Source organism: Hippopotamus amphibius, chromosome 3, assembly GCF_030028045.1.
Source record: "Hippopotamus amphibius kiboko isolate mHipAmp2 chromosome 3, mHipAmp2.hap2, whole genome shotgun sequence".
Lineage (NCBI taxonomy): Eukaryota > Metazoa > Chordata > Mammalia > Artiodactyla > Hippopotamidae > Hippopotamus > Hippopotamus amphibius.
This window is the reverse complement of record NC_080188.1, coordinates 121,688,604-121,760,059: the sequence shown is the minus strand read 5'-3', so window position 1 is coordinate 121,760,059 and position 71,456 is coordinate 121,688,604. Positions and strand designations below refer to the sequence as shown.

The window sequence follows — 71,456 nt, the reverse complement described above, 5'->3', positions numbered from 1 at the left end:
TACCTGACTCATTACTGAAATTTTGGAATGGGATGTCTGAGGCCTCAGTGTTTGTTTGTGTTTGTGTGTTGATATGTATCTATGTGTGTGTCATAGATGTGTGGTATTGCCAAAAATTATTTGGAAAGAATCTATTTAATTGACTTAAAGGAAATTCAGTGCTTACATAAATACTCAGAAGTAGAAAATAATCTGGACAGAATAGATTTCAGGTTCATGTCATCTGGAAAATATTCAGTAATAAAGTGATATCTGGTATTGAAAGTGGCTTAAACTTGTTGATGTGATTAATATAGGCTTGACTTTAGAGTCATTCATATTGAGTGTCACACTTTTGTTGTACTTAGGTTTACTAGAGGTCAAGTGACACCTTATTGTGCTTGAAATTTGTCAACCAGAAAAGTAACTATATGAAAAAAACAAAAACAAGAAAAGCCTTTAAGAAAAGTAAGATGTTGTTTTTCAGTAAAAGAAGGTGACAGGAATGAGAAAAAATGTGCTGGAAATAGTAGTGCATAATCAGGGTTTTCTAAGATAGGTGTAAGTTTCCTTGGTAAATGAATTTTATTGGGAGTCGGCTGCTTTAAGACTGAATGTGGTTTCTCCCTCCAAAGATTTCTTGAAATGCTGCTTTTAATAACAGATAATATGATGGTGTCTTCCTTTAAGTGACGTGTATTTACTTTTGAGATCTTTGTCACTTTGGTTAAGGAATATGTATTGTCTCACAGTGACCAATGATCTAATTTGACCAAGTGTTTTAAACTTTTGACAAAATTCCCAAATATCAGATTTTAATTGTTTCTTTTGATTTCCAGCTAACTGTGGGGTGCTTCAGAGGGCCCCTTGAGGCTCATTTGCCTGCCTGCCCTGGCTGCCTGCCTTCCTTCCTTCCTTCCTTCCCCCCCTCCCTCCCTCCCTCCCTTCCTTCCCTCCCTCCCTCCCTCCCTCCCTTCCTTCCTTCCTTCCTTCCTTCCTTCCTTCCTTCCTTCCTTCCTTCCTTCCTTCCTCTCTCTCTTCCTCTCTTTCTTTCTTTCCTTCCTTCCTTCTTCCTTCATTCCTCCTTCCTTCCTTCTTCCTTCCTTCCTTCCTTCCTTCCTTCCTTCCTTCCTTCCTTTCTTTCTTTCTTTCTTTCTTTCTTTCTTTCTTCTTTCTTTCTTTCTTTCTTTCTTTCTTTCTTTCTTTCTCTCTCTCTCTCTCTCTCTCTCTCTCTTTCTTTCTTTCTTTCTTTCTTTCTTTCAGCTCTTTATTGGAATATAATTGCTTTTACACTCTTGTACCAGTTATTGAAGTACACCAAAGTGAATTAGTATTATTTATACGTATATCCCCATATCTGCTCCCTCCTGTTCCTCTCCCCTACCATCCCCGTCCTGGGCCTCTAAGGCATCATCCATCATTGAGTTGATCACCCCTTTTTATATAGCAACTTCCCTCTAGCTATCTGTTTTTCAGTTGGTAGTGTATATATATCTGTGCTACTCTCTCAGTTTGTCCCAGCTTCCCCTTCACTCCAGGCCCCCCCAACCTGGTGTCCTCCAGTCCATTCTCTGCATATGCATCCTTATTCTTGCCTGTCACTGGGTTATCAGGACCATTTTTCTTTTGTTTTTTTAGATTCCATACATATGAGTTAGCATACAGGATTTGTTTTTCTCTTTCTGGCTTACTTCACTTTGTATGACAGACTCTAGATCTATCCACCTCATTATATATAGCTCCATTTCATTCCTTTTTATGGTTGAGTAATATTCCACTGTATATATGTGCCACATCTTCTTTATCCATGCATCTGTTGATAGACATCTATGTAGCTCCATGTACTGGCTATTGTAAATAGTGCTGCAAAGAACATTATGGTACATTTTTCTTTTTGAATTATGGTTTTCTCTGGGTATATGCCCAGTAGTGGTATTACTAGATCATATGCTATTTCCATTTTTAGTTTTTTAAGGAAACTCCAAACTGTTTTCCATAGTGGCTGTACCAACTTACATTTCCACCAACAGTGCAGGAGAGTACCCTTTTCTCTACACACTCTCCAACATTTATTGTTTTTAGATTTTTTGATGATGGCCATTCTGACTGGAGTGAGGTGTTACCTCATTGTGCCTTTGACTTGCATTTCTCTAATGATTAGTGATGTTGAGCATCTTTCATGTGTTTGTTAGCCATTTGCATGTCTTCTTTGGAAAAATGTCTATGTAGGTCTTCCACCCATTTGTGGATTGGGTTATTTATTTATTTTTTTTTTGGCATTAAGCTGCATGAGCTGCTTGTATATTTTGGAGATTAATCCTTTGTCCATTGCTTCTTTGGCAAGTATTTTCTGCCATTCTGAGTGTTGTCTTCTTGTCTTATTTATGGTTTCTTTTGCTGTGGGAAAAGCTTTTAGGATTCATTGGGTCCCTTTGTTTATTCTTGATTTTATTTCCATGATTCTAGGAGGTGGGTCAGAAAGGAGCTTGCTTTGATGTATGTCATAGAGTGTTCTGCCTATGTTTTCCTCTTGGAGTTTTATAGAGTCTGACTTTACATTTAGGTCTTTAATCCATTTGAGTTTATTTTTGTGTATGGTGTTAGAAAGTGTTCTAATTTCAATCTGTTACATGTTGCAGTACAATTTTCCCAGCAACACTTATTGAAGAGGCTGCATTTTCCCCATTGTATATTCTTGCCTCCTTTGTCAAAGATAAGGTGCCCATATGTACTTGGGTTTATCTCTTTGCTCTCTATTCTGTTCCATTGATCTTCCTTTCTATTTTTGTGCTAGTACCATACTGCCTTGATCACTGTGGCCTTGTAGTATAGTGTGAAGTCAGGAAGCCTAATTCCACCAACTCGGTGTTTCCTTCTCAAGATTGCTTTGGGTATTTGGGGTCTTTTGCCTTTCCATACATATCAGAAGATTTCTTTTTCTAGTTCTGAGAAAAATGCCATTGCTAATTTGATAGGGATTTTGCTGAATCTTTAATTTGCTTTAGATAGTATAGCCATTTTCACAATGTTGATTCTTCCAATCCCAGAGTATGGTATATCTCTCCATCTGTTTGTGTTGTCTTTGAGTTCTTTCATCAGTGTCTTAAAGTTTTCTGCATACAGGTCTTTTGCCTCCTTAGGCAGATTTATTCATAGGTATTTTATTCTTTTTGTTGCAGTGGTCATTGGGAGAGTTTCCTTAATTTCTCTTTCTGCTTTTTTTGTTGTCAGTGTATAGGAATGAAAGAGATTTCTGTGCTTTAATTTTGTATCCTCTTACTTTACTGAATTCATTGATTAGTGCTATCAGTTTTCTAGTGGAGTCTTTAGGATTTTCTATGTTTAATATCATGTCATCTGCAAAGAGAGACAATTTAAATTCTTCTTTTCCAATTTGGATTCCTTTTATTTCATTTTCTTCTCTAGTTGCTGTGGCTAAAACTTCCAAAACTATGTTGAATAAGCATGGTGAGAGTGGGCACCCTTGTCTTGTTCCTGTTCTTAGAGGGAATTGTTTTGTTTTTCCCCATTTAGAATGATGTTGGCTTTTGGTTTCTCATACATGTCTTTTATTATGTTGAGGCAATTTCTTTCTATGTCCATTTTCTGCAGAATATTCATCATAAACGATGTTGAATTCTGACAGAAGCCTTTTCTGCATCTATTGAGATTATCATATGGGTTTTATCCTTCATATTGTTGATATGATGTATCACCTTGATTGATTTGCATATATTGAAGAATCTTTGCATTCCAGGGATAAACCCCACTTGATCATGGTGTGTGATCTTTTTAATATGCTGTTGGATTCTGTTTCCTAGTATTTTGTTGAGAATGTTTGCATCTATCTTCATCAGTGATATTGGCCTGTAATGTTCTTTTTTTTTTGACATCTTTGCTTGCTTTTGGTATTAGGGTGATGGTGGCCTCATAGAATGAGTTTGGGAGTTTTTCCCCTTCTGCTATATTTTGGAAGTGTCTGAGAGAGGTAGGTATTACCTCTTTTCAAAATTTTTGATAGAAGTCGCCTGTGAATCCATCTGGCCCTAGGCTTCTCTTTGTTGGGAGATCTTTAGTTATAGTCTCAATTTCTGTACTTGTGATTGGTCTGTTCTTATGTTCTACTTCTTCCTGGTTCAGTCTTGGAAGATTGTACTTTTCTAAGACTTCATCCATTTCTTCCAGGTTATCCAATTTTATTGGCATACAGTTGCTTGCAGTAGTCTCTCATGATCTTTTGTATGTCTGTGGTGTCCCTTGTTACTTTTCCTTTTTCATTTCTAATTCTGTTGATTTGCATCTTCTCCCTTTTTTCTGATGAGTCTGGCTAATGGTTTATCAATTTTGTTTATCTTCTCAAAGAACCAGCTTTTAGTTTTATTGATCTTTGTTCTTGTTTCCCTTCATTTCTTTTTCATTTCTTTCTGATCTGTTCTTTACTATTTCTTTCCTTCTGCTCACTTTCGGGTTTTTATTGTTCTTCTTTCTCTAATTGTTGTAGGTGTAAGGTTAGGTTGTTTATTTGATATTTTTCCTGTTTTTTTTTTTTTCTTTAGGTAGGATTATATTGCTATAAACTTTCCTCTTAGAACTCTTTTTGCTGCTTCCCATAGGTTTTGGGTTTTTGTGTTTTATTTTCATTTGTTTCTAGATATTTTTTGATTTCCTCTTTGATTTCTTCAGTGATTTCTTGGTTGTTTAATAGTGTATTGTTTAGCCTCCAAGTGTTTGTATTTTTTACAGTTTTTTTCATGTAATTGATATCTAGTGTCATGGCTTTGTGGTTAGAGAAAATGCTTGATATGATTTCAGTTTTCTCGAATTTACTGAGGCTTGATTTGTGACCCAAGAGGTGATCTATCCTGCATAATGTTATGTTTGCACTTGAGAAGAAAGTGTATTCTGTCATTTTTGGGTGGAATGTCTTATAAATATCAATTTGGTCATGATGGCCTAATATGTCATTTAAAGCTTGTATGTCTGTATTTATTTTTTGTTTGGATGATCTGTCCATTGATTAAGTGGGGTGTTATTGTGTTACTATTATTGTGTTACTGTTCATATCCCGTTTTATGGCTGTTAACATTTGCCTTATGTATTGAGGTGATCTTAGGTTGGGTGCATACATATTTACAATTGTTATATGTTCTTCTTGGATTAATACCTTGATCATTATGTAGTGCCCTTCATTGTCTGTTGTAATAGTCTGTACTTTAAAGTCTAATCTGTCTGATATGAGTATTGCTACTCCAGCTTTCTTTTGATTTCATTTGCATGGAATATCTTTTTCCATCCCCTTGCTTTCAGTGTATATGTGTTCCTTGGTCTACAGTGGGTTTCTTGGAAGCAGTATATATAAAAGGGTCTTGTTTTTTCATCCATTCAGCCAGTCTGTGTCTTTTAGTTGGAACATTTATTCCATTTATATTTAAGGTGATTATTGACATATATTTTCCTATTACCATTTTCTTAATTATTTTTCATTTATGTTTGTAGATCTTTTCCTTCTCTTGTGTTTCCTACTTAGAAAAGTTCCTTTAGAAATTGTTGTAACACTGCTTTGGTTTTGTTGAATTCTTGTAATTTTTGCTTGTCTTTAAAGCTTTTAATTTCTCCATCAAATCTGAATGAAATTTTTGCTGGATAGTGTATTCTTGGCTGTAGATTTTTCTCTTTCAGGACTTTCAGAATATCCTGCCACTCCCTTCTGGCCTGCAGTGTTCCTGTAGAAAGATCAGCTGTTATCCTTGTGGGTTTTCCCTTATATGTTATTTGTTGCTTTTCTCTTGCTGCTTTTAATATTTTTTCTTTGTGTTTAATTTTCATTAGTTTGATTAATATGTGCCTTGTTGTATTTCTCCTTGGGTTTATTCTGTATGGGAATCCATGTGCTTCTTGGACTTGATTAATCATTTCCTTTCCCATGTTGGGGAAGTTTTCCACTATAACCTCCTCAAATATTTTCTCAGACCCTTTTGTTTCTTCTTCTTTTTCTGGAATGCCTGTGATTCAAATGTTTGTGACCTTAATGTTGTCACCAAAGTCTCTGAGACTCTCTTCCATTGTTTTTATCCTTTTTTCTTTTTCTTGCTCTGTGGCAATTATTTTCCCCATTCAATCTTCCAACTTACTTACCCATTCTTCTGCCTCAGTTATTCTGCCATTTATACCACTTAGAGTTTTTTTAATTTCATTTATTTTGTTGTCCATTACTGTTTGTATGCTCTTTAGTTTTAGGTCTTCATTAACAGTGTCTTGTATTTTCTCTATTTATTGCTGAGATTTTGGATCATCTTTACTATCATTACTCTGAGTTCTTTTTCAGGCAGTTTTCCTATTTCCTTTTCATTTATTTGGTTTTGTGGGTATTTTTCCTGATCCTTTGCCTGCTCAGGTTTCCTTATTTTCTCATTTTGTCTATTTATAGAAATTTCTCTTTCCTTTCCCTATGCTGCCTTTTAGTAATTCCTCTTATTTCTGTTCTCTTCCCCCCTGTGGTGGGGTTTGTGTAGTTTCTTGAGTAGGCTTCCTGTTGGGGGGGACTGGCGCCTGCTTTCCAGCGTGTGGCTCCGTGTCTTTTCTCTCTGATGAGGAATGCCATGTCAGCTGGTGTGTTTTAATGTATCTGTGAGGTTAATATGGCTTTAAGTTGTGTGTGTGCTGATGGGTGGGTTTGTGTTCCTGTCCTGTTTGTGGTTTGGTGTGAGGTGTCCAGCATTGGCAGTTGCAGATAATTGGATGAAGCCGGGTCTTAGACTCTGATACATGGCTCTGTAATGTTTTTCTGCAATTAATCTTCCCTGTGTCTGAGGACTCCTTAGTAGTCTAGCATCATGGATTCAGTGCTCCCTCCACAGAGCCTCCTACCTGACTTGTGATTGAGTAGTCCAGTGTTGAGAGGTTGCTTGTCCCAGCAATAAAGGGGTTTAAAAAAGTCCATCCAAGCCCCAGTCTAATGGCAGTGTGTTGAATCTAACATATACTAAATGAAGGAAACACATAAATATACAAATCACAGAAATACTGAATCCAATATAACATAAGGTACTAGAAAGACCTGTCAGAAGAAACACAGTATGCAATCAGACAATCAAAGAGAAAACCAACAGAAATTCAAAACGAACACCCCTGCCCAAACACAAATCCAGGGAAATTTTGAAAGCTAGGACCAAATATAATAAAGAGCAAGAGTACCACCAGACAGACTGAAGAGTCCCCAAACTAAATCAGACAAATATAATTTAAGTAAGATAAAGACAAAACCTAATAATAAAAACCACAGCAGTGTGTCACCTGGAGACTAAAGCACGTAAACAGAGCATACTGATAATATAGCTTATAAGTATATTAAGATAAAATAAACTAAAAAGGATAAATGACAGGGCAACAGAAGAGTGTAGTTTGATAAGAAATATGAAAAGACAAAGAGAAAAATTAGAAATGTATAGGGAAGGAAGAAGGTAGGAGAGATAAAGTTAACACTACAAAAAACGTAGCTAGAAATAGAAATATATAAAAAGTCTAAACATAAAAATAAAAAATAGAGTAAAAATTTGTTACAAAATGTGTCAATTCCTTAGGAGCAAAATCATATTTAATTAAAAAATTAAGTTAGAACTGACTCCAGAATGGACCAGATTTATGGATTTAGTAATAACACTCTGATTCCTTGGGCTTTCAGCTATTAGCGTCTTTCTATCTGCCTTAAGCTTTTTGTATTACTCTGCAACCAGCAGAGCATCTTTTATTGTTCTATTGTTCATATGTAAGCACTGGTGTGTGGGGAGAGAGAGGGTACAGTAGTGGCTGCTTCCCCTAGGAGTGAGTGAGCAGTGGTGCCCTGCCTTGGTCATTGTGGCTTGGTTGGTGGTGGTGTTGCATGTTGCAGAGGGAAGCTTTATTGTCAAAAAAGCCCAAATGACATTTTGTTGTACATTTCTGCTACATTTTGTATATCCATTCAATGGTTGATGGGTCAATGTTGTTTCTACATCCTGGCTATTGTGAATGATGCTGCAAGGTTTATGATTGGACAAATATCCCATTGAGATCATGATTTTAAGTTTTTTGGATAAATACCCAGAAGTGGAAATGCTCAATCAAATATAAATATGCTTTTTAATGTTTTGACATATCTTCATTATGGTCTCCAACAGCTACACCATCTTACATCCCCACCAACAGTGTACAGGGTTCCACATCCCCATCAACACTTGTTATCTTTTGGTTTTTGATAATGACCATCCTAATGGGTGTGAGATGGTGTCTTATTGTCATTTGATTTGCATTTTCCTGATGATTAGTGAGGGACAAGCTATCCTTATCTTAAGTTTACAGAATAGGAGACTGATGTGCCGAAATGAACTTATGAAGGTCCTATGACTAGCAGGTGTCAGCGGTGTGATTTGAATCCAGGTAGAAAATCTCCAGGATGTACACGGCTGGTGATTATACTGCACTGACTTCCATATGCTTAGTGAACCTGGGATCATGCTGTTTTGTATTCTGTTCTTTTCTCTGAAGGTCATATTGGAACGATTTTTCTTCACATTAAGTATTCTCCTCAGACACAATTTGAAGGTGGTTGTTTGTGTGATGGCCTTTCTGTGTTATGGGCACTTATGTTTAATGTTTCTTGGGATTCCTAGATTTTGCCTTTTGTAAGAGATTGTGAGGACTACATCCTTGCTTTTTTGTGTCTTTGGGTGCTTCTGACCATCACTTTACAATAAACTTTAGAAACAAATTTCCTGGTACAAAGACCATGCATATTTTAAGAACAATTCATCTTCAAAAAGATTGTACCAGTTTACACTGTTTCAAGAAGTGTTATTATGTATATTTTCCCTGTTTTTTCTACCTTTTCTCTCACTGGTGGCTATACATCTCTCTGGTATGCAATGGGTAAATGATAAAAGTGGAAAGTGGGGTAAGAATGTTGCTTTAAAGATCTGACATTGGGACATTCTTGGCAGTTCAGTAGTTAAGCCTCTGTGTTTCTAATGCAGGGGAAGTGAATTTGATCCCTGGTTGCTTAACAGAGATTCCACATAGTGTGTGGTGATGCCAAAAAAAAAAAAAAGAAAAGAAAAAAGGATAAAAATCAGAATTTACTGTGATGTTGGTAGCACAGGTTACAAATATAGAGTCTCAGGAACAGTGGGCACATTAGCAGAAACACCTCCAGCCTCACTGTGGGCTCATTTTGGGAAGCAAAGCCTGACTTATTCTGCTTGACATTATCTCAAAAGTCATGCTGCCCCCCCAAAAATAATAAAATAAAAAAAATACAAAAAAAAAAAAAAAGAAAGTCATGCTGACACTGTATGTCTTGCCAGCAGGATGCAGCAGTGTGTTCTAGTGGAAATATCTATGATTCCATCAATTCAATATTTAACATGTATTTATTGAAGGCCTACTATGTGCCTGTCACTAGTCCTGTGACCAGAAGAGTAGAGGAAACCTCCTTCATCTCTATCATTGTGTCATGCCCTGCAAGGGCTCATGGGGAGACAGGGAAATAGTGTAGGTAATTAACTAGAGTTATTACTTTTACTCTTATTGGTGGTTTCTCACTAACAGAGAGACATTGCTTATGGTTCCATTTAAAGCACTTGGAAAATGAGTTTCAGAAACTGTTCACACGTGTCTCCATTAAGCCCTGATCATAATCTTTTGTATTAAAATAAATTACTGGTTCCGCTCTCACCTTTCCTCTCTTTATCAGCTCTGCAACTGGTCCTCTTTCAGTGCCCTCAATCCTATCACGTCCCAGCCCTCTATCTCTGGGGTCCAACACAACACATTGCATAGAGTAGATGCTCAGTGAATTAGCTCTGAATGAAAATATGAGGATGAAGGGAGATGTCCCTTTCCCTGATGTTGGTCTTGCTTGAGTAAAGACACATACTATGCATTGCATTGGGCTGTGTTTCCACCTTATGTATTCTTTCCTGATCCTTCTCTCATCTGGTCTCCCTCCACCACTGATCCTTGCTATTCCCAGCCTGGGCCTCTGCCAAGGGTCTCCATGTGGATAGAAGTGGTGCTTCTACTCCAAAGTGCCAAACCATGGCAGCTTGATCCAAATGGTTTATGGCTCTGCCTCTAGACAGTGCTCAGAGAGGCTGAAGGCTTTGTGCACCCTGGGTCCCCCCTTACATGCATGGCATCCTCCCCAGCAGCTTTGGAGGCCAAGGGAAGGGGCATCCTGTGCCCTGCAGGGGTATGGTTGGCTCAGGGATTCACATAGTGTATCCCTTGGGAAGTGGGAGTGGAAAGGACACTGCAGGTGTAGGTGGCAGAGAGCTGTTGATTGGGGTGTGGGGACATGGGGAGCTATCTTAGGTTGAAGGGCCTCACCCAGAGCTCAAATATCCTCTGAGATGGGAAGAATAGACTCTATTTTTTATTACGCCATATTATCCCTATGAGTGAGGAGATGATGCAGTTGGTGGTGCTTTCACCATGCATTCCATGGTGTAATACGTCCTCCTACCACCTTCTTTGGGGGTGAGTGTCTCCAGCTCCAGTCCTGTGATGCTGGAAGAAAGTGTCAGTCATGTTGGACAGGACAAATAACCAAGTAAAACCAATGGCAATAGTCCATTTCTCAGGGCAGGATGTTTGGTCCAGGGCTGGATACAAGAACTGACGTGGATCACTCAGAGCCCTCCCTGTTATCCTGATGTTTTCTGAGCTTCTTTCCTTATGGGTTAGACCCCTTGAGGATATATGTGTAGAATCCTGAAGGAAGAAAGCTGTCAGGTGAAGAGAATCAAAGATGAGAGAAGGGAAAGTGGGAGGGAGAGAAAGAGTGAGCTGATGGCTTCTGATTTATTGGATCCATTCACTGAGATGTGCGGATCTGCTCTGCTGTCTGTGTCCCAGGTCCTCAGTATCCTTCCAAAAAGTCTCCCATTTCCTTGAAGCCAGTTGTAGTTGGACTCCTCTTACTAGTGGTTCAGATGAGGTTCTAAATCCTGCCGGATTATGAAGTACCTGTCCAACCGAAAGAGATGCACCCATTCATATTAGCAGCATTGGGAATGGAATCCTTTATTGTTTACTGAGAATAGGGCTTTGCAGAGCCCCAAACACAGTCCATCACTATCCCTTAGTGGGAGTGCCCTATGTGTGAGTGAGTGTGTGTTTGGAGTCGGTGTGATCGATTCCCGAAGCAGCTGCAGCATTTACACTGCGGGAGCCAGGCCAATCCTGTTGTTTCCCCGATCATAAACTGAGAAATACAGTCTCAGGAAGACGTCACCAAGAATCCAGGTCTCTGGTTCACCTGAGAGGTCAGACTCTTCTTGAATGTTGCTCATACAGCGCCCCTGAGGACTCTGAGGGAAAAGGCAATACACCCCTGTCAGCCTGAGTCCTTAGCTGACACCCCCTTTCATTATCCAGAGATGGCAGCTCCTCAGTTTTATGTCCCTTTTTTTAGTAAGAACCAAGTGGCTTTGTTAGAAGCTGAGGAAGAGGGGTGCCAATCCAAGAACAAGAATGGTTCAGACATGTCATTGCCCTGAAGGATGGGGGTGGGGGAGGGAAGGATGGGAGCTTGGAATTAGCAGATGCAAGCTACTATACAGAGGATGGATAAACAACTATATCCTCTGTATAACACAGGGAAGTATATTCTATATTCCTTGAAAAACTATAATGCAAAAGAATAGGAAAAAAATATATATAACTGGGTCAATTTGCTGTTCAGCAGAAAGCAACTCAACATTGTAAATAAACTATACTTCAAAGGAATAAAAAAACAAAAGAAACAAAAAAACAGCAGGCATGGCCCATAGTTCCTCTGTTTCTTTCCTTCTTACCCATGCTCGGTGTTTGCTCTGCAGAGAATGCCCTTTCTTCTCCCTCTTCCCCACAACCTTTTCTTTAAGACTATGCTCAGCCCCTGTAGGAAGACTTCCTGGACCCATGCTCACTCTCCTTGGCCATTCCAGGCTGGGTTGGGTGACTTACCCTGGTGCTCCCCTTTTCTCTACCCCTCATCATCCCTAATGTTCACCTGGCACCACTTGGTACATTCCCCAGTGGTGCCATTTGTATGGAGTCCATTGTAGATTTGCCTCAACCCAAACAGATCTCCTCATGCCCCCTTGAGTCTGGGGGTTGTGAGTGACTGAAATTCCCTCTCTTCCTCAAAGCCTTCTTTGAGCTCATCAGCCTCCTCTGAATTCCCACAGGGAGCTGACATGAAGCCTCAACCCTGTGCCGGGGCTGTGCAGTCCCTGTGCACCCTTTACTCACATGAGCATCCAACCTCCCCACAGAGGGGTCTGGAAGCCCAGCTCACAGAGGGGGACCTGGGGCTTAGCAAGGCTAAGTTACAGCTGAGGAGAGGGGAAGTATGTAATTGATAATCCACCAGGACCGTTTTGAGATGGGAAAGGAGACTGTTAATCAGGATGGTGGGACAACACATTGAGACTGTCCCCACCTGGTCACTTGGCCTATTTCAGAGATTGCCTAAGCTGATTTTTTGTTGTCTTCCATGTGAGGCCTCTGGAGAAACTGAGGCTCTCTGAAGGCCGAGGCCCTTAGTGTTCCCCTTTCCTTGTGCCTCACACCATGCCAGTATGGGGTGGTGTCTATATTTATCCCAGGATGATGGATGCCTAGACTCTCTTCTAGGGGCTTCCTAGGTGGTGCAGTGGTTAAGAATCTGCCTGCCAATGCAGGGCACACGGGTTAGAGCCCTGCTCCAGGAAGATCCCACCAAAATAAAGAAAAAAAAAATGACTCTCTTCTACTCTCAAGTGGTTAGTTTTGTGAGAGGAACTGGACCAACCACAGGGGCTCAGCAGCATCTGCAGGGGTGTTGCTTGGACTGCAGAGGGTCCCCTCTTTCTAGCAGCAGCTCAAAGATTCCTGTCAGCCCCACATTTGAGAGCCAGCCCCCAGGGTTGTCCCCTCACCTTCCAGATGTAGGCTTCAGCAGGCACCGGGTAGTCAGTGCCATTGATGTTGAGGGTGAAGGCAGGCAGTTGAGTGACAGAGCTACATGGAATCATGTACTGTTAGAGAAAGCAGAGAGTGGTTGTCCCCGCTGATCCCTGGTGCGTGGGGAGCCCCCGAGTGACCCTGTGGCATGTCCCTTCACCTCTTCACCAAGATGTGTGCCGTTGATGAGCTTATGGATGTTTCTGACCAGTCTAGGTGGGCCAAGCAGCAATGACGTCCCGGTATCCAGAATGGCCTGGCAGCCGTTGAAACAACCAATCACCATTCTGTCCATAGTGATGCTGAGAGATAGAGAGACAAAGTGGGCACCAGCATCACTCTGAAGTCCCCTGCCATGACTGCCCTCTCCCTGACTGTCCCCAGAAGAACTCTTCAGCTCATGCCTTGACATTGTTTTCCTTTGCTCTGGTCATGTAACCTTCTTGGACTTCCTTTCATTTCTTGAATGCACCAGGTTATTTTTTGCCTCAGGACCTTGGCATGTGTGGTACTGTGAAACGTGCAGTGAAATGTCAGCTGTGTCTTCCCAGAAGCCATGTGTTCACCATGAGCCAGTACTTTTCCTCAGTGTGAATGTTGTCAGCCCTCTTGATTTTGGTGTATGTGCTTAATTCAAAGATTCTAAACCTGTTGTCTAATCTCTATATGCTCTTTTCTGCTTTTTTTCCCAAGAACTTTCATTGAGATACAGTTAACATAGAATAAACAGCACATATTTAGAGTGTACAATTTGGTGTCCTAATCTCACAGTTCATTTCACCCCCTACATTCCCTGCTTTCCCCACTTGGTGTCCATATGTTTGTTCTCTACATCTCTGTCTCTATTTTTGCCTTGCATGTCCTCTTTCATAGCTGTTAGCATTTGCCTTATGTATTGCAGTGCTCCTCTATTGGGTGCATATATATTTATAATTGTTATCTCCTCTTCTTAGATTGATCCCTTGACCTTTAAGTAATGTCCTTTCTTTTTTTTCATTTTATTTCTTTCTTTATTTTTTCAAGGTACATCAAGTTCAATCATCTGTATTTTTACACATATCCCCGTATTTACTCCCTCCCTCAAGTCTCCCCCAACCTTCCCCGTCCCTGTCCTCTAAGGCATCATCCATCCTTGAGTTGAACTCCCTTTGTTATACAGGAACTTCCCACTGGCTATCTATTTTACAATTGGTATATATGTCTATGCTACTCTCTCACTTCATCTCAGCTTCCCCTTCACCCCTGGCCCCCCAAAACCTCGAGTTCTCCAGTTCATTCTCTGCGTCCATCTGTGTCCTCTGCTTGTCTTGTCACTGAGTTCATCAGTACCATTTTTAGATTCCGTATATATGAGTTAGCATACAATATTTGTCTTTCTGTTTCTGGCTTACTTCACTCTGTATGACAGACTCTAGGTCTATCCACCTCATTACATATAGCTCCATCTCATTCCTATTTATAGCTGAGTAATATTCCATTGTATATATATATATATATATGCCACATCTTCTTTATCCATTCATTTGTTGATGGGCACTTAAGTTGCTTCCATGTCCTGCCTATTGTAAATAGTGCTGCAAGAAACATTACTGTACATGTTTCTTTTGGGATTATGGTTTTCTCTGGGTATATGCCCAGGAGTGGGATTACTGGACCATATGGTAGTTCTATTTTTGTTTTTTAAGGAACCTCCAAACTGTCTTCCATAGTGGCTGTACCAACTTACATTCCCACCAACAGTGCAGGAGAGTTCCCTTTTCTCCACACCCTCTCCAACATTTGTTGTTTCTAGATTTTGTGATGATGGCCATTCTGATCGATGTGAGGTGATACCTTATTGTGGCTTTGATTTGCATTTTTCTGATAATTAGTGACCTCAGACACCAGAAAGCACTGCAAAGATCCCGACATAACTGGTAGTGAGGCATCTATAACAGCTCAAAGAGGGTGAAGCTGCGGAGCTGTGGCAGACGGTAGGGAGTGAGAAACACACGAAGGGTCCGCACCACAGCTTAGTGTTCCCAGAATGAGACGTTGATTCACAGCTGAACAGAGGGTCTGGGAGTGGTAGTGTGGGAACTGGAGAGCTGATTCAGGGTGAGAAAAATTGTTGCCAGTAAGGTGATGGACCGAGAGGACAGGAGGGAAGAGGTCCGCAGCAAGGAGAGCCTGCCCCTGAGAGTGGCCCAGCCATGATGGCAGCTGGATGCTGCAGGCTCACAGGTGGGGGGGAGGAGCCATGGGCATAGCCTCTCTCTGTCTTTTGGCACCTGCAGCAGGCAGTGGAAAGGCCTCCTGTGGGCCATCTAAGGTGCTCAGGGATAACAGAGACCCTCAGGTCCTCAGGCAGGGCTAGCTTAAAACCCCTTGGAATGCTGGCAGCAGAGAGACTGCCGAGAAAGAAAACAAAAAACAAACAAAAAAAAACCCCAAGAGAGACCCAACTCTGAGACTCTCTGCTTACACCAGAGCCACCAGCGTCCCTCTGCAACAGGCACCCTCCAAGCCCGACTGAAACAACAGTGCGCCACTGCTCACTCACTCCCAGGGGAAGGAGCCACTATTGTACCCTCTCACTCCCCACACACCAATGCTTACAGACGAACAATAAAGGAAGCTCTGCTGGTCACAGAATAATACAAAAAACCCAAGGTGAGTAGAAGGACACTTACAGCTGAGACTCTAAGGAAACAAATATTGGTATCAATTCTATTGAACTGGTCCATTCTGGGATCAGTTCTGGTTTTTTTTCTCTTTTTTTCCCCTTTATTAATTATGATCTTAGTCCTAAGGGATCTACAAGTTTTATAACATATTTTTTTGATTCTATGTTATATTCTATTTTTATCATTTTGCCTTTTTATACACTTCTATTTCTAGCTAAGTTTTTGGTAGTATGGATAATATATGTCTCCTACCTTCCTTTCATCTCTATCTTTTATACATTTCTATTCCTTTCTTTTTATTTGCATATTTCCAGTCACACTATGCTCTTCTGTTCCCCTGTCTTCCATCCAGTTTTAGTTTATTTTATCTTAACATACTTATAAGCAATGCTATTGATCTGCTCAGACTCCTTGCTCTATTCTCCAGATGACCCACCACCTTGGTATTTAATATTAGGTTTTTGTCTTTATCTTTGTCCTTAGTAAAATTGTCTAATTTGATTCTGAGAATCTCCATTCTATCTGGTGGTCTTCTAGCTCTTTTTTATATTTGATCCTAGCACAAAATCTCCCTGCATTAGTGTTTGTATGTGTAAGATGTTATTCGTTTGTTTGTTTATTTTTGCTTTTGTTTCTGTCTTGTTCTGTTTTGGTTTTCAATTTCTGTTGGGTTTCCCTTTGAGTATCTGATAGCACCCTGGGGTTCTTCTGTCAGGTCTTTCCAGAGCCTTCTGTCCTAATGGATTCAGTAATTGTGTGTCTTATACATCTATGTGTTTCCTAGACTTACTATTTGTTTAACCCAACACTTGGACATTAGTCTGGGGCTTGGACAGTCTTCTATAAACCCCTCTATTTCCGGGACTAGCGACCCCAAAAGTTTGGATTACCATGAGGAAACAAAGAAACACCATGCAGGCAAAGGAGCAGGAAAAGAAACCCACAAGACCAAATAAATGAAGAGGAAATAGGGAAAATGCCTGAAAAAGAATTCAGAGTAATGATAGTAAAAATGATACAAAATCTCAATAACAAAATAGAGAAAGTACAAGAAACAGTTCATAAGAACTCAGAAAAACAAACAGCAATGGATAACAAGATAACTGAAATTAAAAACACTCTAGATGGTATAACCAGCAGAATGACTGAGGCAGAAGAATGAATAAGTGAGTTGGAAGATAGAGTGGGGGAAATAAATGCCACAGAGCAGGAAAAAGATAAAAGAATAAAAAGAATAGACGACAGTCTCAGAGACCTCAGTGATAACATAAAGCATACCAACATTCAAATTATAGGCATTGCAGAAGAAGAAGACAAAAAGGAAGGGTCTGAGAAAATATTTGAAGAGGTTATAGTGGAAATCTTGCCCAAAACATGGGAAAGGAAATAATTAACCAAGTCCAAGAAGCACAGAGAGTCCCATACAGAATAAACCCAAGGAGAAATACACCAAGGCACATATTAATCAAACTAATGACAATTAAACACAAAGAAAAAATATTAAAATCAGGAAGAGGAAAGCAACAAATAACATATAAAGGAAAACCCATAAGGATAACAGCTGACCTTTCTGCAGAAACTCTGCAGGGCAGAAGGGAATGGCAGGATATACTGAAAGTCCTGAAAGAGAGAAACCTACAGCCAAGAATACTCTACCCAGAAGGAATCTCCTTCAGATTCGATGGAGAAATCAAAAGCTTTACAGGCAAACAAAATTAAGAGAATTCAGCACCACCAAACCAGCCTTACAACAAATGCTAAAGGAACTTTTCTAAGTAGGAAACACAAGAAAAGGAAAACACCTACAAATACAAACCCAAAACAGTTAAGAAAATGGTAATGGAAACACCCATGTCAATAATCACCTTAAATGTAAATGGATTAAATGCTCCAACCAAAAGACACAGACTGGCTGAATGGATACAAAAACAAGACCCTTCTATATGCTGCCTACAAGAAACCCACTTCAGACCAAGGGATACATATAGACTGAGAGTAAAGGGATGGAAAAAGATATTCCATGCAAACGGAAGTCATAAGAAAGCTGGAGTAGCAATACTCACATCAGACAAATTAGACTTTAAAGTAAAGACTATTACAAGAGACCAGGAAGGACACTACATAATGATCAAGGGATCCATCCAAGAAGAACATATCACAGTGTTAAACTTCTATGCCCCCAACATAGGAGCACCTCAATACATAAGGCAAATGCTAACAGTCATAAAAGGGGAAATTGACAGTAACACAATAATAGTGGGAGACTTGAGCACCCCACTTACATCAATGGACAGATCATCCAAACAGAAATTAAATAAGGACACACAAGCTTTAAATGACACATTAGACCATCTCGACTTCATTGATATTTACAGGACATTCCATCCACAAACGACAGAATATACTTTCTTCTCAAGTGCACAAGGAATATTTTCCAGGATAGATCACATCTTGGGTCACAGATCAAACCTCGGCAAATTCAAGAAAATTGAAATCATATCAAGCATCTTCTCAGATCACAATGCCATGAGACTAGATATCAATTACAGGAAAAAAAAAAACTGCAAAAAATACAACTACATGGAGGCTAAACAACTCACTATTAAACAACCCAGAATTCATTAAAGAAATCAAAGAGGAAATCAAAAAATATCTAGAAACAAACAACAATGAAAACACAACAACCCAAAACCTATGGGATGCAGCAAAAGCAGCTCTTAGTGGGAAATTTATAGCAATACAGTCCTACCTTAAGAAACAAGAAAAATATTGAATAAACAACCTAACCTTACACCTAAAACAATTAGAAAAAGAAGAACAAAGAAACCCCAAAGTGAGCAGAAGGAAAGAAAGCATAAAGATCAGAGCAGAAAGAAATGAAAAAGAAAGGAAGGAAGTAATAGCAAAAATTAATAAAACTAAAAGCTGGTTCTTTGAGAAGATTAACAAAATTGATAAACCATTAGCCAGACTCATCAAGAAAAAAAGGGAGAGGATGCAAATCAAGAGAATTAGAAATGAAAAAGGAGAAGTAACAACGGACACCACAGAAATACAAAAGATCATGAGAGACTACTACAAGCAACTATATGCCAATAAACTAGATAACCTGGAAGAAATGGATAAATTCTTAGAAAAGTACAATCTTCCAAGACTGAACCAGGAAGAAATAGAAACTATGAACAGACAAATCACAAATATGGAAATTGAGGCAGTGATTAAAAATCGCCCAACAAGCAGGTGTACCCCCCCAAAATAATAAAAAAATAAATAAAATTAAAAAAAATTCTCCCAACAAACAAAAGCCCAGGGCCAGATAGATTCACAGGCAAATTCTATCAAACAATTAGAGAAGAGCTAACACCTATGCTTCTAAAACTCTTCCAAAATATTGCAGAAGAAGGAGCACTCCCAAACTCATTCTACGAGGCCACCATCACTCTGATACCAAAACCAGGCAAAGGTGTCATAATGTCCTTTCTTGTCTCTTGTAACATCTTTTATTTTAAAGTCTTTTTTATCTGATATGAGTATTGCTACTCCAGCTTTCTTTTGATTTCCATTTGCATGGAATATCTTTTTCTATCCCCTCACTTTCCATCTGTATTGTCCCTAGGTCTGAAGTGGATCTCTTATAGACAGCATATATGTGGGTCTTGTTTTTGTATCCATTCAGCCAGTCTGTATCTTTTGGTTGGTGCATTGAGTCCATTTACATTCAAGGCAGTTATCGATATGTATATTCCTATTACCATTTTCTTAATTGTTTTATTTTTGTTTCTGTAGGTCCTTTTCTTCTCTTATGTTTCCCGCTTAGAGAAGTTCCTTTAGCATTTGTTGTAGGGCTTGTGTGGTGTTGCTGAATTCTCTTAGCTGTTGCTTGTCTGTAAAGCTTTTGATTTCTCTCTCAAATCTGAATGAGATCCTTGCTGGGTAGAGTATTCTTGGTTGTAGGCTCTTCCCTTTCATCACTTGAAATATATTATGCCACTCCCTTCTGGCTTGCAGAGTTTCTGCTGAGAAATCAGCTGTTAACCTGATGGGAGTTCCCTTGTATGTTTTTTGTAATTTTTCCCTTGTTGCTTTAAATAACTTTTCTCTGTCTTTAATTTTTGTCAATTTGACTACTCTATGTCTTGGTGTGTTTCTCCTTGGGTTTATCCTGCCTGGGACTGTCTGCACTTCCTGGACTTGGGTAGCAATTTCCTTTCCCATGTTAGGGAAGTTTTCAACTATAATCTTTTCCAATATTTTCTTGGGTCCTTTCTCTCTCTCTTCTCCTTCTGGGACCCCTGTAATGTGATTGTTGGTGCATTTAACATTGTCCCAGAGGTCTCTTAGGCTGTCTTCAGTTCTTTTCATTCTTTTTTCTTCATTCTTTTCCACATCAGTGATTATCACCATTTTGTCTTCCACGTCACTTGTTAGCCCTTATGTGTCAGTTAATCTGCTCTTGGTTCCTTCTAGTGTATTTTTCATTCCAGGTATTGTGTTGCATATGTCTGTTTGTTTGATCTTTAATTCTTTTAGGTCTTTGATAAACTTTTTGATCTTTGCATCCATTCTTTTTTCAAAGTCCAGGGTGATCATCACCACCATCAGTATTCCGAATTCTTCTTCTGTTAGGGTACCTATCTCCTCTTCATTTAGTTATTTTTTGGGCATTTTTTCCTGTCCCTTCATCTGGTACAAAGTCCTCTGCTTTTTCATTTTCTCTTTCTGTGGCTGTGGTTTTCAGTTCCACAAGACAAAATACTGCTGATATTGCTTGATATTGCTGTCTGCCCTTCTACATGCTCTCTTAACTGTTAGTTTTGTTATTAAAAAAAAAACCCCAGCATCTGGTCTACTAGACTTTCTTAGAGATTTAATTTCTTTTATATTTTAAGAACTTTAGTGACAGAAGGAATGTGTTTTCAAAATATTATTTGGTAAAGGAACAGATTGTGATGCGAAAATCTGTTTTCTGTAGGTTTTTTTTTATTGCTGTGTTTGTATCTCACATTTGCTCCACCTGTGTGGGACATGTGTTCGAGGCAATAGAATAAAGAATGTGTGTTTCCTTCTCTTCTGGAACATGTAAGCGACCCAGTTTATGTAGAAGACCCCCAGATCAGGCTGCCATCTTGTTAACTCTATCTAGATCCTCCTCATCTGTAGCATGTATGAAAATGGTAATTAATTATGCAGGTGACTCATTTCATGCACATCTGCCTTAGTAGATGTGAGGGTAAGGTGTATCTGCAGTGCCTCCCTCAAGTGCCCAGCACACAGTGGATGCACAGTGTATGTTTTTGGAGTGAATGAATGAATGAATGAATGAGTGAGTGAAGAAATAAATGAGGAGTAACCAGACATCTCTTTTTGGTGTCTGAACAGCAATGTGTCGCCCCACACAGTGAAGATGGACGTGGTCTGGAGCAGCAGATGCTCATAGTGTTGAGGAGGGAAAAAGAGGCTGCCCTGGGAGAGGTTGGTTCCCAGCACTGCCCTCTCACCTGTCTCAGACACTAAGACTAACTGGCAGGTGATGGCCAAGTTAGCCAGGAGGGCTCCAAAGCACATGTAAGCTTCTGTGTGAGGGTATCACACAGAATCCCATCAATTATTGCCCCTTCTTCTCAGGCCCTCGTGGATCCCAGCTTCCTGATTCTCTCTATCACATCCATGGCCCACTGTATTCCCAGGATATGGGTGTGGTTGTCAGTGGGTAGGGGGTGTGTCTCTTGTATGAGTTGCTTTCAGTTCTCAAGAGTGCAGCCAACCTCTCTCCATTGTTGGTAAGTTTCTCTCTAAGGAGGCCAGTTTTCCCAGTTTATGCAGGAGTTTCCCTGTTTTTCAAGTAGCGGCTTTGTGTAATACGAACTCCCTCGGTACCGGGTAGCCCTGGAGAGATGTTCATCTTATGACCACCCTGTTTATGCTGGCCAATTTCTCCCTGGTCCTCTTTTCCTTGCACTTTAGGGTCCTCTAACCATGCCCTCTGCCTCAAAGTGCAGTGGGTGCAGGCCTCTCTGGGCTGCACACACCTCTCTGGACCCTGTTCAGGATTCTGGTCAGGGCCCAGAGTGGGAGACCTGGGGTGATTATGAGTACATGTGTCGTCTGTGTGTTTGTGTGTCTGTTTGTATGTGTGTCTGTATGTCTATCTGTGTGTGTGTTTGTGCCTGTGTGTCTCTGTGTGTGTCTGTGTGTGTCTGTGTGCATGTGTTTGGGTGTGTATCTGTGTTCCTGTGCATATTGATAGGTGTGCCAATGCGTGTTTTTATATGTGTCTCTGTATTTGTTTATTTGTGTGTCATTGTGGGTGTAGTGTGTGTGTCTATGTGTGCATTTGTGTGTGTCTGCATGTGTCCGTATGCACCTGTGGGAGTATAACTTGGGGTTGCCCTCAGGGGGAGATGCTTACCGGTTCATGGTCATCTGCCAGAAGTGGGTTCTTGACACTGGTATCCACTTGAGCTCTGCTTTATGGTAGCTGTGGTCCACCCCTCCAAACATCACCACACTGCCATTGTCCTTCTGGCTGAGGAGAGACGGAAGAGGGAGGGCTTCTTGTTGGAAAATAGTGACACTCACTGTCTGAGGGCTGTGCTTATCCATCTGTCAGAGGCACTAGTTTGGGTCCCATTTAACAGATGTGGAAATTGAAGCACAGAGAGATTGAGTATCCGACTAAGGCTGGTCACCCACTTGTGAATGGCAGAGAAGAGATTTGAAGCTTGGCAGCCTAGTTGGGCTCCAGCCACTCACTATTCTGAAGAGGAACTTTTCCTCTCCAGCAACCAGAGTGCTCAGAGCTAACCTCAGAGCCACAATATTGGAGAGGTCTGTTCTCCCCTTTGTGTACCCTTCATTTTTCAGAAAACCTGAGGCTGGAAGACACTAAGGGCATGAGTTCAGGTTCACCCAGTGTTGGCTTCATGGGCCTGTGATGTGTCACATCAACGGGCCCGACACTCAGCAAGGCCCCACACATTTGGAATTCCTGTCTTGAAATTCCTAATACATTTTGAACTGGTGGTGCCCTATTTTCATTTTGCACTAGCTCCTGTCTATTAGCAGCTGGTCCTGGGCTCCCAATAAAATGTTCGTGAGGAAGTTAACATTCCCGCTATCCCTCTCCTTCCTTCCGTATCAGCATCAGCAAATCCTGTTGCCTTTTCCTGCAACCTGTATCCTGACACCTTCCATTGTGCTCCTTCTTGCCTCCCGGTCTTGGATTAAATGGCTGCCCTTGAGCATATGAGCATGGCTGTGTTCCAATAAAAATTTATTTATAAAAATCAGTGGCAGGGCCAGATGTGTCCCTGGGGCCATATTTTTGCTGGGCTAGACAGTCTCTCAGGAAACTTCTGGATTCGGTGGTCTATAATTTTTCATGCAACTGAGAGGATCTTACAGCTGATTTAGAGAGATAATTTGTCCAGGTCAGACTTACTTGCTCAAGTAGAAGGCAAAGACAGGCTGAGAAATGATGCCTTGTGTCTTCAAGTTGTCGAAGACAGGGGTGGTCCCTTTAAGGGCAAGGCTGGGGTAAGCCAGGCCCAGGATGCCATCAAAACATGTATTTTCAAGCCCATTCTGCTGCTTGCTCAGCCCAAATGCCTGGTGCACATTGACAAGGTTTCCGATCTATGGGAGAGGAGAGGGTTCCCATATACATTTTTGGGATGTGGGGCTGGAACAGGGCTGGGGTGGAGATGACACGAGGACTGAAGAGAAGCCCTGAGGCCTAGCTGTGCCCTGGGTTGACCTCAGATGGTTAGACCAAGCTGGGACATGAATTCAGGTTCCACTTGTGCTGGGCTGTGGATTTTAAGCAACACCTGATCCTCCTGCACACAATATGAAGGGAGTCAAATTGGCCTCATGCCTTCTGTACAGGTGGGGCAACTGAGACTCAGGAGAGGACCAAGTGGTTCCCACTTGAGAACAAAGTGAGTGGAGAGCAGAGTAGCCTTATCCTTGGCATCGCTCTTATCAGGTGACCGAAATGGACTGAATTCACTGGCAATGCGTTGTGGATTCTGCACATGCCCAGGAAGACTGAAGCCCATTATACAATGTTGCTGCCAGTGTTCTTATGAACAGTCTCCCTGGGAAACATGCTTTTGGGGATGTGTGTGTCTCAGAGACAGAGAACAGAAAGTGAGAGAGAGAGAGAGAGAGAGAGACAGTGAGAGAGAGACAGAGAGAGACAAGGAGGGACAGAGAGAGACAGAGAGACAAAGAGAGAGTGCTTAGATTCTTTGTTGGAGAGAAAGAGCATCAGAAATAGAGAGAGAGAGAATGAGAGAGAGAAAGAGAGAGACAGAGAGACTGAGAAACACAGGGAGAGAGAGAGAGAGACAGAGAGACTGAGAGACAAAGAGAGAGAGTCAGAGAGACAGCGAGAGAAAGAGAGAGTATTACGACACCTTGTTGGAGGCAGGCCATAGTTTTATTGGACTGTCAAACACCCCCTAGGGTGAGAACTCTTTCATCAGGCCACTCTCACATCTGTGGTCCCCTGCCCAGATACCTAAAGCCCTCAGTTGCCCCCAGGAGCCCAACATCAGTATTACTATCTCCCCAAATACCCCACTCCTGCATGAATCCTGACTGACCAGCCCAGCTCCACTGCTTACCAGATGCCTGACATTTACAAGGCCCTGGCATGGTGCACCTCAGTTCCCTCCTCTGTATAATGGAGCTAATGATAGTACTTGCTGTGTGGGGTTGTTACAGGATTAAACATGTTATACCCATGAAAGTGCCTGGCACAGTCTGAGAATAGAAAAGTGGGTGCTTTTTTCCTTTCTCTCCCTGCTCCCAGCAAAATGAACCTTGAGGTGCTCATGGGCAAAGGAACTGCAAATCTACACCCCAAGCCACTCTCAGGATTAGCTATTCTGGGAGTTTGTGTGTCAGCAGGGGCGCTGTCTCCCCAGGGACAAGTTTTGCAGGGTGGGGGTCAGCCAGCAGGGGATGTTGGGAAAGATGGGCCCTCCCAGTTGGTCCTTCATGTGTTTTGGAAGCAGTGTAGGTCCCAGGGCCAGTCCTGACTCAGCTTATGGTTTCCAGTTACCTGGACGGTGTCATAGCCAACAGTTCCATTAATACTCCCACAGCCATATTTGATTTCGAAGCGCTGGCGTTTGTGCTGGAAGGTTCTGGACAAGTTAGGGTTGAAGAGCTTCTTTGCGCCTGCAGGCACAAGAGATGAGTGTCCCTCAGGTGCCAAGGACAGTGGGTGGGAGAGTGAGTATAATATGGGTGGTGGTGGGGGGGAGCGTAGCAGGTACTCACGGCAGGCCGGGCTGGAGCAGTAGATGGAGAACACCCACAAGTCAGCTGAGCCTGTGTCAAAGACGACCCTGAACTCCTGAGGGGGCGTCCCAATGGTGATGTTTCCCAAGTAGGCCACCTACAGGCGCCGGGGAGGGGTGCTTATGGCAGGGCTTGGTCCCCTGGCCACCCTTGAATCCCAGAGGGCTTCCCCTCCAGGTGTCCCACATCTCCTGAAATCACTTCCCATCCACCCTCCTTCACAGCTTCTGCTCAGACCTGTGCCTTCATTTGATTTTTTTTTTTTTCTGTGAATGATGTTGTTTTCCCGACCAGTGATGGAACATACGTTACTGTAGTATTATCACAGAGTGTTAACCACTGGTGTTCTAACCCAGTTCCTTCATTTGAGAAGCTCTCTAGTCTCCCATTCCAGGCCCAGCCTGAGTGTTCCCTCCTCCAGATGAGCCTCCTTGGTCTCCCCCAGGCACTTCCTCCAAACTCAAAGCATGTCCTATGAACACCACGTGGTTGGCCCTTTTATTCGATATGTTTCTACTCTTCACCTACCCCTCAGGGTGGCCTATACATTCTTGAAGGAGAGATGATACCTTTCTTAAAATCAATAACAATAACCAGAGTGTTAGATTTTTATGGCATCACAGGCCATAGGGCTCAGTAACATTTTCTGTGTCCCTCTTGGTTTTGCGGAGGCTGACCTTGCTCTGCTTGGGGTTTCATACTTGCTCTGCAGTTGGCTTTATCTTTTGATCAGACATGGCTCACCTTTCATCTGTAACTCTGCGGCTCGGTTAGTTCAGAAAGAAGAATCTCCTGCAAACTAATGACATATCTTTGGCACAGAAATGGATGTTTACCTGCCCCCTGGTCATTGTTGAGCCTGGTCACTACAGCCCAAGAGTTGAGGATGAGACTGCCTTCTCCTCTGCGAATGGGGTCCCTGTTCTGCAGTGTTTCTGCTTCCTGCAGGAGCCCCAAGCCCAACATCCATCCAGGTACCTCCCAGTGAACCTCAGTGCTAGGCCAGAGCGCCAGGGGGCGCTGTGGAGCAGCATCTGCCCAACACACTCACATCCTCATGGTTCCCCAGGGGGTGAAGATACATTTTCGGGTCATCAGTTTCATTCTGGGACCTGTCGTCCATGTTCTCCTCCAGGAAATTTGTCAGCAGGTTTTTCTCCCTGAGGGGTTCTCGCAAGGTGTTGATCTTCCTTAGAGGGATTCTTTCACCGAGCATTTGAAAAAGGAGAACAAGATTGGGCATTAATCACCTGTGGATGTTATTGCATGACTGTCATACTTTGCATTGTAATGATGCTGTGTACTTATCCAGCTATTTTAGAGTGTCTTGTTATTATCAGGACGCCATGCAAAGAGCAGGACAAACACCTCAGTTTGAATACAGATTCCATTCTGTAATCTTGAGTGACGTCAGTTGTGCATTTGGAGTCTCAGTTTCCCCATCGGTAAAAAGGTCAAATATAATAATCCCCATGCCCCATATAGGATTTTGTGGGCATTAAGTGAGATGATGGATGTAAAGTACTGGACATGTAGGAAGTCTCAACAATGACAGGCATTACCATTGCTATTGCCATGGTACTGTATCTTTTTCAAAGAAGCTTTGGGAAGGAGGTAGAAGTGGGATCATTAACTTCTTTTTACAGGGGAGGGGAATGGAAATGCAGCGAGTTTGTGACTTGGCTGTGGTCACCCTATTTGTTAGATGTAAAAAAGCGTAGAAGTAGCCTTCCTGATCTTTCTCCAGGTCTCAAGCAAAAGAGAGGGTTGTGAGAGCACACCGGGCAATTTGGTATAAAAAAGAAAATGAAGAGACTAGAGAAGGAGGGAAGAGTCAAAAGATGAAGAAAAAACTCAGAGATTTCTGCATGCACAGAGACAGCCAAAGAGATGGAGAGATAAAAGAGAGAGATACAGAGATGAAGAACAGATACATTCAAACAGAAATGGACAGAGACCAGAGAGCAGACCTAGAAGCAAATACAGGAGTAGTGCTCTTCCATTGGACCACACTTACAGTTGCAGGTGTTGTGCACTGAACAATTCAAAGTACTCCGATTCTCACAGAGGTCATGAAGTGACAGCACCCCCAAAGTTCGTCAACCCTGCAGGCCCACCCCAGACCCTTGGGTACCTCGGTGTCCATGACAAGGTACTCATCAATCAGTGTGAGTTGATCTTTCAGACTGTCAGGAAATGATCTTATTTCCTTCTAAGTCTGATAGGTCGAAGAATCAGAGGACAAGAAAACCAGAGAATATGCCACTTACAGTCCCCTTACTTACATGACTAGGCACTCTGAGAGGGCCAGCAGCCCGAGGATCCCAAGCCACTTCATATTTCTTTCCCAGTTGCAATTATTCAGGAAAGATTGTTCAGTGGTGGCCAAGAACTCCTAGTTATATATGCTCTGACCTGCCCTAATTGTCCCCTTTGGCCACTAATGGATCTAAAAAGAAATATGAACCTGTTGATAAAATCTTTACCTCTATTGTTGTCCTAGGGGGGTGGGCGTAGAATATTCTCAGAATACAGAGGTTTCTGCTGTAATCTCTTCCTTGGGGCTTTGCTGCAAAACCATCCTGAACCACATGGAGTAACTAAGTGTTGGGAGACTCTTGCCAACTTGAAGATAAGACACTGGTAGTAATGGGACAAAATAAACTCTAGGGGCCATGCTTGACATTTGTGATCTCCTGTGGTCTTCCTAGCAAATTCATGAGTTGTTCATTGCTTTCCTCAGTTTGACAGGAGATGCTAGAAGGAATAGAGATCAAGTGGCAAAGTGAAGACTTGAGGGGCAGCTCAGCGACCTACGAGTGAGTGGCTTTAGGTAGTGGGACAGATGTCACAGATTGGGGGCACTCATGATGCCAATCTGCATCAAAAGTCTAGGGTAGTATTATAACTGCAGAATTTCAGCATTGGAAGAAATGTGGTGCACGCATCCACAAGATACTTCCTTTCATCCGACAAACATATATGGAAACCCGGTGTGATGGGGTCTGGGGTAGATGCTGGAAAGTTAACATCAGGTCAGACACAGGTGGTCCTTATCTTCAGGGAGATAACAGTCTAGGGCAGTTCTCACAAATTCATGGCCTAGCAGGGAAGACAAATGAATGGAAGTGCTGGGCGGGCATTTTGGACATTGGTCAGGCAGCACATGCCCTACCAAGTGGGGGCTGCCTCTGCTTAGCTGCAACCAACGAGTGCCCTGCTGGAAAATAACCTGGAGGGCCACGTTTTCAAGAGAAGTCAGAATTCTGAATATTTATGTAAAATCCCCTGGTTTTAAATTCTAGCATATCTTTTCTTTCTTTGTCACAATACATAGTGTGAGCCGAACCTTAAACCAGTGCTTGCTGGATTCAGCTGGCTGGCTATGTGGGTTTTTATTACTGTCCTAGATTTGGCAGTAGAGAGGGGACAGAGAGAGGGTTCTTCTTATGTTGGTGGAATGACTAAGAGACTGAATGCAACTTAAGCATGTTAATTTGCCTTCCATTTGTAAAGAAAAATCACCGGGTTCACATAAACCAATGAATTGGATAATGTTCACTTGCTGAGCATCTAATATAATTCCCCAATAGGATCCATGCCTTGAAACATTTTATTTACCACACAAAACATAGAAAGAAATAATTATTCAGTCTCTTATCTCTCAAAAGGGTTAGAAAAGACCACTCAGTGCTTCTGGTCAGCCTGAGATGAACAAGTTCCCTGTTAAAGTGTTATGCCTGCCAATGTAAAGACAATGGAATTTTATGGCTCCTTCCAGGATTTCCAAACCCCGGGTTTTCCTGTGTGTGATCTATCCAGGCCTGTTCCTTGGGTAGTGTAATGGGAATGTGGCCTGGTCACCAGGTAGGTGATTGATGGTGTGCTGCATCTTTCTACTCACTTTTGCACATTGTTACTGTTTGGTTTTGGTGGTTCAATCACTATGGAGGATATTTGACAGCACCTAGCAAATGACACACACAAAAACCATTTAGCTCAGCCATTCTACTTCTAGGGATTTTTCCCAAAGATAACACTGGCTTAAATACAAAAGACGTACACACAACCTGGTGTACCCCCCCAAAAAAATAAAAAAATAAAAAAATAATAAAAAAAAAATAATAAAAAAAAGACGTACACACAAGGTATTCACTGCAACATTGTTCATAAAAGCCAATGATTAGAAGCATAATTGAAGAGCCCATCCACTGGGGAGCTTTGAATAAGGTGTAGGGCAACTCAGCAATTGGGTATAATGGGGATGGAGGGAGGCATGGAATGGGTGAGATCTTCAGGGTACACTGTTTAGTTTTGAAAAGATAGGGAGCAGAATGGTGCTTATAGTTTGTTGCTTTGCCGTATACATCTATGTCGATTTTCAATTAGAAAGATTGGAAGAATAAATGAAATGCTAATAAAAATTGTAATTTATGTGGGAGGGACAGGAATAGAAGTGAAATATTTCTTGTTTTATTGTTTGAATTTGCAACCATGTAAATGTGTTACAGAATGAAAAAATTGATAAACACATCTGTGGAACTTGAAAAGTAAAACAAATGAACCCAATTCTATTAAGTTGGTGATACAGCCGCACAGAACAAAACATTACTTAAGTGGCTATAAATCGCAGAATTTTGGCTCTACATTCAGAGTGAGCTATCTTCTAAGGATAAAGACAAACAAAGAAACAAAACACTCTCTACCAAAAAAAAAAAAAAAGAAAAAAGAAAAAAAGAATCGAAAAGAAAAAGCCAAAGAAATCTGAAACTATATCCAACACTTCACTGTTGGTGATATTGCTGCTGTTGTGTTGAAACTAAGTATGTGCATACAAGTTACAGAAAGTAAACAATTAACCCTCATGTTGTTATGAAGCAAGCATTTCAGAGGAAGAGACAAAAGAGAATTAAGTCTCCAACCAAAAAGCTTAAATAAATCCCTGTGGTCTTAAAATCTGAATTGAAATTATATTTTTGTATCAGTGAATTTTTTTCCTTTTTTTTTCTTAAAAGAAAATATGTAGTTCTTGACTACCACTACTAAAAGCCCAGAAGCAAAGGCAACTTGATAACAGTCACTATCCTGAGGCCTAGCTTGTGGCCTCTAAATGCCATTTCCCACCAGAGGATCCAGAGATTCTTGATGATGTCTGATTTCAGGTCTGGGTCAAGAAATGCACAAGAGAAGCCTGGGAATCTTGAAGGACCAGAAAGTCGAGGGCCTTCAAAGACTACTGGGGGCCAGACAAAAAGTTTAGGAACCCATGTGAAGAGGCCAAAAGTGGGATTCTTTTGAAACAGGAGGGAAGAGGGCAGGGCACCACCTTGGAAAGAATGACATAGCCTGAGGATGTTACAGAAACAGAGTAGAATGAAATGGGTCCAAGATGGTAGACAAATTGACTTCCACTAGAACTTGAGCCTCAGTAATACAATGGTAAAGATGAAAGAGTGGGCTGTGGCCCTATTCTTAGAAATCCGCAACCCTTCCTGAAATAGCTGGAATACTCCTCCCACTCATTAGCCTATGGAAGTACCCACCCTTGTAAAAACTGACAACCCCATACCCTGGTGCCTTTCTCACCTTCTGAGATGGCCTACAGTCTGTCTGTGGAGTGTGTTTTTGTCTAAACATATCCACTTCTTACCTATCAGTTTGTCTCTCACTGAATTTTTCTGCAATGAGATATGAAGAATCTGAGCTTCCTGGAATTTTGAAACCAGGTGTGTGATCTCAGTTTGACCACTTTGGGTTTTGTCTGGGTTCAAGTCCAGGCCACATGAGTTCAAGTACCCATCAGAGTTTTGTCTGGGCTTGTGTCCTGGCATGGGGGTTCATGTTCCAATCTGACGAGTAGAGTTTTAGGTGGCAACTATGAAGTGACAGTGGTAAGGTGAGAGAATTTTGAGAGGTACGTCTTGGTCCTACATAGGCCTGTGCTACTGATCTCAGAGTGGCAGCCGTGAGTGGTGTGTGAAGTGAGATATTGATTCCATGCCCAGGATTTGAACCTGGGTAGCCTGGGTGTAAACCAGGAGTCCTAGCTACCAGACCAGCTAGGGTAGAGGCTAGAAGCTATTTTTCCCTGGCTCTTGTCTCCCCAGTGAATAATGTATTTCTCACAGATGATAAAACTGTAAAAGCAGATACAAAGTTTATTATTAGGAACATTGCATAATAACAAGTGGGAGAGCACACAGAGAAACAATTTGTTGAGAGAGAAACAAGACAGAGATGCACCCCAGGAAAAAAAGGGTGTGGGCATCCTCCTTAATGAGGAGAAGTACAGTAAAGAGGCGGTTAAGTCACTATATAAAGTAGTTCTTCCTGGTCTTTGTTTTCATTTGGCCAATTATCTGTTTTCTTTTCTTAAATTTACTTATTTATTTGCAGCTTTGTGTCATTATTGCTGCATACAGGGTTTCTCTAGTTGTAGCACAGGGGCTACTCTTCATTGGGGTGCATGGGTTCCTCATTGTAGCACACTGGCTCACTAGTTTTTGCTCACAGCGTAGAGCACAGGGTCAATAGTTGTGGCACACTGGCTAGGTTGGTATGCGGTAGTGGGTCTTCCTGGAGCAGGGATCGGACCTGTTTCCCCTACACGGAGGGTTGAATTGTTAACCAGTGCACCATCAGGGACGTCCCCAATTATCTGGTTTATTTCTTCACACCTGAACTGTCCTGGGACCCTCCCAATCATGTGTGCATAACGTTTTGCCAAGATGGATTTCAGCCCAGAGTCCTATGGGAAAGCCTTACCATGGCATATTAAGGGGTGGTGTCCCCTCCTTTTTGACCTCCAAGGAGCCGTTCTGTGCATGTGTAATGTCTCCCTTTTCCCAGGATGGGGAGTGTATGGCCTCTTGATTTCTTAATAGGATTTTCCCCCTCCCTCTTTCTGCCATAAAAGTGTCGAATATTCAGTAATTTATCTATTCCTGTTGCGGTTTCTTATATTGAAGTGCAGATATCAAAATATAGACAGGAGTCCAGTCATCAGTATGTAGTCCTGGAGCCCTTTTGTCTCTTGACTCAGGACATGTAAAATAGGGACTGGTAGTGAACGTCCAGCCTGGAGCTCATCTCCTTCTCTGCCATATGAAATGTAAATGGCAGACCAGGTGTAAATGCCCAGCCTGGAGCCCATCCATCTCCTATCTCAAATTCCCCCTGAGAGATGAAAACCCCAAGAAACCTTTATTGGGATGATGAAGGGCGAAGATCTGTCTTCTGTAGGTTCTTCATACTGGCATGGGGCTTGTTGACTGTACCTACTTGTAGTTACAGAGCTGTCATCCTGACTTATTAATGGGCCCAGGGTGACTTCTGTTGTTTTCTCAGAAGGATCTGTTCCAAGGAGTGGCTGGAAATTCTGTATCACTATCATCTGGTCTGGAAACCCATCGTGTCCTTAGAAAGAACAAACTGGACAAGTAGATTAAGAAGGCCGGGGCCAAAAATCAGTAAAAATATTATAGTAACCAGTGGTCCATGCAGGAGTAGTAAAGTTTGGGATATGCTATTTATAGGGATGGAGCATTTGGCATCATCATATACATTTTTGATGTCCTCTTCTATTAGCCCAGTATAATTGATGTAGATATAACAGACCCAGTTCAAAGTAGTTGTAGGAGTGACTCCCTGAACATTAATAAACAAAGTAGATCTCATTTTTTTTTTTTTTAAGGAGGATAATCCTGAAACCTAGTCTGGACCTGGCGCTTTGGGGAAATGTGTAGCCAGGTAGCCAGTTGTCTAGTTTTATCTAAGTAGGTTTTAACCTCTGGTGTGGTATGAACACATAAAGAACAGGTTATATTGTTCTGAAAATTTCCTCATTAATAGCCAAAGCGGACCTGACTGTTAATGATGTTACTGTTTTTCTAGGTATGAAAAGATGCAATACGTTGAGCTCACAAAATCTTTTTCTGAAAGTATCTAACTATCGAGAAAACTGTTCTGTCAGTTTTTTCCAGAGCCCAGAAAGCCTCATTTTGATTTCTACCCTGAACACCTCTCAGGGCCTGTCAAAGGTTACCAGCTGCAGTAGCCCTGGTTTAGTCCTTGTAGAGGTGGATGGCAAGTGTAAGTTTCCTGTTAACAGGGCCCCTTCATGATCACTAATTTAATCATGGTTTGGGGGACATTTCATGACCATTTCATCCCATGGTGCTAGGACGTCTCATTCCTACGTCTCGTGAAATTTCATTGAAGGCCACTCAATGTGCTGTTCCTTGACTTGGCCCTGCTAACAGTAGCCAAAAACCTCTGGACCACCTGTCTAGTCTTTTATGGTCCTGGAAAATATTCCCTCTTGTTGCCTCTTTCCATATCTAGATTTACACTCTTAGCATCACTGATCTCACATGGGACTATATACCATCATTCTATTAGAGGCTCAATCACACATTTGGTAATGCAAGAAACAACAATTTCTTGAAATAGGTGACATAGAAAATAATATAGCTAGCAGTATTAGTGCGGTCATAAGTAAGAATTTAAGTCAAGAATTTCCGTTAGGTGCAGCCTAATATATACCCTGGTTATCGGACTCCATCTGTTCGGTAGTAATCCTTATTTTTCAGGGAAATTGTATATTGGTAATGTTTGTAAGGCATTAAGCCCAATTTTCTAGGGTAACTAGACTGATGATCCTTAGTATGATTTAATTGTTCCCAGCACAGAGGAGTTGATAATGCTGCTGAGAATCTTAGAGGTTTTAATCTCAGGAGGGAGCAGGTAGAGAGAAAAATTAATGTTTTAATTTTACCCACAGGTGTTATTTACCAACTTATTGTAAACCATAAGTAGCTTGAGGTCAAGAGCTTCTCTATATCTGATCAAAAGAAAAATGAAAAGCCAGCAATATGTCAGGCAGAATTCATAAAAATTATCTCATAGTTAGCAATTTGCTTAATGCCATATAATTTAACTTTTGTTCTGTTTATGTGTAGTGAAGGAGGTACCTTTATCACTGGAGATTGTAGAAAGCCTGCCCCAAGTGGAAAACACAATTTTAACCATTTTTTTCCCCACTGTGATGGCATCAGCCCTGCAGCCACAAATGGCTTTAACTCTTAAAAATTAAAAAATAATGAGAATAGAACTACCATATGATCCAGTAATCCCACTCCTGGGCATATACCCAAAGAAAACCATAATCCCAAAAGAAACATGTACCATAATGTTTATTGCAGCACTATTTACAATAGCCAGGACATGGAAGCAACTTAAGTGCCCATCAACAAATGAATGGATAAAGAAGATGTGGCATGTATATACAATGGAATATTACTCAGCTATAAAAAGGGATGAGATAGAGCTATATGTAATGAGGTGGATAGACCTAGAGTCTGTCATACAGAGTGAAGTAAGCCAGAAAGAGAAAGACAACTATTGTATGCTAACTCACATATATGGAATCTAAAAATGGTACTGATGAACTCAGTGACAAGAACAAGGACGCGGATGTAGAGAATAGACTGGAGAACTCGAGGTTTGGCGGGGGCGGGAGGTGAGGGGGAAGCTGAGATGAAGTGAGAGAGTAGCACAGACATATATATACTACCAATTGTAAAATAGATAGCCAGTGGGAAGTTGCTGTATAACAAAGGGAGTTCAACTCGAGGATGGAAGATGCCTTAGAGGACTGGGACAGGGAGGGTGGGGGGGGACTCGAGGGAGGGTGAGGAGGGAGTCGAGGGAGGGAATACGGGGATATGTGTATAAAAACAGATGATTGAACTTGGTGTACCCCCCCAAAAAAAATAAAAAATAAATTTAAAAAAATAATGAGATTTGTCATGGAGCTGGGAAAAGCCAAACGGCCATCTTGGATTTCTCATAGCTCTGACTCTTTATTTTACAGCCATTGTTGACCCATTTTCAATTCCCTGATTTAGGAGTAGAGTGTTGTCATTATTTAGGGACATCATAATGACAAAAGTCTGACAATGAGGGGTTCAGTTTTGTAGAAGCAGAATTAACTTTATGTACATGTACCATAGTCTTCATAGATCATTGTGAAACACTACTTATTCACTCAACCCAAGTAACAAAAGATCTTAAAAGCAAATGTAAATCACTTAAAGGCAAGGTAGTTGGCACAGTCTGTTATCAAAAGCAACATTCCAAGGAAATTTTGTTTTCTTAAAAGAGAGTGAAAGCCAAATTCCAGTCTGGTCCCAGTGTGCTGTTAATAATGTATTTATTTACCTAATTCATTTTAATTTAATCTTAGAACGTTCTTTTTATAAATCTTGAAAATGTAGTATCTTTGCAAAGGCATCAGATTGAAACCATAGCTGTGTATAATGATCAAAGCCATAAGAAGGCACATTTAAAATCTGATTACAAGGCAATTGATAAAGTAACGTGGTTACTGTTGTGACATAGAACACTTTTAGATCATAACTAGAACTGTGACTGATAATGTTTTATTGGGACATTTCTGAATTTTAGGAACTCCATATAATTTCTAGAATACCCACATAGGCAAACGATTAAGAGAATATCAAGAGTTTAAAACACTCATCAAATAGGATAAAACATCTCAGTGTGGCACCAAACACATTTATCAATAGTTTTAAACCTTTTTTGATGTGTAAAAGGAAGCCAATGTTCAGTAATTAATGTTTTAGTATCTTGTTTTATTCCTAAAAATTTCACCCAAAGTTTCTTTTTCATTTGCCTTTTTTCCCTAAACGTTTCTTTACAATGAATTGTTTTCTTTGCTGACAAATTTGTTACAGATAGCGTATATGAAACCTAGGCACAATAAAAGTGTTCTACTTAATGCTGATGACTGTAAAGGCATGTCTATATTAAATTTATTAACAAATATTAATACCAGATATTAATTTAATATTAAATATTTCCCAGTTCCTCTTCAGCTGAAATTTATACAGCTTAATATATGTTGTATTTAGAACTGTTTGATTTGTAAGTGCTTACTTTTCTTTAAGCCAATTAAATAGAGGTCATTTACAAATTAACCTCAGCATTATTATCCAAGGCAAAGACACATACTGAGACATACACATATATCCAGACAGACAGAGATCTCATAGTTTCTGCTAGAGGTTTAAAATGCTTCTTGGCCCCCTCACTTTTCCCCCTTTTCTTTCCCGTGGCTTGAAGTTGTATTAATTACCCCAAGGCTGAAGTCTCAGGCAAAGTGGGCTGTGATTGTATCTCAAGGGCCTGATACGATTTAACTTCAAACTTTCTCCTAGGCATATTTTTGTTCTGTCAGGCTCAGAATTCTGAAAATGATATTTTCACAAGCTAGCTTTTTTAAATTGCATATGCAAAAAAGAAGCAGTTTTGTCATGTAAAAAGTTGTATCTTTACCAATTTTCTCCACAGTCTAAAGAAGATTGTGTCCACACTATTAAAAGTCATCCTTCTCTTTCTGTAGTCATGGTTTCATAGCTACAATTTAAATAAGATAGTACTAAAATTGGCTGTGATAACAGGGGCAGCCTGGCTGATTAAATGTGGTCCCAGCAGGGATTGTCTTCTAGGGAGGTGGGGTCTTTGTTTGATCAGAAGAATCTGAATGAGTAAGGGAAATTTTAGGAGTGGGGGAAGATGGGTCCTCACCACTGACTTCGGGATATTAGAAGTGGATTCTTTAGAATGTTAGGATTGTTTTTCTGATTCCTCAGGCCTTTGATTAAAGGAGAAAGTCCTGAACAAAAGAGAACCTCAGTCCATTTTCCCATCATGTGGCAATAAATGTCTAATTGTAAGAGATCCATTTACAGGCCATTTTACCATCTCCCAACTTAAATAAAGGCTAGGTTGGCAACAGTAGAATCTAAGTTCTTCTCTTTTCTCAGCCCATCTGGCTTAGAAAGGCGATCCTCCCATGTCAAGAATAAGGCAGTGCTCTGAGAATGGAATTCAGCATTCTAGGAATGTTTACTAGGAGGCTGGCACCTTTAAGGGATGTGGGGTGTCCCCTTAATTCCCTCAAACCTGGTGAAGTTTTAAGCATATTTCCCCCCCAGATACTGACCAGATGTCTCTGGCCCGCACTGAAGCCTCACCCAAGGCACCCAACCCAGCAGGGACGGAGAAGGCTTTTGAACCAATGCAGACCGGCTGCCAGAAGTTTTCTTAGGAGGGATCCTTTGTCTATAGGGCTTACTATGGTGGAGTGTATTCCTGGAGACTGAGCATCTTTAAAGCCTAGGATGTAGGCTGTTTAGAAGTGGCCCACCCAGTAGGTAGTCTGTTACAGGCTATGGACTGTTAAGGCCTGGAGTGAAGGCGGAACTCCTGGAGGAGCTGGAGTGGGCCACAATGGAAAGTTCCAGAGGGTTTGGTATCTGAGGGCTTAGAGATGGGAATTTTCTCATAGAGGATCTTTGGACACAGAATCAGGTGGGAGATTAATCAGCAGAGGAACCCCAAATTTATCACCCTGTTTGGCCTCTAAGGTACAGTTGAAGGAGGCATAAGGCTTAGGTGGAAAAGAGACCTTGTTTTCTGAGTGGAGAGGGTTAGAAAAATCTCAGGAGAAAAAAGTAAGGTGTGGGGTGTGTGTCCGGCAGGCTACTTGTGGAGAAATGCACTTGAAGGCAGCAGGACACGTGGGAGGTAATTTTCCTTCAATCAGAAATAAAGTGTGGTCCCTAGTAGGGCGCAATTTGTAGGAGATCATGGCAGGCTCTGAGATTTGCTTGTTTTTTAAAAACTGCTTGGGTGTGGGGCATGCTGGGAGTTGTGATTAGGCAGAGAGAGAGTGAGACGAAAGGGAGGATATCGTAGAGTTCAAAGAGTTTGAGCAAAAGAATGAGAGAGGGAGTGCGAGTGATAGAGAAACAAGACACTTTGGACTCTGAAACTGAGAGAACTAGATGAATGCCTGTGAGTCTTGGAAAGAGAACAAAGCAGAGAGCTGAAAGCAAGCAAGTTCTAATGGGAGAGAGAGTGAAAGTCAGGAGTCTCCAGCCAGCAGTTTGGGCAAGACCTGCCTTTTCCCTTGAATTCCTGGCTTTCAGCACCATCTGATCCCAGAAAGGCAGCAGTGAGCAGTGGAGTGAAACGAGATCTTAGTTCCCTTCCCAGGAATTGCACTTGGGTAGGCTTCAAGAAAACTAGGAGTCCTAGCCACCAGATCAGCAAAGGCTAGAGGCAGAAGATATTTTTCCCTGGTTCATGTCCACGGTGAAAAATGCATTTCACACAAAGGCCAAAAGTGTAAAAGCAGGTACAAAGATTATTATTAGAGACATTGCATAATAACAAGTGGGAGAGCACACAGAGAGATAATTTGTTTAGTGAAGACAGAAGCAAGGCAGAGATGCACACCAAGAGAGATAGTGTGTGGACATCCTTCGTAATGAGGAGGAGTGCAATAAAGAGGTGGTTAAAAATGTCCAGGGCAAGATGGCTTCACAGATGAATTCTATCAAACATTTAGAGAAGAGCTAACATGTACCATCTCCAGACTCTTCCAAAATATAGCACAAGGAGGAACACTCCCAAATGCATTCTACAAGGCCACCATCACCCTGATACCAAAACCAGACAAAGATGTCATAAAAAAAGAAAATCAAAGGCCAAAATCACTGATGAATATAGATGCAAAAATCCTCAAGAAAATACTCTGAAAGAGAATCCAATAGCACATTAACAAGATCATACGTTATGATCAAGTGAGTTTTATTCCTGGAATCAAGGAATCTTTAATATATGCAAATCAATGTGATATATCATATTAAGAAACTGAAGGCTAAAAACCATATGATCATCTCAAAGATGCAAAAAAAGCTTTTCACAAAATCCAACAATGATTTATGATAAAAAACTCTCCAGAAAGTGGGCATAGAAGGAAGTTATCTCAACATAATAAAAGCCATATATGACAAAACAACAGCCAACATCATTCTAAATGGTGAAAAAGTGAAAGCTTTCCCTCTAAGAATAAGAAGACAAGGGTGCCCACTCTCACCACTAGTAGTCAACATAGTTCTGGAAATTTTAGCCACAGCAATCAGAGAAGAAAACGAAACAAAATGAATCCAAATTGGAAAAGAAGTAACATTGTCACTCCTTGCAGATGACATAATATTATGTATAGAAAACCCTGAAAAACTTCCAGAAAACTGCTAGCACTAATCAATACGTTTACTAAAGTCATAGGATACAAAATTAATGTGCAGACATCTCTTGCCTTCCTATACATTAACAACGAAAGAGCAGAAGGAGAAATTAAGGAAACTCTCCCATTTACGATCGCAACTGAAAGAATAAAATACCTAGGAATAAACCTGCCTAAAGAGGCAAAAGACCTGTATGCAGAAAACTAAAAGACACTGATGAAAGAAATGAAAGATGATACAAAGAGATAGAAGGGCATACCATGTTCTTGTATTGGCAAAATCAACATTGTGAAAATGATTGTACAACACAAAGCAATTTACAGATTCAGCACAATCCCTATCAAATTACTATTGGCATTTTTAACACAATTAGAGAAAGAAATTTTATGATTTGTATTGCAATGTAAAAAATCACGAATAGGCAAAGCTATCTTGAGTGGGAAAGACGGAGCTGGAGGAATCAGGCTCCTGGCATTCAAACTATACTACAAGGCTATAGTGATCAAGACAGTATTGTACTGGCACAAAAACAGAAATATAGATCAATGGAATAGAATAGAGAACCTAGAGATAAATCCACGCATATATGGGCACCTTATATATGACAAAGAAGGCAAGAATATACAACAGAAAAAAGACAGCCTCTTCAATAAGTGGTGCTGGGAAAATTGGACAGCTGCATTTCAAAGAATGAAAATAGAACACTTCCTAACACCATACACAAACATAAACTCAAAATGGATTAAAGATCCAAATGTAATTCCTGACACTATAAAACTCAGCGGAAAACATAGGCAGGGTGCTATATTACATAAATCAAAGCAAGATCCTTTTGGATCCACTTCCTAGAATAATGGAAATAAAATCAAGAATAAACAAATGGGACCTAAAGAAACTTAAAAGTTTCTGCACAGAAAAAGAAATCTTAAACAAGATGAGAAGACAACTCTCAGAATGGAAGAAAATATTTGTCAAGAAAATAACTGACAAAGGATTAATTTCCAAAATATAGAAGCATCTCATGCATCTTAATACCAAAAATCAAATAACTTAATGCAGAGATGGGTGGAAAGTCTAAATAGACATTTCTCCAAAGAAGAAATGGAAATGGCCAACACACACATGAAAAGATGTTCAAGATCTATAACCATTAGAGAAATGCAAGTCAAAGCCACAATGTAGTATCACCTCACACCAGTCAGAATGGCCATCATCAAATAATCTAGAAACAATAAATGTTGGAGAGGGTGTGGAGAAAAGGGAAGCCTCCTGCACTGTTGGTGGGAATGTAAATTGGTACAGCCACTATGGAAAACAGTATTGAGGTTCCTTGAGAAACTAAAAATAGAACTACCATGTGACCCAGAAATCCCACTCCTGGGCATATACCCTGAGACAACCATAATCCAAGAAGAAACGGGTACCACAATGTTCATAGCAGCACAATTTACAATAGCCAGGACATGGAAGCAACCTAAATACCCACCAACAGATGAATGGGTAAAGAAGATATGGCACATATACACAATGGAATATTACTCAAACATAGAAAGGAATGAAATTGAGTTATTTGTAGGGAGGTGGATGGACCTAGGGTCTGTCATAGAGAGGGAAGTAAGAAAGAAAGAAGAAACAAATATCATATGATAAGACATATTATGGAATCTTAAAGAAATGGAAGTGATGAACCCTGTGACAGGGCAAAATTTAATATGCAGATGTAGTGAATAGACTTGGGGACATGGGTTGTGGGGTGAAGGTTAAGTTGGGATGAAATGAGAGAGTAGCACTTACATATATACTCTATCAAATGTAAAATAGGTAGCTGGTATGAAGCTGCTGCATAATACAGGGAGATCAACTCAATGATGATGGATTAGAGGGGTGTGATAAGGAGGGGGAAGGGAGTCACAGGAGGGAGGGGTATGTGGATATATTTATAAATACAGATGATTCACTTTGGTGTACAGCAAAAACTGGCACAGCAGTGCAAAACAATTATATTCCAAAAAAGAGCTTAAAGAAAAAGTAAGATGTGGTGAAGTGATTTATATAGGGCACTTTTCTGGGTTTACTTTACCTTTGGCCAATTATCTGGTTTCTTTCTTCACATCTGACCTGTCCCAGGACTCTCCCCATCATGCGTGCACAAATTTTTTCCCAGATGGATTACAGCCCAAAGGCATATGGGAAAGGCTTACCATGACATATTATAGGGTAGCTCCTTCTCACCTCCAAGGAGCCTTTCTATGTGTGTGTACTGTCTCCCTTGCCTCAAGAATGGGGAGTATGTGACCTCTTGATCTCTTAACAGGGTTTATCCCCTCTCTGCCAATGCCAGAAAAGTGTCTGATATTCATTGTTTTACCTTATTCCTGTTGCTGTTTCTCAATTTGAAGTGCAGATATCAAAAATATAGACATTAGTCTGGTCATAAATATGTAGTCGTGGAGCCCATTTGTCTCTTGCCTCAGGAAATGTAAACAGGGGGCTGGTAATGAATGTATGGCCTTGAGCTCATCTTCTTCTCTGCCTCATGAATTGTAAACAGGGGGCCAGTTGTAAATGCCTAGCCTGGAGCCCATCTGTCTAGTACCTCAGTATGTCACATGCTAGGTATGCTGGGGAGGATTCTCTGCTGATGTCTGCTGATTTTTGACTGATGTGTCAACCCTCTATGTGTGTACACATTCAACAGCAGATCCAGGAGAAATTTATTAAAGTATATACTCTTCTTCTTGACTCTGAGGTTTTTCTCCTACATTCTTACATACTTGTTCATTCCTGCTCTCTCTTCTTTCTTTCTTTCTTTTTCTTTCTTCTCCTTCCTTTCTTTCTTTCTTTCTTTCTTTCTTTCTTTCTTTCTTTCTTTCTTTCTTTCTTTCTTTCTTTCTCTCTCTTTTTCTTTCTTTCTTTCCTTCCTTCCTTCCTTCCTCCCTCCCTCCCTCCTTTCTTCCTTCCTTCCTTCCTTCCTTTCTTTCTTTTTCTTTCTTTCTTTCTTTCTTTCTTTCTTTCTTTCTTTCTTTTTCTTTCTTTCTTTCTTTCTTTCTTTCTTTCTTTCTTTCTTTCTTTCTTTCTTTCCTTCTTTCTCTTTCTTTCTTTCTTTCTTTCCTTGCCTCTCCCCTTCCTTCCTTTTTTCTTTCTTCCTCCCTCCCTCCCTTCCTTTCTTCTTTCTTTCTTTCTTTGTTTCCTTCTTTCTTTCTATCTTTCCTTCTTTCTTTCTTTGCCTTTCTCCATCCTTCTTTCCTTCCTTCCTCACTCCCTTCCTCTCTTTCTTTCTTTCTTTCTTTTTCTTTCTTTCTTTCTTTCTTTCTTTCTTTCTTTCTTTCTTTCTCTCTTTCTTTCCCCCTTTCTTTCTTTTTCTTTCTTTCTTTCTTTCTTTCTTTCTTTCTTTCTTTCTTTCTTTCTTTCTTTCTTTCTTTCTTTCTTTCTTTCTTTCTTTCTTTCTTTCTTTCTTTCTTTCTTTCTTTCTTTCTTTCTTTCTTTCTTTCTTTCTTTCTTTCTTTCTTTCTTTCTTTCTCTTTCCCTTTCTCCTTCCTTCCTTCTTCACTCCCTTCCTTCCTTCCTTCCTTCTTTTCTTTCTTTCTTTCTTTCTTTCTTTCTTTCTTTCTTTCTTTCTTTCTTTCTTTCTTTCTTTCTTTCTTTCTTTCTTTCTTTCTTCCTTCCTTCCTTCCTTCCTTCCTTCCTTCCTTCCTGCCTTCCTTCCTGCCTTCCTTCCTTCCTTCCTTCCATTAACCCCAGAAGACCTGTGTGACCACAAATGCGTACTCTTTATTGCTTTTACTCCCCTCCCTCTGACCCTCACAACCCAACGTATGCCTAGCATAACTCCTGCTCATCATCAGCACCATTGGGGACATCTTCTGTTCCATTTCTTTGTGAAAAATTTTTTTTATTTTTTTATCCTTACTCCCAGTGCCTCAGAAAGTGACTCTATGTGGAGATAGGCCTATTTTTATTTTTTCCATTTTATTTATTTATTTACTATTTTTTTTGAGGTACACCAAGTTCAATCATCTGTATTTACACACATATCCCCATATTCCCTCCCTCCCTCGACTCCCCCCACATCCTCCCTGTCCCAGTCTTCTAAGGTATCATCCATCCTTGAGTTGAACTCCCTTTGTTATACAGCAACTTCCCACTGGCTATCTGTTTTACACTAGGTAGTATATATATGTCTATGCTACTCTCTAACTTCGTCTCAGCTTCCCCTTCATCCCTCGGTCCCCCAAACCTCGAATTCTCCCGTCCATTCTCTGCATCTGTGTCCTTGTTCTTGTATTGTCACTGAGTTCATCAGTACCATTTTTAAAGATTCCGTATATGTGAGTTAGCATACAATATTTGTCTTTCTCTTTCTGGCTTACTTCATTCTGTATGACAGACTCTAGGTCTATCCACCTCATTACATATAGCTCTATCTCATCCCTTTTTATAGCTGAGTAATATTCCATTGTATATACATGCCACATCTTCTTTATCCATTCATTTGTTGATGGGCATTTAGGTTACTTCCATGTCCTGGCTATTGTAAAGTGTGCTGCAATAAACATTACCATACATGTTTCTTTTGGGATTATGGTTTTCTCAGGATATATGCCCAGGAGTGGGATTACTGGATCATATGGTAGTTCTATTTGTAGTTTTTGAAGGAACCTCCAAACTGTTTTCCATAGTGCCTTTACCAACTTACATTCCCACCAACAGTGCAGGAGAGTTCCCTTTTCTCCACACCCTCTCCAACATTTGTTGTTTCTAGATTTTGTGATGATGGCTGTTCTGATCGATGTGAGGTGATACCTCGTTGTGGCTTTGACTTGCATTTCTCTGATGATTAGTGATGTTTAGCATCTTTTCATGTGTTTGTTGCCCACCTGTATGTCTTCTTTGGAGAAATGTCTATTTAGGTCTTCCACCTATTTGTGGATTGGGTTATTTGCTCTTTTGGTATTAAGCTGCATGAGCTGATTGTATATTTTGGAGATAAATCCTTTGTCAGTTGTTTCATAGGCAACTTTCTTTTCCCATTCTGAGGGTTGCCTTCTAGTCTTATTTATGGTTTCTTTTGCTGTGGAAAAGCTTTTAAGTTTCATGAGGTCCCTCCCATTTGTTTATTCTTGATTTTATTTCCATGATTCTAGGAGGTGGGTCCAAAAGGATCTTGCTTTGCTGTATGTCATAGAGTGTTCTGCCTATGTTTTCCTCTAGGATTTTTATAGTGTCGGGCCTTACATTTAGGTCTTTAATCCATTTTGAGTTTATTTTTGTGTATGGTGTTAGGAAGTGTTCTAATTTTGTTCTTTTACTTGTAGCTGTCCAATTTTTCCTGCACCACTTATTGAAGAGGCTGTCTTTTTCCATTGTATATTCTTGCCTCCTTTGCCAATGATAAAGTGCCCATATATGCTTTGGCTTACCTTGGAATTCTCCATTCTGTTCCATTGATCTTCCCTTCTATTTTTGTGCCAGTACCATACTGTCTTGATCACTATGGCCTTGTAGTATAGTTTGAAGTCAGGAAGCCTGATTTCTCCAACTCCATCTTTCCTTCTCAAGATTGCTTTGGCTATTCGGGGTCTTTGCATTTCCATACAAATCATAAGATTTCTTGCTCTAGTTCTGTGAAAAATGCCTTTGATAATTTGATCGGGATTGCATTGAATCTGTAAATTGCTTTCATAGTACAGTCATTTTCACTATCTTGATTCCTCCAATCCAGGAACATGGTATGTGCCTTCATCTGTTTGTGTCATCTTTGATTTCTTTCATCAGTGTCTTATAGTTTTCGGCATACAGGTCTTTTGCCTCCTTAGGTAGGTTTATTCCTAGGTATTTGATTCTTTTTGTTGCAATGGTAAATGGGAGTGTTCCCTTAATTTATTTTTCTGCTCCTTCATTGTTAGTGTATAGGAATGCAAGAGATTTCTGTGCATTAATTTTGTATCCTATTACTTTACTAAACTCATCAATTAGTGCTAGCAGTTTTCTGGTAGAATCTTTAGGGTTTTCTCTGTATAATATCATGTCATCTGCAAAGAGGGACAATTTTACTTCTTCTTTTCCAAATTGGATTCCTTTTATTTCTTTTTCTTCTCGATTGCTGTGGCTAAAACTTCCAAAACTATGTTGAATAATAATGGTGAGAGTGGACACCCTTGTCTTGTTCCTGACCTTAGAGGGAATTCTTCCAGTTTTTCCCCATTTAGAACGATGTTGGCTTTTGGTTTCTCATATATGGCTTTTATTATGTTGAGGTAACTTCCTTCTATGTCCATTTTCTGGAAAGCGTTTATCATAAATCGATGTTGAATTTTGTCAAAAGCTTTTTCTGCATCTAATGCGATGATCATATGGTTTTTATCCTTCAATTTGTTGATATGATGTATCACGTTGATTGATTTGCGTGTATTGAAGAATCTTTGCATCCCAGGGATAAACCCCACTTGATCCTGCTGTATGATTTTTTTAATGTGCTGTTGGGTTCTGTTAGGTAGTATTTTGTTGAGGATTTTTGCATCTATATTCCTCAGTGTTATTGGTCTGTAATTTTCTTTATTTTTGACATCTTTGTCTGGTTTTGGTATCAGGGTGATGGTAGCCTCGTAGAATGAGTTTGGGAGTGTTCCTCCTTGTGCTATATTTTGGAAGAGTTTGAGAAGGATAGGTGTTAGCTCTTCTCTAAATGTTTGATTGAATTTGTCCACGAATCCGTCTTGCCCTGGGCTTTTGTTTGTTGGGAGATTTTTAATCACTGCCTCAATTTCCGTACTTGTGATTGGTCTGTTCATAGTTTCTATTACTTCCTGGTTCAGTCTTGGAAGATTGTACTTTTCTAAGAATCTATCCATTTCTTCTAGGTTATCCAATTTATTGGCATATAGTTGCTTGTAGTAGTGTCTCATGATCTTTTGTATTTCTGAGGTGTCCGTTGTTCTTCTTTTTCATTTCTAATTCTGTTGATTTGCATCTTCTCCCTTTTTTTCTTGATGAGTCTGGCTAATGGTTTATCAATTTTGTTAATCTTCTCAAAGAACCAGCTTTTAGTTTTATTAATTCTTGCTATTGCTTCCTCCCTTTCTTTTTCATTTCTTTCTGCTCTGATCTTTATGCTTTCTTTCCTTCTGCTCACTTTGGGGTTTCTTTGTTCTTCTTTTTCTAATTGTTTTAGGTGTAAGGTTATGTTGTTTATTCAATATTTTTCTTGTTTCTTAAGGTGGGACTGTATTGCTTATAAACTTCCCTCTTAGAACTGCTTTTGCTGCATCCCATAGGTTTTGGGTTTTTGTGTTTTCATTGTTGTTTGTTTCTAGATATTTTTTGATTTCCTCTTTGATTTCTTTAGTGATTTCTTGGTTGTTTAATAGTGAATTGTTTAGCCTCCATGTGTTTGTATTTTTTGCAGGTTTTTTTTTTCCTGTAATTGATATCTAGTCTCATGGCATTGTGGTCTGAGAAGATGCTTGATATGATTTCAATTTTCTTGAATTTGCCGAGGTTTGATTTGTGACCCAGGTGTGATCTATCCTGGAGAATGTTCTGTGTGCACTTGAAAAGAAAGTGTATTCTGTTGTTTTTGGATGGAATGTCCTATAAATATCAATGAAGGTGAGATGGTCCAATGTGTCATTTAAAGCTTGTGTCTTTATTGATTTTCTGTTTGGATGATCTGTCCATTGATGTAAGTGGGGTGCTCAAGTTTCCCACTATTTTTGTGTTTCTGTCTATTTCCCCTTTTATGGCTGTTAGCATTTGCCTTATGTATTGAGGTGCTCCTATGTTGGGGCAAAGATATTTACCATTGTGACATGTTCTTCTTGGATGGATCCCTTGATCATTATGTAGTGTCCTTCCTTGTCTCTTGTAATAGTCTTTACTTTCAAGTCTAATTTGTCTGATATGAGTATTGCTACCCCAGCTTTCTTTTGACTCCCATTTACATGGAATATCTTTTTCCATCCCTTTGCTTTCAGTCTATATGTATCCCTTATTCTGAAGTGGGTTTCTTGTAGGCAGCATATAGAAGGGTCTTGTTTTTGTATCCATTCAGCCAGTCTATGTCTTTTGGTTGGAGCATTTAATCCATTTACATTTAAGGTGATTATTGACATGGGTGTTTCTATTACCATTTTCTTAATTGTTTTGGGTTTGTATTTGTAGGTGTTTTCCTTCGCTTGTGTTTCCTACTTAGAGAAGTTCCTTTAGCACTTGTTGTAAGGATGGTTTTGTGGTGCTGAATTCTCTTAATTTTTGCTTGCCTGTAAAGCTTTTGATTTCTCCCTCAAATCTGAATGAGATTCTTGCTGGGTAGAGTATTCTTGGCTGTAGGTTTCTCTCTTTCAGGACTTTCAGTATATCCTGCCATTGCCTTCTGGCCTGCAGAGTTTCTGTAGAGAGGTCTGCTGTTATCCTCGTGGGTTTTCCCTAATGTGTTGTTTGTTGCTTTTCTCTTGCTGCTTTTCATATTTTTTCCTTGTTTTTAATTGTCATTAGTTTGATTAATATGTGCCTTGGGGTACTTCTCCTTGGGTTTATTCTGTATGGGACTCTCTGTGCTTCTTGGACTTGGTTAATTATTTCCCTTCCCATGTTGGGGAAGTTTTCCACTATAACCTCTTCAAATATTTTCTCAGACCCTTCCTTTTTTTCTTCTTCTGGGATGCCTGTAATTCAAATGTTGGTATGCTTAATGTTATCACTGAGGTCTCTGAGACTGTCGTCTATTCTTTTTATTTTTTTTCTTTTTCCTGCTCTGTGGCATTTATTTCCCCCATTCTATCTTCCAACTCACTTATTCATTCTTCTGCCTCAATCATTCTGCTGGTTATACCATCTAGAGTGCTTTTAATTTCAATTTTTATGTTATCCATTGCTGTTTGTTTTTCTGAGTTCTTATGAACTGTTTCTTGTACTTTTTCTATTTTGTTATTGAGATTTTGTATCATTTTTACTATCATTACTCTGAATTCTTTTTCAGGCATTTTTCCTATTTCCTCCTCATTTATTTGGTCTGGTGTGCTTTTTTTCCTGCTCCTTTGCCTGCATGGTGTTTCTTTGTTTCCTCATGGTAATCCAAACTTTTGGGGTTGCTTGTCCTGGCAATAGAGGGGTTTATAGAAGACTGTCCAATCCCCAGGGTAATGTCCAAGTGTTGGGTTAAACAAATAGTAAGTCTAGGAAACACATAGATGTATAAGACACACAATTACTGAATCCATTAGGACAGAAGGCTCTGGAAAGACCTGACAGAAGAACCCCAGTATGCTATCAGATATTCGAAGGGAAACACAACAGAAATTGAAATCCAAAACAGAACAAGACAGAAACAAAAGCAAAAACAAACAAACAAATAACACCTTACACATACAAACACTAATGCAGGGAGATTTTGTAAGCTAGGATCAAATATAAAAAAGAGCTAGAGGACCACCAGATAGAATGGAGATTCTCAGAATCAAATTAAATTGTACTAAGGACAAAGATAAAGACAAAAACCTAATATTAAATACCAAGGCGGTGGGTCATCTGGAGAATAGAGCAAGGAGTCTGAGCAGATCGATAGCATTGCTTGTAAGTATGTTAAGGTAAAATAAACTAAAACTGGATGGAAGACAGGGGAACAGAAGAGTGTAGTGTGGTTGGAAATATGCAAATAAAAAGAAAGGAATAGAAATGTATAAAAGATAGAGATGAAAGGAAGGTAGGAGACATATATTGTCCATACTACCAAAAACTTAGCTAGAAATAGAAGTGTATAAAAGGTAAAAAAATAAAAATAGAATAAAAAAAGAATTAAAAATATGTTATAAAACTTGTAGATCCCTTAGGACTAAGATCATAATTAATGAAGAGGAAAAAAAAAAAAGGGAAAAAAATAAAAACCAGAACTGATCCCAGAATGGATGAGTTCAATAGAATTGATACTAATATTTCTGTTTCCTTAGAGTCTCAGCTGTAAGTGTCCTTCTACTCGCCTTGGGTTTTTTGTATTATTCTGTGACCAGCTGAGCTTCCTTTATTGTTCGTCTGTAAGCATTGGTGTGTGAGGAGTGAGAGGGTACAATAGTGGCTCCTTCCCCTGGGAGTGAGTGAGCAGTGACTCAATGTTGTTTCAGTTTGGCTTGTAGGTGCCTATTGCAGAGGGATGCCAGTGGCTCAGGTGTAAACAGAAAGTCTCAGAGTTGGACCTCTCTCAGAGTTTTTTTTTTTTTTTCTCCTCAACTGCCTCCCTGCTGCCGGCGTTCCAAGGGGTTTTAATCTAGCACCACCCTGCCTTAGGTTCTCAATTATCCTTGAGCACTTAGGTGGCCCACAGGGGCTCTCTCCACTGCCTGCTGAAGGTGCCAATAGAGACAGAGAGGCTATGCCTGTGGTTTCTCCCCACCACCTGTTAGCCTGCAGCATTCAGCTGCCATCATGGCTGGGCAGCTCTCAGAGGCAGGCACTGCTCGCTGCTGACCTCTTCCCTCCTGTCCTCTTGGTCCGTCACCTTACTGCCAACAAGTTTTCTCACCCTGAACCAGCTTTCTGGTTCCCACGCTCCCGCTCCTGGACCCTCTGTTCAGCTGTCTCAGTCTGGGAACACTGAGCTGTGGTGCAGACCCTTCGTGTGTTTCTCACTTCCTCCCATTTGCCACAGCTCCACAGCTTCACCCTCTTTGAGCCATTGTAGATACCTCCCTACCAGTTATGTCAGGATCCTTGCAGTACTTTCTGGTGTCCGAGGTCGTCTGCTGGTGTTCAGTTGGTTCCCTGTGGGAATTATTGTGTCTTTTGGTGTATTTCCAATGCATCTGTGGAGAGGGTTGCATTTCACATCCCTCTAGTTTGCCCATCTTTTCTCCCCTCTCTTTGTGAATATTTTGGCACGGATATGTGGTTGGGAGACTACTTTAGAAGGAATAGCATCTCAAATTGAAAGTTCCAAACTTGACCTTATTACATGGTTAATTGTGGCTTAAGAGGGGAATTTTGGATAGCTCTGGAGTTAATGATGTCACTTCAGGTTTGTCTGAAGTGGGCCAGGCTGCATCAATCCCAGCCAGTACCACTCTGGGCCATAGACTCTGGGATTGGGAAAGACTTGGACAACAGGAATTAAAAGGAAAAATGTTAGCAGGTTATGTCATCAGGTTTTGCCACAACATGATTTAAGAAATTTAAAATGGAGTAAAGTACCCTATGTTCAATTTTTCATGGCTTTGTATCTAGGCATTGGATCCCTGAAGGTATTTAAGGCATGTGTATTTCAGAGGCATAACTCCAGGAAGGGCAGAAGGACAGTTTAACTGACACATCCTACAGGGCCATGGATCCTGAGTAATAGCCTACCCTCCTCCCTTGAGGTTCAGGTCCTTTTAGCTACGCATTTCCTAGCCCAGTGTGCTGCAAACTTTAGGTGCAAAATTCAAGAAACAACAGCTGGTCCTCAGACTCTGATGAACAATTTGTTCCAAATGGTTAAGTTGGTTTTCATTTACAGGGATATGGTGCAAAAGGCTGAATGCAGCCAGAAAAATATGTAAATGGCCCAAATGATGGATGTGGCTTTGTCTGCTCAGAATCTACCAAAGGGAAAGCTGGCTTTTCATGGCCAATGTGCCCTGGCAGACCACAAAGCCTACAGGTACCCATACAAGGTCAGTGAACCCTTTGTGGACAAAAGGGACACTAAGAAAGGATTGTGACCCATGTGCCCTTTGCAAAGAGCCAGAGATTGGAAGAGGGAATGCCCAAGAGACCAGAGAGTAACAGAGGCCCCTCGGCCATTGATGGTTTTGCAATCAGAAGACTGTGGGGGCCCAAGGCCAAAGTGACTCTGACTAGAGCTACCATGTATATAACAAATGTTGATCCTCCAGTGGTCATTTTTGTGATGGGTCACTTGATAGAATATCTCATAGACATGGGTGCAACCTTTTCAGTCTCAATCCAAAGGGTTGGGAAACTTACCATCATAAGGAAAACATAACAGGTTTGGCAGTTAAGAGACAGGGGGTACTTTCCTGGAACCCCTTTTGTGGAAGTTCAATGGCCAGCTGTTTGTCCATTCCTTTCTGTTTGTGCTTGATTGCCCCACCCCTTTAATGGAAGAGGTTTATTAACTAAGTTAGGGGTCACTGTGTTTCTTGAGAGGCAAGGGAACCACTCTCATCACCAAATGGTTCTAACAAAAACAAAAAGAAAAGGATAAAATCTGAAGCTAAAATAGGAGCCTTAGGAAGGACCCTGAAATGTGAAATTTCAAGGTTCTGGTCTTGGCCAAAGATATCCAGCCTGTGATTATGAAGTGAAAAAGGGTTACATAGTGTCTAAATATAAGGTACAGATTTCTTAAACCTAGGGAAGATCCTCAAAGATGTTTGTCAGTAGATTACCAAAATAGGAGGCCACTGACATGACTAATTTGACCATATCTGATATTCAGGGCCTGATGGAATTTTGGAAGAGGCCTTCTCCCGAAAGCTAAATGCGGAAAAGTAAGCGTTCCAACAGACGTGAATGGGCATGTCAGGCTTTCAATATCATTGAGGTAACCACCCAATTCTTTGAAAAAGAACACAAAGCTGTCCTTGTTTTGCAAATGTAGTCTTTACAGGACCAGATGTGTGGCTCCAAAAGTTATCCAAAGCCCACCAATCTTTTGACCACTCACCAATCCTTCCCTTATTGATCTCAAGAGGCCTATAAGTATTTTTCATAAATTAACAAGTTTATGTATCTGTTTATTGGCTGCATTAGGTCCCTGTTGCTGCCCACAAGCTTTGTCTAGTTTTGACAAGTAGAGGCTAGTCTTTGTTACAGTGCACTGTCTTCTCAGTGCAATGGTTTTTGTTTTTGTGGACCCTGGGCTCTCTGGGTGTGAGCTTCAGTAGTTGTGGCATGTGTGCTTGGCAGTTGTGGCACACATGCTGTAGAGCACAGTCTCAGTAGTTGTGGTCCATGGGCTTAGTTCCTCCACGGCTCATAGGTTCTTACTGGACCAAGGTTTAAACCCGTGTCCCCTGCATTGGCAGGTAGATTCTTAACCACTACCTCACCAGGGAATTCAAGAGGCTTGTATGTGTTAAACAAAGGGGAAACAAAGTCAAACTCGCAGGAGCTGAGTTGTACCTTTGAGATGGAAATGTCCTATTTGGTCTTCTGGGGAACTCATGTTTGTCATCTTTCTATTTTTTATTTTTTAAGTTCTTTATTGGAATATAATTGCTTTACACTCTTGTACCAGTTTTTGAGGTACACCAAAGTCAATCAGCTGCATTTATACACATATCCCCATATTCCCTCCCTCCCACGACTTCCCCCCACCTTCCCCATCCCGGGTCTCTAAAGCAACACCCATCATCAAATTGATCTCCCTTTGTTATACAGCAACTTCCCACTGGCTATATATTTTACAGTTCGTAGTATATATATGTCTATGCTACTGTCTCACTTCATCCCAGCTTCCCCTTCACCCCCCACCCTCCTAACATCATGTCCTCCAGTCCATTCTCTGCATCTGCATCCTTATTCTTGTCCTGTCCCTGGGTTCATCAGTACCATTTTTTTTTTTTTTTTAGATTCTGTATATATGAGTTAGCATACAATGTTTGTTTTTCTCTTTTTGGCTTGCTTCACTCTGTATGACAGACTCCAGTTCTATCCACCTCATTACATATAGCTCCACTTCATTCCTTTTTATAGCTGAGTAATATTCCATTGTATATATATATGCCACTTTTTCTTTATCCATTTGTTTGTTGATGGGCATTTAGGTTGCTTCCATGTCCTGGCTATTGTAAATAGTGCTGCAATAAACATTATGGTACATGTTTCTTTTTGGATTATGGTTTTCTCTGTGTATATGCCTAGTAGTGGGATTACTGGATCATACAGTAGTTCTATTTGTAGTTTTTGAAGGAACCTCCAAACTGTTTTCCATAGTGGCTGTACCAGCTTATATTCCCACCAAGAGTGCAGGAGAGTTCCCTTTTCTCCACACCCTCTCCAACATTTGTTCTTTCTAGATTTTGTGATGATGGCCCTTCTGACTGTTGTGAGGTGATACCTCATTGTGGCTTTGACTTTCATTTCTCTGATGATTAGTGATGTTTAGCATCTTTTCATGTGTTTGTTGGCCATATGTATGTCTTCTTTGGAGAAACGTCAATTTAGGTCTTCTACCCATTTGTGGATTGGGTTATTTGCTTTTTTGGTGTTAAGCTGCATGAGCTGCTTGTATATTTTGGAGATAAATCCTTTGTCCGTTGCTTCATTGGCAAGTATTTTCTCCCATTCTGAGGGTTGCCTTCTTGTCTTGTTTATGGTTTCTTTTGCTGGGCAAAAGCTTTTAAGTTTCATGAGGTCCCATTTGCTTATTCTTGATTTTATTTCCATGATTCTAGGAGGTTGGTTAAAAAGGATCTTGCTTTGCTGTATGTCATAGAGTGTTCTGCCTATGTTTTCCTCTAGGAGTTTTATAGTGTCGGGCCTTACATTTAGGTCTTTAATCCATTTTGAGTTTATTTTTGTGTATGGTGTTAGGAAGTGTTCTAATTTCCTTCTTTTACATGTAAATTTTAAATAAGAGGGGAAAGTCATTTTAAACTTGACTTGTCAAAGAAAAATAAGAATGCTACATGTCTTTTCTGTAAGTGTTTAGCCATCTATATAGGTGACCTTGATTTGTTCCATCTGCCAGATGTCCAAATTGAATCCAACTTCTTATAACTTGTAGGGTTTATATTTTACCTGATAGTAGTGAAATTTTGGATTGGGATATCTGAGGCCTCAGTGATTGTTTGCGTTTGTGTGTTTGTATGTATCTATGTGTGTGTCATAGATGTGTGGTATTGCCATAAATTAACTGGAAAGAATCTATTTAAATGACTGAAAGGAAATTCAGTGCTTACATAAATACTCAGAAGTAGAAAATATTCTGGACAGAATATATTTCTGGTTCATGTCATCTGGAAAATATTCCATACTAAAGTGATATCTGGTATTGAATGTGGCTTAAACTTGTTCATGTGATTAATATAGACATGACTTTAGAGTCATCCACATTGATATTCACTCTTTTGTTGTACCTAGGTTTATTAGATTTCAAATGACACCTTATTGTGCTTGAAATTTGTCAACCAGAAAAGTAACTACATGAAAAAAACAAAAGGAAACAAAAAAAGCCTTTAAGAAAAGTAAGATTTTTTTTTTCAGTAAAAGAAGGTGACAGGAATGGGAAAAAATGTACTGGAAATAGTAGTGCTTAATCAGGATTTTCTAAGATAGGTGTAAGTTTCCCTGGTAAATGAATTTTATTGGGAATCGGCTGCTTTAAGACTGAATGTGGTTTCTCCCTCCAAAGCTTTCTTGAAATGCTGCTTTTAATAACAGAGAGTATGATTGTGTCTTCCTTTAAGTGACGTGTATTTACTTTTGAGATCTTTTTCACTTTGGTTAAGGAATATATATTGTCTCACAGTGACCAATGATCTTATTTGACCAAGTGTTTTAAAACCTTTTGAAAAAAATCCCCAAATATCGAATTTTAATTAAGCTTCTTTTGAATTCCAGGTAACTGTGGGGTGCTTCAGAGGGCCCCTGAGGCTTCTTTCTTCCTTTTTTTCTTCCTTTCTTTTCTTTTCTTCCTTCCTTTCTTCCTTTCTTTCTTTCTTTCTTTCTTTCTTTCTTTCTTTCTTTCTTTCTTTCTTTCTTTCTTTCTTTCTTTCTTTCTTTCTTTCTTTCAGCTCTTTATTGGAATATAATTACTTTACACTCTTCTACCAGTTTTTGAAGAACACCAAAGTGAATTAGCATTATTTATACACATATCCCCATATCTGCTCCCACCCATTACTCCTCCATACCATCCCTGTTCTGGCCCTGTAAGGCATCACCCATGATCGAGTTGATCTCACTTTGTTATACAGCAAATTCCCACTAGCTATCTTTTTTCCGGTTGGTCGTGTATATATGTCTATGCTACTCTCTCACTTCATCTCAGCTTCTCCTTCACCCCCCGCCCCTCCAAACCCGTGTCCTCCAGTCCATTTTCTGTATCTGCACCCTTATTCTTGCCCTGTCACTGGTTCATCAGGACCATTTTTCTTTTTTTCATTTTTAGATTCCATATATATGAGTTAGCATACAGTATTTGTATTCTCTTTCTGGCTTACTTCACTTTGTATGACAGACTCTAGGTTTATCCACCTCATTACATATAACTCCATTTCATTCCTTTTTATGGCTGAGTAATATTCCATTGTATACTTGTGCCACATCTTCTTTATCCATGCATCTGTTGATGGGCATCTAGATTGCTTCCATGTCCTGGTTATTGTCAATAGTGCTGCAATAAACGTCATGGTACACGTTTCTTTTTGGATGATGGTTTTCTTTGGGTATATGCCCAGTAGCGGGATTACTGAATCATATGGTAGTTCCATTTTTAGTTTTTTAAGGAACCTCAAACTCTTTTCCATTGTAGCTGTACCAACTTACATTCCCACCAACAGTGCAGGAGAGTTCCCTTTTCTCCACACCCTCTTCAACATTTGCTGTTTTTAGATTTTGTGATGATGGTCATTCTGACCGGTGTGCAGTGATATCTCATTGTGGCTTTGACTTTCATTTCTCTAATAATTAGTGATGTAGAGCATCTTTTCATGTGTTTGTTGGACATCTGTATGTCTTCTTTGGAGAAATGTCAATTTACATCTTCCGCCCATTTGTGGATTGGGTTATTTGCTTTTTTGGTATTAAGCTGCATGAGCTGCTTTTATATTTTGGAGATTAATCCTTTGTCCGTTGCTTCATTGGCAAGTATTTTCTCCCATTCTGAGGGTTGCCTTCTTGTCTTGTTTATGGTTTCTTTTGCTGGGCAAAAGCTTTTAAGTTTCGTGAGGTCCCATTTGCTTATTCTTGATTTTATTTTCATTATTCTAGGAGGTGGGTCAAAAAGGATCTTGCTTTGATGTATGTCATAGAGTGTTCTGCTTATGATTTCCTATAGAAGTTTTATAGCGTTTAGCCTTACTTTTAAGCCTTTAATCCATTTTGAGTTTATATTTGTGTATGGTGTAAAGAAGTGTTCTAATTTTGTTCCTTTACATGTAGCTGTCCAATTTTCCCAGCACCACTTATTGAAGAGGCTGTCTTTCCATTGTATATTCTTGCCTCCTCTGTAAAGATAAGGTTCCCATATGTACTTGGGTTTACCTCTTTGCTCTCTATTCCTTTCCATTGATCTTCCTTTGTATTTTTGTGTCAGTACCATGTTACCTTGCTCCCTGTGGCATTGTAGTATGGTGTGAAGTCAGGAAGCCTAATTCCACCAACTCTGTCTTTCCTTTTCAAGTTTGCTGTGGCTATTCGGAGTCTTTTGCATTTCCATACAAATCATAAGATTTCTTTTTCTAATTCTGTGAAAAATGCCATTGGTAATTTGTTAGGGATTATGCTGAATCTTTAATTTGCTTTGGGTAGTAGAACCATTTTCACAATGTTGATTCCTCCAATCCAAGAACATGGTATGTCTCTCCATCTGTTTGTATCGTCTTTGAGTTCTTTCATCAGTGTCTTATAGTGTTCTGCATAGGTGTCGTTTTCTTCCTTAAGCAGGTTTATTCGTAGGTATTTTTTCTTTTTGTTGCAATGGTCAATGGGAGACATTCCTTGATTTCTCTTTCTGCTTTTTTTGTTGTTAGTGTTTAGGAATGCAAGTGATTTCTGTGCATTAATTTTGTATCCTGCTACTTTACTTAATTCATCGATTAGAGCTAGCAGTTTTCTGGTAGAGTGTTTAGGGTTTTTTATGTTTAATATCATGTCATCTGCAAAGAGTGATAATTTTAATACTTCTTTTCAAATTTGGATTCCTTTTATTTCATTGTCTTCTCTAATTGCTGTGGCTGAAACTTCCAAAACTAAGTTGAATAATAATGGTTAGAGTTGTCACCCTTGTTTTGTTCCTGTTCTTAGAGGGAATTCTCTCAGATTATCACCATTTAGAACGATGTTGGCTTTTGGTTTCTCATATATGTCTTTTATTATGTTGACGTAATTTCCTTCTATGTCCATTATCTGCAGAATTTTTATCGTAAATGGATGTTGAATTTTGAAAGAAGGTTTTTCTGCATCTATCGAGTTTATCATATGGTGTTTATCCTTCATATTGTTGATATGATGTATCACATTAATTGATTTGCATATATAGAAGAATCCTTGCATTCAAGGGGTAAACCCCACTTGATCATGGTGTAGATCTTTTAAAGGTGCTGTTGGACTGTGTTTCCTAGCATTTTGTTGAGGATTTTTGCATGTGTATTCATCAGTGATATTGGCCTGTAATGTTCTTTTTTTGTGACATATTTGCCTGGTATTGGTATTAGGGTGTTGGTGACCTTGTAGAATGAGTTTGGGAGTGTTCCCCCTTCTGCTATATTTTGGAAGTGTTTGAGAAGGGTAGGTGTTAACTCTTTTCTAAATTTTTGATAGAATTCGCCTGTGAATTCATCTGGTGCTGGGCTTTTGTTTGTTGGGAGATTGTTAATTACAGCCTCAATTTCTGTACTTGTGATTGGTCTGTTCCTATGTTCTATTTCTTCCTGGTTCAGTCTTGGAAGATTGTACTTTTCTAAGAATTTATCCATTTTTTTCAAGTTATCCAATTTATTGTCATATATTTGCTTGTAGTAGTCTCTCATGATCTTTTGTATTTCCGCAGTGTCCATTTTTACTTTTCCTTTTTCATTTCTAATTCTGTTGATTTGTGTCTTCTCCTTTTTTTTCTGATGAGTCTGGCTAATGGTGTATCAATTTTGTTTATCTTTTCAAAGAGCCAGATTGGTTTTATGATTTTTGCTCTTGTTTCCTTAATTTTTTTTCATTTTTTTCTGATCTAATATTTATGATTTTTTTCCTTCTGCTCACTTTGGGTTTTTTTGTTTGTTTGTTTTTACTGTTCTTTCTCTAATTGTTTTAGGTGTAAGGTTAGGCTGTTTATTTGATATTTTTCTTGTTTCATGAAGTATTATTATATTGTTATAAACTTCCCACTTAGACATGATTTTCTGCATTCCATATGTTTTGGTTTTTTGTATTTTATTATCATTTGTTTCCAGATATTTTTTGATTTCCTCTTTGATTTCTTCAGTGATTTCTTAGTTGTTTAATAGCATATTGTTTAGCCTCCATGTGTTTGTATTTTTTACAGTTTTTTCCTGTAATTGATTTCTAATCTCATAGCGTTGTGGTCAGAAAAGATGCTTAATACGATTTCAATTTTCTTGAATTTACTGAGGCTTGAATTTTGACCCATGATGTGATCTATCCTGGAAAATGTTATGTGTGCACTTGAGAAGAAATTGTATTCTGTTGTTTTTGAATGGAATGTTTTATAAATACCAGTTTGGTCAAGATGGCCTAGTGTGTCATTTAAAGCTTGTGTGTCCTTATTTATTTTCTGTTTGGATGATCTGTCCATTGATGTAAGTGGGGTGTTATTGTGTTACTATTATTGTGTTACTGTTCATGTCCCCTTTTATGGCTGTTAGCATTTGCCTTATGTATTGAGATTATCTTATGTTGGATGCATATATATTTACAATTGTTATATGTTCTTCTTGGATTGATCCTTGATCATTATGGAGTGTCCTTCCTTGTCTGTTGTAATAGTCTTTACTTTAAAGTCTAATTTGTCTGATATAAGTATGGCTATTTCAGCTTTCTTTTGACTTCCATTTGCATGGAATATCTTTTTCCATCCCCTTACTTTCAGTGTATACATGTCCCTTGGTCTGAAGTGGGTTTCTTGTAGACAGTATATATAAGGGTCTTGTTTTTGCATCCATTCAGCTAGCCTGTGTCTTTTAGTTGGAACATTTAATCCATGTATACTTAAGGTGATTATTGACATGTATCTTCCTATTACCATTTTCTTAACTGTTTTGGGTTTGTTTTTTGTATGTCTTTTCCTTCTCTTGTGTTTCCTGCTTAGAAAAGTTCCTTTAGCAATTGTTGTAAGGTGGGTTTGGTGGTGCTGAATTCTCTTAAATTTTGTTTGTCTGTAAAGCTTTTGATTTCTTCATCAAATCTGAATGAGGTTTTTGCTGAATAGAGTACTCTTGACTGTAGGTTTTTCTCTTTCACGACTTTCAGTATATCCTGCCATTCCCTTCTGGCCTGCAGTGTTTCTGCAGAAAGATCAGCTGTTATCCTTATGGGTTTTCCCTTATATGTTATTTGTTGCTTTTCTCTTGCTGCTTTTAATATTTTTTCTTTGTGTTTATTTTTTGTTAGTTTGAATAATATGTCCCTCAGTGTATTTCTCCTTGGGTTTACTCTGTATGGGAATCTCTGCCCTTCTTGGACTTGATTAATCATTTCCTTTCCCATGTTGGGGAAAATTTCCACTATAACCTCTTTAAATATTCTCTGAGATGCTTTCTTTCTTTCTTTCTTTCTTCTTCTTCTGGGATGGTTGTGATTCGAATGTTGGTGCCATTAATGTTGTCACCAAGGACTCTGAGACTGTCTTCCATTGTTTTTATCCTTTTTTCTTTTTCCTGCTCCGTGGCAGTTATTTTCCCCATTCAATCTTCCAACTCACTTACTCGTTCTTTCTGTTTCAGTTTTTCGCTTTTTATACCATCTAGACTATTTTTAATTTCATTTATTTTGTTGTCCATTACTGTTGGTCTGCTCTTTAGTTCTAGGTCCTTATTAACTCTGCCTTGTATTTTCTCTATTTTGTTTCTGAGATTTTGGATTATCTTTACTCTCATTACTCTGAATTGTTTTTTCATGCAATTTTCCTATTTCCTCTTCATTTATTTGGTTTTGTGGGTTTTTTCCTGCTCCTTTGTCTGCAAGTTGTTTCTTTGTTTTCTCTTTTCATTTATTTTATAGAATTTGCTCTTTCCTTTCCCTATGCTGCCTTTTAGTAATTCCTCTCGTTTCTGCTCTCTGACCCCTGTGGTGGGGTTTGTGTAGTGTCTTGAGTAGGCTTCCTGTTGGGGGGGACTGGTGCCTGCTCTCTGGTGTGTGGCTCTGTGTCTTTTCTCTCTGATGACCAAGGCCATGTCAGCTGGTGTGTTTTAATGTATCTGTGAGGTTAATATAGCTTTAAGTTGTGTGTGTGTTGATGGCTGGGTTTGTAGTTTGGTGTGAGGTGTCCAGCACAGGCAGTTGCAGATAATTGGATGAAGCCAGGTCTTAGACTCTGATACAGGGCTCCATGAGAGTTCTCTGCAGTTATCTTCCTGTGTCTGAGGATTCCCTTGTAGTCTAACATCATGGATTCAGTGCTCCCTCCACAGAGCCACCTACTGGACTTGTGATTGAGTAGTCCAGACTTCACAGGTTGCTTGTCTCTGCAATAAAGTGGTTTAAAAAAGACCATCCAAGCCCCAGTCTAATGGCAGTGTGCTGAATCTAACAAATACAAAATCAAGGAAATACATACATGTGCAAAACACACAAATACTGAATCCAATATAACAGAAGGCACTAGAAAGACCTTTCAGAAGAAACTAGTATGCAATCAGACAATCAAAGAGAAAACCAACAGAAATTCAAGACATATCCCTCCCCACCCCCAAACACAAATCCAGGGAAATTTTGAAAGCTAGGAGCAAATATCATAAGAGCAAGCGTACCACTTGACAGACTGAAGATTCCCAAAACAAAATCAGACAAGTATAATTGGAACTAAGATAAAGACAAAACCTAATAATAAAAACCACAGCAGTGTGTCATCTGGAGACTAAAGCACATAAACAGAGCAGACTATTAATATTGCTTGTAAGTATATTATGATAAAATAAACTAAGAAGGATAGATGACAGGGCAACAGAAGAATTTAGTGTGACAGGAAATATGAAAAGAAAAAGAAAAGAGAAAAAAATAGAAATGTATAAAAGATAGAGAAGCAAAGAAGGTAGGAGAGATAAAGTTAACACTACAAAAACTTAGCTAGAAATAGAAATATATAAAAAGTCTAAAAATAAAAATTAAAAAATAGAATAAAACATATGTTACAAAATGTATAATTCCTTAGGACTAAGATCTTATTTAATTAAAAAAAATAGGTAGAACTGATGCCAGAATGGACCAGATTTATAGAATTAATAATAATATTTCTGTTTCCTTGGGCTCTCAGCTGTAAGTGCCTTTCTCTCTGCCTTGGGCTTTTTGTATTACTCTGCAACTAGCAGAGCATCTTTTATTGTTCTATTGTTCATATGAAAGCACTGGTGTGTGGGGAGAGATAGGGTACAATAGTGGCTCCTTCCTCTGGGAGCCAGTGAGCAGTGGTGCTCTGCCTGGGTCACTGTGGCTTGGTCAGTGGTGGTGGTGCCTCTTGCTGAGGGAAGCCGGCGACTCAGGGGTAAACACAATGTCTCCAGACCTGGACCACTCTGCGGATTTTGGCTCATGGCTGCAGGCAATCTAGGCCAGCCCTGCCCAGTGGCCTTTGTTTTCCCTCACTGTGATAGCCAGTCCCAGAGGGGTCCTTCCTTTGGCATTGCAGGTGCCAAGAGAGAGGCAACACCTGCGGCTCCTCCCCCCGCTTGTGAGTCAGCAGTATTGAGCCACCACCATGACTGCCCAGCTTTCCATGGTAGGCAATCTCCTCTGTGGATTTATTCCCTCCTGTCCTCTCAGTCCATCTCCCCACTGCCAACAATGTTTCTCTCCCTGAACCAGTTCTCCAATTCCCACGTTCCAGCTCCCAGACCCCCTATTCTGCTGTGAACCCACGTTTTAGTCTGGACACGCTGAGATGTGGCGCGGACTTTCAGTGTGTTTCTCATGCTTTCCCCTCAGCCACAAATCAGCTGCTTCACCCTCTTTGAACAGTTCCAAATAGCTCCCTTCTGACCCAGTGAAATTCCCAGTTGGAGAGGCAGTTTCTCTGTCAGATAAGGGATGTTTCTCCAAATTCAGCAATCTCCCTTCTATTTCAGATCCCATCCACCCCAGGGTGTGGGACCCATCTCTTTCCTTTCTTCTCCTCCTCTTTCTCCTTTTTTTCCCCCTCTGTCCTACCCAGCTATGTTGGGATCTTTGCAGGCCTTTCTGGTGTCTGAGGTCTTCTGCTGGTGTTCAGCTGGTACTCTGTGGGAATTATTGTGTCTTTTGATGTATTCTTGATACATAGTTCCAGAGTCTGGAAGTCCAAGTTCAAGGTGTGGGCAGGGTTGGTTTCTGTGGAGGCCTCTCTTCTTGGCTTGTAGACAGCTGCCTTTTCACTGTGTCCTCACATCAACTTCTATCTGTATACGTCTGTCTTAGTCCATTTTGGCTGCTTTTTCAAGATGTAGAGGAGGAAAGGTAAGCACAGAACTGAGGAAAGCCTCCTTCCTGGGCCAGAGCAAACTCCAGCAGGAACGATTATGATTCAGAGCATTAGGTTATCCTGGCTGTTCTTGGTCAGAGTAAACCTCATGCTCCCCCAGCTTTGCGGCTCACTTGGTGACTTCATTTGCAAAAAACAAAAACAAAAAATAAAAATGACTCTGAGGCTTCTTAAAGAGAAATATTTAACTAGGATTATTTGGTATGTTAAGTGTAATCATTCATAATACTGGTTATTGAAAACAAGTCTATTGATTATACTCTAATGAGATGTTTAACCATGCCTTTTAAGTCTTCTGTCTTTTATCAATATTTTTGTACTCTGATGCTGGTAGGAAAAGTGCTTCTTCATCATGGAGATTCATAGACAGGCTATGGAAAAAACTACAACAGGTTCACAACAATGGGATGGGTATGTGAGGATTCCAGCATATACTACTTAAAACAAGGGGCTGTCCTGCCCTGGGGGCTCCTAGATCAGGCATCGAGAGTTTTTTCTCACTGACAATTAGGGTAAATGTCCCTATTCAGCCTTGAAACAGTTACAGGGGATAGATCATTACCTTTCTGCTTCCCATAAGAACGAGGGAGTAGGGACATCCCTTGTGGCCCAGAGGTTAAGAATCTGCCTTCTAGTGCAGGGGACATGGTTTTGATACCTGGTCCAGGAAGATCCTATATGCCATGGAGCAACTGAGCCCATGTGCCACTAGTACTGAGACTGTGCTCTAGATCCTGTTAGGTACAACTACTGAGCCATCTGCCAAGCCTAATGAAGCCCACGCAGCTAGAGCCCATGCTGCACAGCAAGGGAAAGCACTGTAATAAGAGCCTGTGCAGCACAATGGCGTGTAGGCTTCACTCGCCGTAACTGGTGAAAGCCCATGTGTAGCAACAGATACCCAAATGCAGCAAGGAAAAAAAAAATGTATGTAGAAAAAGAATAGGGGAGTAAAATATCTGAGGGGGTAATGAAACAGGAGGGCTGGGGGCAGGGCACAATCATGAAGGAATGACATATCCAGAGGACATGACATAAACTGAGGAGAGCCAAATGGGTCCAAGATGGTGGACAAGTCAATTTCCACTTGACCTAAAGCCTCAGGAATACAATCATAAGAATCAAAATTGGGCTGTGGTCCAATTCCTGAAAATCCCCTCCCCTTCCTGAAATAGTTGGAATACTCATCCCGCTCATTAGCCTGTGAAATTCCCCACCCCTCTAAAAACTGACAACCCCATACTCTGGTTTCTTTTTCACCTTGTGAGATGGCACACCACTGTCTGTGGAGTGTGTTTCTGTGTCAATAAATCCACTTCTTCCCTATCAGTTTGCCTCTCACTGAATTCTTTCTGTGATGAGATATCAAGAACCTGAGCTTATTTAAGTCCTGAAACCATGTGTGTGATCTCAGTTAGAAGACCCTGGGTTTGGACTGGATTTGTGTCCCAGCCACCTGGGCTCAAGTCGTAAGCTGCTGAGGTGCACAGTTTCAGGTTTAGCATCACATCAAATTGATTGAAAGAAATTAAATACATAAACAGCCATGACTGGGACTTTCCTGGTGGCGCAGTGGAGAAGATGCCATGCTCCCAATGCAGGGGCCTTGGTTTGATCCCTGGGCAGGGATGTAGTTCCCACATGCCACAAGTAATATTTCACACCCCACAACTTAAGGTCTTGCATGCCACAACTAAAGATCCCATATGGTGCAGCTTTAACCTGGCAAAGCCAAATAAATATATAATTTTGTTCTTAAAAAAGCCTGAATGATATTCCATTGTATATCTCTATCACATTTTCTATATCCATTTAGCTGTTGATGGGTCAATGTTGTTTCTACATCCTGGCTATTGTGAATGATGCTGCAAGGTTCATGACAGGACAAATATCCCTTTGAGATCATGATTTTAAGTTTTTGGGATAAGTACCCAGAAATGGAATTGCTCAATCAAATTTAAATATGCTTTTAAATTTTTGGAGGAATCTCCATTATGTTCTCCAACAGTTACACTATCTTACATCCCCACCACAGTGTACAGGGTTCCACATCCCCATCAACACTTATTATCTTTTGGTTTTTGATAATGACCATCCTAATGGGTGTGAGATGGTGTCTTATTGTCATTTGATTTGCATTTTCCTGATGATTAGTGAGGGACAAGCTATCCTTATCTCAAGTTTACAGAATAGGAAACTGATGTCCAGAAATGAACTTATGAAAGTTGTATGACTGGTAGGTATCAGCGGTGGGATTTGAACCCAGGTAGAAAATCTCCAGGATGTACACGCCTGGTGAGTATGCTGCACTGACTTCCATGTGCTTAGTGAACCTGGGATCATGCTGTTTTGTATTCTGTTCTTTTCTCTGAAGGTCATATTGGAACGATTTTTCTTCACATTAAGTATTCTCCTCAGACACAATTTGAAGGTGGTTGTTTGCATGATGGCCTCTCTGTGCTGTGGGCACTTTATGTTTAATGTGTCTTGGGATTCCCAGATTTTCCCTTTTGCACAAGATTCTGAGGACTACATCCATGCTTTTTTGTGTCTTTGGGTGCTTCTGACCATCACTTTACAATAAATCTTAGGGGCAAAATTCCTGGGACAAAGACCATGCATATTTTAAGAGCAAATCATCTTCAAAAAGATTGTACCACTTTACACTGTTTCAGGAAGTGTTGTTATGTATCTTTTTCCTGTTTTTTTCTACCTTTTCCCTCACTGGTGGCTATACGTCTCTATGGTCTGCAATGGGTAAATGATAAAAGTGGAAAATGGGAAAGAGAGTTGCTTTGAAGATCTGACATTGGGACATTCTTGGCAGTTCAGTGGTTAAGCCTCTTTGTTTCTAATGCAAGGGAAGTGGGTTTGATCTCTGGTCGCTTAATTGAGATTCCACATAGAGTGTGTTGAGGCCAAAAAAAAAAAAAACATTGGATAAAAATCAGAATTTATTGTGATGTTGGTAGCACAGGTTACAAATATAGAGTCTCAGGAACACTGGGCACATTAACAGACACAGCTCCAGCCTCACTATGGGCTCATTTTGGGAAGCAAAGCCTGACTTTTTCTGGTTGATATTAACTAATAAGCCATGCTGACAATATATGTCTCACCAGTGGGATGCAGCAGTTCTAGTGGAAATATAAATGATTTCATCTATTTAATTTGTAACATGTATTTATTGAGGGCCTACTCTTTGCCTGTCACTAGTCCTGGGACCAGAAGACTAGAGGAAACCTCCTTCATCTCTATCAGGGGGTCATGCCCTGCAGGGGCTCATGGGGAGACAGGGAAATGGTGTATGTAATTAATCAGAGTTATTACTCTTACGCTTATTGGTGGTTTCTCACTAACAGAGAGACATTGCTTATGGATCCATTTAAAGCACTTGGAAAATGAGTTTCAGAAACTGTTCACATGAGTCTCCATTAAGCCCTGATCATAATCTTTTGTATTAAAACAAATTACTGGTTCCGCTCTCACCTTCCCCTCTATCAGCTCTGCAGGTGGTCTTCTTTCACTGCCCTCAAGCCTATCACGTCCTAGCCCTCTATCTCTGGGGTCCAGCACAGTGTGTCGCATAGAGTAGATGCTCAGTGAATTAGCTCTGAATGAGAAGATGAGGATCGAAGGGAGACGTCCCTTTCCCTGATGTTGGTCTTGCCTGTGTAAAGACCCATACTATGCATTGCATTGGGCTGTGTTTCCACCTTATGTATTCTTTCCTGATCCTTCTCTCATCCGGTCTCCCTCCACCACTGACCCTTGCTATTCCCAGCCTGGGCCTCTGCCAAGGGTCTCCATGTGGATAGAAGTGGTGCTTCTACTCCAAAGGTGCCAAACCATGGCAGCTTGGTCCAAATGATTTGTAGCTCTGCCTCTAGAGAATGCTCAGAGAGACTGAAGTCTTTGTGGACCCAGGGTTTCCCTTTAAGTGCATGGCATTCTCCCCAGCAGCTTTGGAGGCCAAGGGAAGGGGCATCCTGCACACTGGAGGGATAGGGTTGGCTCAGGTTTTCACGTGGTGTATCTCTTAGCAAGTGGGACTGGATAGGACACTGCAGGTGTAGGTGGCAGAGGGCTGTTGATTGGGGTGTGGGGACATGGGGAGCTACCTTAGGTTGAAGGGCCTCACCCAGAGCTCCCCTGGAAGAGAAGGTCACTGTCAAATATCCTCTGAGATGGGAAGAATAGAATCTATTTTTATTACCCCTTATTATCCCTATGAGTGAGGAGATGATGCAGTTGGTGGTGCTTTCACCATGCCTTCCATGGTGTAACACGTCCTCCTACCACTTCCTTTAGGGCTGCCTCTCCCCAGCTCCAGTCCTGTGATGCTGGAGGAAAATGTCATTCATGTTGGAGAAAGACAGATAGCCAAGTAAAACCAATGGCAATAGTCCATTTCTCAGGCCAGGATGTTTGGTCCAGGGCTGGATACAAGAACTAATGTGGATCACTCAGAGCGCTCCCTGTTATCCTGATGTTTTCTGAGCTTCTTTCCTTATGGGTTAGACCCCTTGAGGATATATGTGTAGAATCCTGAAGGAAGAAAGCTGTCAGGTGAAGAGAATCAAAGATGAGAGAAGGGAAAGTGGGAGGGAGAGAAAGAGTGAGCTGATGGCTTCTGATTTATTGGATCCATTCACTGAGATATGTGGATCTGCTCTGCTGTCTGTGTCCCAGGTCCTCAGTATCCTTCCAAAAAGTCTCCCATTTCCTTGAAGCCAGTTGTAGTTGGACTCCTCTTACTAGTGGTTCAGATGAGGTTCTAAATCCTGCCAGATTATGAAGCAGCTCCCAAACCCAAAGAGACACACTCATTCATATTAGCAGCATTGGGAATGGAATCCTTTATTGTTTACTGAGAATAGGGCTTTGCAGAGCCCCAAACACAGTCCATCACTATCCCTTAATGGGAGTGCCCTACATTTGAGTGAGTGTGTGTTTGGAGTTGGTGTGATCAATTCCCAAAGCAGCTGCAGCATTTACACTGCGGGCGCCAGGCCAATCCTGTTGTTTCCCCGATCATAAACTGAGAAATACAGTCTCAGGAAGACGTCGCCAAGAATCCAGGTCTCTGGTTCATCTGAGGGGTCTGACTGTACTCGAAAGTTGCTGAAACAGATGCCCTGAGGACTCTGGGGGAGATGGCAATACACCCCTGTCAATCTGAATCCTTACCTGACATCCCCCTTCATTATCCAGAGATGGCAGCTTCTCAGTTTCATATCCCTTTTTTTTTAGTAAGAACCAAGTGGCTTTGTTAGAAGCTGAGGAAGGGGGAGACCATCCAAGAAGAAGAATGGCTAAGACATGTCATTGCCCTGAAGGATGGGGGTGGGGGCAGGAAGGATGAGAGCTTGGAATTAGCAGATGCAAGCTACTATGCAGGGGATGGATAAACAACAATGTGCACTGTATAGCACAGGGAAGTATAATCAATATTCTTTGAAAAACCATATTGCAAAAGAATTGGGAAAAACGTATATATACCTGGGTCAATTTGCTGTTCAGCAGAAAGCAACTCAACATTGTAAATCAACTATACTTCAAAGGAATAAAAAAACAAAAGAAACAAAAAAACGGCAAGAGTGGCCCATAGTTCCTCTGTTTCTTTCCTTCTTACCTATGCTCAGTGTTTGCTCTGCAGAGAATGCCCTTTCTTCTCCCTCTTTCCCACAACCTTTACTTTAAGACTGTGTTCAGCCCCTGTAGGAAGACTTCCTGGACCCACGCTCACCCTCCTTGGCCATTCCAGGCTGGGTTGGGTGACTTACCCTGGTGCTCCCCTTTTCTCTACCCCTCATCATCCCTAATGTTCACCTGGCACCACTTGGCACAGTCTCCAGCGGTGCCATTTGTATGGAGTCCATTGTAGATTTGCCATAACCCAAGCAGGGCTCCTCATGCCTCCATGAGTCTAGGGGTTTTGAATTACTGAAATTCCCTCTCTTCCTCAAAGCCTTCTTTGAGCCCATCAGCCTCCTCTGAATTCCCACAGGGAGCTGACATTAAGCCTCAACCCTGTGCCGGGGCTGTGCAGTCCCTGTGCACCCTTTACTCACGTGAGCATCCAACCTCCCCACAGAGGGGTCTGGAAGCCCAGCTCACAGAGGGGGACCTGGGGCTTAGCAAGGCTAAGTTACAGCTGAGGAGAGGGGAAGTATGTAATTGATAATCCACCAGGACCCTTTTGAGATGGGAAAGGAGACTGTTAATCAGGATGGTGGGACAACACATTGAGACTGTCCCCACCTGGTCACTTGGCCTATTTCAGAGATTGCTTGAGCTGACTTTCTGTTATCTTCCATGTGAGGCCTCTTGTGAAACTGAGGCCCTTTGAAGGCTGAGGCCCTTAGTGTTCCCCTCTCCTTGTGCCTTACACCATGCCAGTATGGGGTGGTGTCTACATTTATCCCAGGATGGTGGATATCTTGACTGTCTTCTACTCTCAAGTGGTTAGTTTTGTGGGAGGCACTGGACCAACCACAGGGGCTCAGCAGCATCTGCAGGGGTGTTGCTTGGACTGCAGTGGGTCCCCTCTTTCTAGCAGCAGCTCAAAGATTCCTGTCAGCCCCACATTTGAGAACCAGCCCCCAGGGTTGTCCCCTCACCTTCCAGATGTAGGCTTCAGCAGGCACCGGGTAGTCAGTGCCATTGATGTTGAGGGTGAAGGCAGGCAGTTGAGCGACAGAGCTACATGGAATCATGTACTGTTAGAGAAAGCAGAGAGCGGTTGTCCCCGCTGATCCCTGGTGCGTGGGGAGCCCCCGAGTGACCCTGTAGCATGTCCCTTCACCTCTTCACCAAGACGTGTGCCGTTGATGAGCTTATGGATGTTTCTGACCAGTCTAGGTGGGCCAAGCAGCAATGACGTCCCGGTATCCAGAATGGCCTGGCAGCCGTTGAAACAACCAATCACCATTCTGTCCATAGTGATGCTGGGAGATAGAGAGACAAAGTGGGCACCAGCATCACTCTGAAGTCCCCTGCCATGACTGCCCTCTCCCTGACTGTCCCCAGAAGAACTCTTCAGCTCATGCCTTGACATTGTTTTCCTTTGCTCTGGTCATGTAACCTTCTTGGACTTCCTTTAATTCTTGAATGCACCAGGTTATTTTTTGCCTCAGGACCTTGGCATGTGTGGCACTGTGAAATGTGCAGTGAAATGTCAGCTGTGTCTTCCCAGAAGTCATGCGTTCACCATGAATCAGGACTTCTCCTCAGTGTGAACGTTGCCAGCCCTCTTGATTTTGGTGTATGTGCTTAATTCAAAGATTCTAAACCTGTAGTCTAATCTCTACATGCTCTTTTCCTTTTTTTTCCCCAAGAACTTTTTTTGAGATACAGTTAACAGACAAGAGAGAGCATACATTTAGAATGTCCAAATTGGTATCCCAATCTCCCAATTCATTTCCCCCCCAACCCTCCCCGCTTTCCCCTCTTTGTGTCCATATGTTTGTTCTCTTTATCTGTGTCTCTACTTTTGCCTTACCTGTCCTCTTTCATAGCTGTTAGCATTTGCCTTATGTATTGTGGTGCTCCTCTGTTGGGTGCATATACATTTATAATTGTTATCTCCTCTTCTTGGATTGATCCCTTGATCTTTATGTAATGCCCTTTCTTGTCTGTTGTAACATCTTTTATTTTAAAGTCTATTTTATGTGATATGAGTATTGCTACTCCAGCTTTCTTTTGATTTCCATTTACATGGAATATCTTTTTCCATCCCCTCACTTTCTGTCTGTATGTGTCCCTAGGTCTGAAGTGGGTCTCTTGTAGACAACATATATGTGGGTCTTGCTTTTGTATCCATTCAGCCAGTCTGTGTCTTTTGGTTGGTGCATTGAGTCCATTTACATTCAAGGTAATTATTGATATGTATGTTCCTATTACCATTTTCTTAATTGTTTTGTTTTTGTTTTTGTAGGTGCTGTTCTTCTCTTATGTTTCCTGCTTAGAGAAGTTCCTTTAGCATTTGTTGTAGGGCTGGTTTGGTGGTGCTGAATTCTCTTAGCTGTTGCTTGTTGATTTTGATTTCTCCCTCGAATCTGAATGAGATCCTTGCTGGGTAGAGTATTCTTGGTTGTAGGTTCTTCCCTGTCATCACTTAAAATATACCATGCCCCTCTCTTCTGGTTTGCAGAGTTTCTGCTGAGAAATCAGCTGTTAACCTGATGGGAGTTCCCTTGTATGTTATTTGTTGTTTTTCCCTTGTTTTTTTTTTTTTAATAACTTTTCTCTGTCTTTAATTTTTGTCAATTTGACTACTCTGTGTCTTGGCATGTTTCTCCTTGGGTTTATCCTGCCTGGGACTCTCTGCACTTCCTGGACTTGGGTAGCAACTTCCTTTCTCATGTTAGGGAAGTTTTCAACTATAATCTCTTCCAATATTTTCTTGGGTCCTTTCTCTCTCTCTTCTCCTTCTGGGACCCCTACAATGTGAATGTTGGTGCATTTAACATTGTCCCAGAAGTCTCTTAGTCTGTCTTCAGTTCTTTACATTATTTTTTCTTTATTCTTTTCCACATCAGTGATTATCACCATTCTGTCTTCCAGGTCATTTTTTTGCCCTTCTGCCTCAGTTAATCTGCAATTGGTTCCTTCTAGTGTATTTTTCATTTCAGGTATTGTGTTGCATAACTCTGTTTGTTTGCTCTATTATTCTTTTAGGTCTTTGGTAAACTTTTCGGTCTTTACATCCAGTCTACTTTCAAAGTCCTTATCATCTTCACTATCATTATTCTGAATTCTTTTTCTGGAAGGGTGACTATCTCTTCTTCATTTAGTTGTTTTTTCTGGGGTTTTATCCTTTCCCTTCACCTGGTACAAAGTTCTCTGCTGTTTCACTTTCTCTATCTTTCTGTGGCTGTGGTTTTCAGTTCCACAAGACAAAATACTGCTGATACTGCTTGATACTGCTGTTTGGCCTTCTACATACTCTCTTAACTGTCAATTGTGTTATTAAAAAAAAAAAAACCCAGCATCTGGTCTACTAGACTTTCTTGGAGATTTAATTTCTTTTGTATTTTAAGAACTTTATAATGACTGAAGGAATGTGTTTTC

At 40.5% G+C, this 71,456-nt stretch overlaps 2 protein-coding genes across 2 annotated transcripts in view; both read right to left on the bottom strand.

Moving 5' to 3' along the window:
* Positions 1 to 11,171: 11,171 nt before the first annotated feature.
* On the bottom strand, positions 11,172 to 27,258 carry LOC130849195 (pregnancy-associated glycoprotein 2-like). The gene is made up of 9 exons (XM_057727895.1): positions 27,206 to 27,258; positions 25,972 to 26,122; positions 24,900 to 25,017; positions 24,679 to 24,797; positions 23,050 to 23,243; positions 22,018 to 22,134; positions 13,103 to 13,244; positions 12,918 to 13,016; positions 11,172 to 11,324 (listed from the first exon to the last, which is right to left on the bottom strand). Exons 1-9 carry the CDS (start codon positions 27,256 to 27,258, stop codon positions 11,172 to 11,174), a joined length of 1,146 nt encoding a protein of 381 aa, XP_057583878.1.
* A 40,117-nt stretch (positions 27,259 to 67,375) lies between these two features.
* Positions 67,376 to 71,456, bottom strand: part of LOC130848918 (pregnancy-associated glycoprotein 2-like) — a 10,742-nt gene continuing 6,661 nt past the window's right edge. Inside the window, exons 7-9 of the mRNA XM_057727341.1 lie at positions 69,190 to 69,331; positions 69,005 to 69,103; positions 67,376 to 67,528 (exon numbers count right to left, since the gene is read on the bottom strand). Coding sequence (XP_057583324.1) covers positions 67,376 to 67,528; positions 69,005 to 69,103; positions 69,190 to 69,331 — 394 coding nt within the window. The remainder of the gene's footprint in view (positions 67,529 to 69,004; positions 69,104 to 69,189; positions 69,332 to 71,456) is intronic.

Excerpts from the sequence above, each read along its gene's own strand:
- LOC130849195 (XM_057727895.1), bottom strand. The coding sequence starts at position 27,258 with ATGAAGTGGCTTGGGATCCTCGGGCTGCTGGCCCTCTCAGAGTGCCTA. Across the intron at positions 13,017-13,102 it reads GCACACATCTTGGTGAAGAG|TACATGATTCCATGTAGCTC; the intron begins GTGAAGGGACAT and ends TTTCTCTAACAG. Across the intron at positions 11,325-12,917 it reads CTGAAGCCTACATCTGGAAG|AGTCCTCAGGGGCGCTGTAT; the intron begins GTGAGGGGACAA and ends CTTTTCCCTCAG.